The 72,089-nt window shown below is 44.6% G+C and overlaps 2 protein-coding genes and 1 non-coding gene across 7 annotated transcripts in view; all 3 read right to left on the bottom strand.

The window, feature by feature from the left end:
• The window catches only part of TRPC4AP (transient receptor potential cation channel subfamily C member 4 associated protein), an 88,075-nt gene extending 80,153 nt beyond the window's left edge, over nt 1–7,922 (bottom strand). For 2 of the 4 annotated variants that reach the window (XM_025400171.1, XM_025400172.1), the window contains exon 1: nt 7,671–7,922. In XM_025400171.1, coding sequence (XP_025255956.1) covers nt 7,671–7,838 — 168 coding nt within the window. In that variant the 5' untranslated portion in view covers nt 7,839–7,922. The remainder of the gene's footprint in view (nt 1–7,670) is intronic. The other 2 variants (XM_025400175.1, XM_025400173.1) reach the window with 2 other exon arrangements.
• Nucleotides 7,923–36,473: 28,551 nt separating this feature from the next.
• On the bottom strand, nt 36,474–69,954 carry EDEM2 (ER degradation enhancing alpha-mannosidase like protein 2). 2 transcript variants are annotated; one of them, XM_025399383.1, is made up of 11 exons: nt 69,748–69,954; nt 69,408–69,518; nt 67,283–67,322; nt 64,325–64,430; nt 59,540–59,665; nt 56,427–56,638; nt 53,299–53,440; nt 47,723–47,847; nt 45,326–45,470; nt 39,705–39,826; nt 36,474–37,042 (listed from the first exon to the last, which is right to left on the bottom strand). In XM_025399383.1, the coding sequence occupies exons 1-11, from the start codon at nt 69,852–69,854 to the stop codon at nt 36,542–36,544; spliced, it is 1,737 nt and encodes a 578-aa protein (XP_025255168.1). In that variant the 5' UTR covers nt 69,855–69,954; the 3' UTR covers nt 36,474–36,541. The 2 variants fall into 2 exon arrangements, with proteins under 2 accessions (XP_025255168.1, XP_025255169.1); XM_025399384.1 differs by lacking the exon at nt 69,408–69,518.
• Nucleotides 38,248–38,319, bottom strand: LOC112633878. The gene has a single exon (XR_003121639.1). It is a non-coding gene; the product is annotated as a small nucleolar RNA SNORD56 (small nucleolar RNA).
• Nucleotides 69,955–72,089: the final 2,135 nt, after the last annotated feature.

The raw sequence follows: 72,089 nt of genomic DNA, 5'->3' as shown, positions 1-72,089 counted from the left end.
TATAATTGTACAATATATGGCCCTGCTGTAAACAATAATGCTAACATCATAATGTAAATACTTAACGACAGCCAAAACTGTGATATAACTACATTGGTAGAATAGTGGAGATGAGTAAGAAGGAATCAAATGTGTGAATTAAATCCTAGTTTTTTTCGAGAGCGAAGAAAATAGAAGTATCTAAAAGTGAAAAGAAACAGCTTTATAACCCTGTTATTTAGAAATACTGGCTCTCCTGTTTCCTGGATTCTTCTCTTGCAAAAGAAATAGCTAAGTATGGACACTGAACAGCATTGGGAGTATGGAACTTAGAGGTGCAAAGCGGGCAGTGCACTGCTGTTCTTTTGTTACAAGCTTCATGACACTCAGAGACCTAATCACAGTCCAAATACTTGACTTCACAAGCAATTTCTTCACTATTTCTGCATTGTCTTACAAGGCATTTACTCTCATCTAAAAAGAATAATTTGGGGCTGGACACAGTGGCTTATGCTCATAATCCCAGCAATCGGGAGGCCAAAGCAGGCCCATTGCTTGATCCCAGGAGTTTTAAGACCAGCCTGGGCAACATGGCAGAATCCCATCTCTACAGAAAAATACAAAAATGAGCTGCATGTGGTGGCATGTGCCTATAGTCCCAGATACTCCGGAGGCTGAGGTGGGAGGACTGCTTGAGCCCAGGAGGTGGAGGTTTCAGTAAACCAAGTTTGCACCACTACACTCCAGCCTGGGCAACAGAAGCAAGACCCTGTCTTAAAAAAAAAAAAAAATCATCAGAATTTTCCTTTCCTTGTGAACAGCTTGGCACTGTGATGAAAGTGCCACCATTCAGTCATCTTCACAGTTGAATTACTGGCAGGTATCATATGGGTTTTCTCCTGAAGTACTTGTGGTTTAACAGTTGACAGCAGTGATAATCTCTTACATCATACCCTCTAAACTGTCAAGCTGTTTAGCAAATGTGACATTTCTAGACATTTACAGTTTCCACTGATTATACGGTTTTTCAAAATAATTAAAGGCTAAATTCCATGAAGATAAATATGCATCTTGTTTCCTTAATCCTAAGTGTAAGATATCTAATGCCTCAAAATGTCATACTAAATGCAAGGGTCTCGTGCAATCTCACTGCAACCTCTGCCTCCTGGGCTCAAGTGATCCTCCCGCCTCAGCCCGGCCCCTTCCCCCTCCTGGCCCCCCCCCCCCACCACCAAGTAGCTGGGATTACAGGCATGCACCACCATGCCCGGATAATTTTTTGTATTTTTAGTAAAGATGGGGTTCCACCCATCTTGCCCAGGCTGGTCTTGAACTCCTGAGCTTAAAGAATCCATCTAGCTTGGTCTCCCAAAGTGCTAGAATTACAGGTGTGAGCCACCACACTCGGTCTAAATAGATACCTTAAAGGATAATGAAGATAAAATACCTTGTTGGGTTATTTTGACAATGCATGTAAACCACTGAATACTTGCGTCTCCTTTAATGTGGTATGATTCAGTAAAATTAGGAGTAAATTTTAGGGCTTGTGAATACAAAAACTTCCCATTGAAATGAATGGCACATATATATATCTACATATATACATATATATATATGTGTGTGTATATATACATGTATATGAATGAGACTTTATCCGAATCAGTTTTTCAGTATCAAATGACCTTTGAAAAGCAAGGGAAGGTTTATTTGACTTAAATGCCTAGGTTTCATAAATACTAATGCTTAGAATGAGGCTAAAACAATTAGGCCAGGCACGGTGGCTCATGCCTGTAATCCCAGCACTTTGGGAGGCCGAGGCGGGCGGATCATGAGGTCAGGAGATCGAGACCATCCTGGCTAACACGGTGAAACCCCGTCTCTACTAAAAATACAAAAAACTAGCCGGGCGAGGTGGCGGGTGCCTGTAGTCCCAGCTACTCGGGAGGCTGAGGCAGGAGAATGGCATAAACCCAGGAGGCGGAGCTTGCAGTGAGCCGAGATCGCGCCACTGCACTCCAGCCTGGGTGACAGAGCAACACTCCGTCTCAAAAAACAAAAAAATAAAAAATAAAAAATAAAAAAAAACAAGTAGTGCCTAATGAAAAAGCTAGTGAATCTGGCTGGGTGTGGCAGTTCACGTCTGTAATCCCAGCATTTTAGGAGGCTGTGGTGGGCAGATCACGAGGTCATGAGTTTGAGACCAGCCTGGCCAGCACGGTGAAACCTTGTCTCTACTAAAAACACAAAAACTAGCCGGGCATGGTAGCACACGCCTATAGTCCCAGCTACTCAGGAGGCTGAGGCAGGAGAATCACTTGAACCCGGGAAGCGGAAGTTGCAGTGAGCCGAGATCGTGCACTACACTGCAGCCTGGGCGACAGGGCAAGACCCCATCTCAAAAAAAAAAAAAAAAAAGGCAGTGAATCTAAAGAAAAAAATATAAAGTAACACTCAGGTGCATTTAGATATGCCAATAATCATAAAGGAAGCAATGACTGGCATGTGGGAAATTTAACAGCATCCCACAACCCAGTCTGTCACCAGACTGCCAAACTGAAGGGTATCTAGGGATGGTGGGTCATGACCTGTAATGTGAGTTGCACTACCCTAGAGCCCAGGGTTTACTCAGTCTGTCCTTTCCTTCAACTCCTACTGATCATTCCGGGCCTTGTACGCCCATGGTAAGGAATCCAGAATTGATTCTATCAACCACAATGAGATGAGGCTGGAGAGTTTTAAGCAAAGGATTTATAAGATCTGATCTGTATTAAGCATCAAATGTGCTGATGAATATGAAAAGGCTCAGTAAACTCCAAAGTACCACCCCAGCGTATTTTACTGCCTTGACAGAGGGCAGAACAAAAGGAAGGGAAGAAAATAAGGCAAACTAAAATCCAAGTAGAATTGACCCATTATAAATCATGTGGCCAGTAGTCATGACCCAGGCTTTCCTTATGCCCCATTTAGGCAGATGGAGAAGATCAGGTCTGGTGGAAAAGGGAGAGGATTTTGGCTGTCAATATACTAAGTTTGAGATGCCCATTAGACATCAAAGTGGAAATGCTGAGAAGGCAACTGGATATACCTACCCACCCAGAGCTAAAAGGAGAAACAGGAATGGAAACAGAAACTTAGGGTCCCTCAGAGTATAGAGCAGTTATTAATAACAATACAAGCTAATCTTTACAGCAGTAAGCAATGTACTTACAGCTGAGGAAGTACATTTCAGTCACTATTTTAAGTGCTTTATATGTATAACTCACTTGGTCCTCACCACAACCTTGGAAGGTCAGGTCCTATGATACTTACTTTACAAGTGAATAAACTTAGGCATAAACAGATTAAGTAACTTGCCTAAAGACACACAGTAAGTAAATACCAGAGCCAGGTTTCAAACCTAGGCAATTTGACTCTGGAACTCTTTAAAGCCATGAGATTGCCTGGCGAGTAAGTCTAGACATAAATTAGACTGAGGACATGGTATTTCAATTCAAGCCATTTCCTGAGTATCAAATGGCTGGCAAGGTTTCAGGCTCTGCAGATACAATGAAAAATAAGACACAGTCTCTTCAAGAAGCCCAGTTTAATTAGCCACTAGCTGAGAGAAACTATTTACTAAACAACTATTACTATGTGCCATACTGGTTAAGCTTTTAAAACATATTATTTCATTTAATCCTCCTAACAACTTTATGGGATAGATGTTATCATCACCTCTTTAGAAATAAGGAAACTGAAGTTAAAAGAGGTTAAGTAACTTAACCTTGGCCACTCTGCTAGGATTCAATTCAGGTCCACCTTACCTTAAAATCTGATTTTTTTCCCAAGGAAATTCCATCATATGCCATACCACAGATGATCCTTGAGGACATTACGTTAAGTAAAATAAGCCAGTCACAAAAAGACAAATACTGTATTATTATACTGGGGTTATCTAAACTAGTCAAACTCATAAAAACAGAAAGAAGAAGAATGGTTACCAGGGACTGGGAGAGAGAGAAATGGGGGAGTTGTTCAATGGTAGTTTCAGATTTGCAAGACGAAAAAGTTCTGGAATCTGTTTCACAACAATGGGAATATACTTCACATTACGTAACTATACACTTTTTTCCCCCCCCTAAAGATACAGGGTTTCACCATGTTGCCCAGACTGGTCTCAAACTCCTGGGCTCAAGTAATCCGCCCACCTCATCCTCCCAAAGTGCTGGGATTACAAGCATAAACCACCACAATGGGCCTGACCTCTACACTTATAAATGGTTAAGATGGCAAATTTTATGCTTACATATATATTTACATATGTATATAGCTTGAAGCAGGGTCTCATTCCGTTGCCCAGGCTGCAGTGTAATGGTGAGATCATGGCTCACTGCAGCCTTGACTTGCCAAGCTCAAGTGATCCTCCCACCTCAGCCTCCTGAGCAGCTGGGACTACACGCATGCATTCCCACACCTGGTTATTATTATTTTTTTTTTGTAGTAGAGATGGGCTCCACTACATTGTCCAGGCTTGACTCAAACTGGTTCAGGTGATTCTCCCATCTTGGTCTCCCAAAGTGCTGGGATTACAGACATGAGCCAATGTACCTGGCCTATATTATATATTTGTTTACTACAATTAAAAAATTTTGGCCAGGCACAGTGGCTCACACCTGTAATCCTAGCACTTTGGGAGGCCAAGGCAGGCGGATCATGATGTAAGGAGTTTAAGACCAGCCTGACCAACACGGTGAAACCCTGTCTGCATTAAAAATACAAAAATTAGCTGGGTGTGGTGGCATGCGCCTGTAATCCCAGCTACTCAGGAGGCTGAGGCAGGAGAATTGCTTGAACCCAGGAGGTGGAGATTGCAGTGAACCGAGATTGTGCCACTGCACTCCAGCCTGGGCAACAGAGCAAGACTCTGTCTAAAAAATTTAAAAAAAAAAAAATTTTTTATTCTGGTCTTTTCCTACTATATCACATGCCATAACGGTATAAAAATATGGGTAATCTGGGCAACATAGTGAAACCCTGTCTCTACCAAAGATACAAAAATTAACGGGGTTTGGACACGCTGTAGTCCCAGCTACCAGGGAGGCTAAGGTGGGAGGATCACTTGAGCCCAGGAAGTTGAGCGTGCCACTGCACTCCAGCCTGGGTGACAGAGCAAGACCCTGCATCAAAAAAAAAAAAAGGTAAGCAAATAATTTATTCTGCAGGATGGGAGAGAGGAGAGGAAGGGCACAGCATGAAATAAATTTTTTTAAAAAACTAAGAATATCAGTATTTGAAAGATGAAGGTCCCCATTTTATCCTCACATTTTATCCAGGCAGGGTATCTCTATCTCAGCCTCTGAAATAGCTCCCATACCTATATACAACCATCAGTTACCACAATAACCTGCCTAAACCAGGCTCCAGAATATTCCAGTAGCGTTGTATCTGGTGTGTTTTTTGTTTTGTTTTTTTTTTTTGAGATTAAAGTCTCACTGTCACCCAGGCTGGAATGCTGGAGTGCAGTGGCGTGATCTCAGCTCACAACCTCCACCTCCCAGGTTCAAGCAATTCTCCCGCCTCAGCCTCCAGAGTAGCTGGGATTACAGGTGCATACCACCACGCCTGGCTAATTTTTGTATTTTTAGTAGAGACGGGGCTTCGCCATGTTGGCCAGACTGGTCTTAAACTCCTGACCTCAGATGATCCATCCGCCTCGACCTCCCAAAGTACTAGGATTACAGGCATGAGCCACTGTGCCCCGCCTCTGGAGAGCTTTTCTAGGCTCCTCCCATTCTAAGTCATTTGGCACTGGAAACAAATTAAGGTGCCTAAATTGCCTCATTTATTATGCTAAAGAACTTCTGTGGCTCCCTATTACTCTCAGAACACTGATTATCAGGAGGGGTGTTTAGGAACATATCACCTAGCCTTTCTGAGCCTCAGTTTCCTCATCCATATTAACAAATGAGTCTTGAAGCATAACTCAAAAGCTTGAGCATTAAATAAAGATAACATATGCCTTGCACCATACTTGTTCTAAAGTTATGTGCTCACTAAAAGTTAGTCCTCTTTCTGCCTGCCTCTACACACCCAGCTCAGTAAGGTATCTTAGCCTAAGAAGGAAAGACCAAGTATTTCTAGGAATTTTTTTTTTTTTAAGACAGGGTCTCACTCCATCAATCTCCGTCTCCCAGGCTCAGGTAATCCTCCCACCTCATCCTCCCACAGGCACGCACCACCCCACACCCGGCTAATTTTTTTGTAGGGACAGGATTTTGCCGTGTTGCTTGGGCTGGTCTCGAATTCCTGGACTCAAGCGATCTGCCTGCCTGGGCCTCCCAAAGTGCTGGGATTACAGGGTCTTAAGTCAGGTAGAGACCACCACAAGGCGGAAAAAGGCTGCTCATGTATGGTTGTGTGATGGCCACGAAAACATCTCTCACTCACTGCTCCTTTCGTCCACAATCCTCCATACACACAGACCATCTAGCCTTTATTTTATTATATCCTTTTCGTCACTTGAGGAAGTGATATTTAAATAAAATTTAAGTAAAGTTATACTGTGAAAAGTCTCACTCCCATTTTCTCCCCCTTTAGCCCAATTCCCACCTCACTCCCACCAACCACTTTATTAGAGTACCCTTCAAACTTCCTTTACGAAAAAGCTGTCTTTAAATAAAACTACTGTTTTACAGGTGTTAGCAACGTTTGGGGTGGGGGAGGGTGGAAGAAGTAGGAGACTAGGTCCTATTCAACCTGGTTTACCCTAAAGCAGTGTCCTTCGCTCACTCAAAAATAACAATAATCGTATGTTGGGCACCTGTTATAAATCAGATGCTTAATATTAACTACCTTCAGCCCTTACTATGCACCAGCAATGCACCAACTGTGTAAAGCACCAAAGGCTTTACACAGTTGCCCCCTTTGATCTCCACAACAATCTTAAAACGTAGGTTACTAATTCTCATCTTCATCTTGCAAGTGAGGAAACTGAGGCACAGAAAGGTCATCTGCCCAAGCAAGAGAGAGGAGCAGGGCTTTGAACCCAGGCCTGACTCCAGAGTCCCTCTTAACCATGACGCTCTGCATTGGCAAACCAGATACAGTCTGTGCACCCGCTGGAACTCGGCCTAATGTGGGAGACAGGCGAGAAAAAGGCAGACAACAAAGAAATACGAAATTATAGACTAAGAAAGTAATGTAAACGAAATAAATTCGCAGCTGTGACAGAATAACAATGGGGACCTACTTTAGAAAGGGGAAGGAGTGTCAAGAAAAGGCCTGAGAAAATGACATTTATGAAACGCTTGGGAACCATTTGGGGGCTGCAATGATGACCCCCTCCCCCACGCCCAATACACAGGGGAGAAACTCGAGGCCCATAGAGGCTAAAACAAACTCGCCAGGGTCCCCCAGACGTGTAGACGTGGCGCAAGAAAGGGAGGATCCAGAAACTGGGCCCAGCGTTCGTACACGCCATCAGTGCCCACAGCAGCCCAGCCCCGCTCGGCCCCTGACAAGGGACAGCAAGCCAGCTGCTTCATACGGCCCCGCTGCGGCTGAGAGCGTCCGGGCAGCTCACAAGGAGGCCTTGCGGCCAGCCAAAAGGGGTCTGGCCCGTCCAGCGGCGGCCTGGAAAAGCCTCTTCCCCGGCACCCCGCCAGCTCCCGCCTGGTCCGCCCCGCCCCGCCCCTCCTGGTCCAGCCTCGTACCTGCACCGCCCGGACCAGGCCCCGGCCGGTCAGCTGGCCCTGCCGCAGCTGCAGCAGAATGTTACTGGGCCGCGGCCGGCCGCCCCATCCGCCCCAGGCCGCCACTGTGGCTGCCGACCGTCGCCCACGGCCGGCTCCGGACCCAGCCGCCGCCGGCGCCGCCGCCATGTCTCCTCGTCGGACAAACAGGAAGCAAGCGGCCTCGGGGCCGCGGAGATTTCTACGGGGCGGCGGAGGGGTTCCCGCAGCGCCCCCAGTGGGCTGTCGGCGGAGGCGCAAGCCGCGTGGCAGGGACAGTGCGCGGCGTAGAGGCTGCTGGGAAATGTAGTCCTGCGTGGCCGCACGGCAGGTGGGAAAAGAGATGTGGCCTTTCCTGCACTGCCGGTTTCTCTGGCCCCCGGGCCCAGCATTTCGGCGAAATCTCCCGAGGTCTGAGACCAGTCCCTGCGTGCGCACTCTCCCATTTCTCTCGCCCGTTTGGGGAGGATGCAGGCAGCTGGCCAAGAAATGATCCTGGGCTTCGGGTCAGGAGTCAGGCCCTCGAGTCCGCTTCCTGCCTGCTTCTCTCTACACGTGACTCGCTGCGGACGTCGACCAAGTCATCGCACTCTGCCCCTGCGCCTGTGTCCTCGTCAGGTCACTCCATCTATAGATCCTGGGAGCCTGATCAATCAGTAGTTCCTGGGGCTTTCTCTGCGCCTGACACCAAACCATGTCTGGGGGAAAGGGAGGGTGTCTGGGATACAGCAGTGAGCAGAAAGGCCTAGGACCCTTTATCACGAGATGCAGGTTACAGGGGAAGACAGCAGATCCATACACAAAGAAACGCAGTCTCAAACTGGATAAGTTGTGTAACTGGATAGGTTGTTGTGAAATTAAATAATGGAAGGGAAAGGGATTAGTAAATTGTGACATCACATTCTCTGTCAGGTGAAAACCCTGTCCTAATTTCTATCCACTAGATAGCATGTTGTCTCTACTATGAGCCCAAATACTCATTTTTTCAGCTAACTTCTGTGGCAGGATGGCAATGACTCCCCTCACCCAACACACCCACACTTTTTCCATTCCTAGCAGGGGGCTTGTAATAAAAAAGAAAGAGGAGAGCTAAGTGTGATATAAGAGGGAATGGTGAAGAGTGTGACTCATAACTAAGATGACTGTAACTTACTACTCAAACCAGAACACTTTAAAGAATGAAAAGACACAATAAATAATTACACTGGGATGGTAGGCATAAAAGGGACTCTCCCAGGTGAACTGGCACTATGGTTACCATCCTCACACCCCATCTAAAAGGAGTGGACTCACCATCCATCTTCATAGAACTAGAAAAAAAAATCCTAAAATTCATATGGAACCAAAAAAGAGCCTGCATATTCAAAGCAAGACTAAGCAAAAAGAATAATTCTGGAGGCATCACATTACCTGACTTCAAACTATACTGTAAGGCCATAGTCACCCAAACAGCATGGTACTGGTATAAGAATAGGCACATAGACCAATGGAACAGAATAGAGAATACAGAATAAAGCCAAATACTTATAGGCAACCAATCTTCGATAAAGCAAACAAAAACATAAAGTGGAGAAAGGACATCCTATTCAACAACTGGTGATAACTGGCAAACCACATGTAGAAGAATGAAACTGGATCCTCATGTCTCACTTTATTCAAAAAGAAACTCAGCTGGGCGCAATGGCTCACACTTGTAATCCCAGCACTTTGGGAGGCTAAGGTGGGCAGATCACTTGAGGTCAGGAGTTCGAGACCAGCCTGGCCATCATGGTGAAACCCCATCTCTAATAAAATACAAAAATTAGCTGGGTATAGTAGTGGGTGCCTGTAATCTCAACTACTTGGGAGGCTGACGCAGGAGAATCACTTGAACCCAAGAGGCAGAGGGTGCAGTGAGCCAAGATCATGCCACTGCACTCCAGCCTGGGCAACAGAGACTGTCTCAAATAATAATAATAATAATAAACTCAAGATGAATCAAGGACTTAAATCTAAGACCTGAAACCATACAAATTCTAGAAGATAACATCGGAAAAACCCTTCTAGACTTTGGCTTCAGCGAATACTTCATGACCAAGAAACCAAAAGGAAATGCAACAAAAACAAAGATAAATAGATGAGACTTAATTAAACTAAAAAGTAAAAAGAAACAATCAGCAGAGTAAACAGACAACCCACAGAATGGGAGAAAATCTCCTCAATCTATACATCCACCAGAGGACTAATATCCAGAATCTACAAGGAACTCAAACAAATCAGCAAGAAAAAACAAACAATCTCATCAAAAAGTGGTCTAAGGGCACGAACAGACAATTCTCAAAAGAAGATATACAAATGGCCAACAAACATATGAAAAAATGCTCAACATCACTAATTATCAGGGAAATGCAAATCAAAACCACAATGCCATACCACCCTACTCCTGCAAGAATGACCATAATAAAAAAAAAAAAAATAGAAGTCAGTGTGGATGTGGTGAAAAGGGAACACTTATACTTCTGGTAGGAATATAAACTAGTACAACCACTGTGGAAAACAATATGGAGATTTGTTAAGGAACTAAAAGTAGAACTACCATTTGATTCCAGCAAGCCCACTAATGGTTATCTACCCAGAGGAAAATAAGCCATTAAATGGAAAAGATACTTGCACATGCATGTTTACAGCAGCACTATTCGCAGTTGCAAAAATATGAAACCAGCCCAAATGCCCATCAATCAATGAGTGGATAAAGAAATTGTGGTACGTATATACCATGGAATACTACTCAGCCATAAAAAGGAACAAAATAATGGCATTTGTGGCAACCTGGAGACCATTATTATTATTATTATTATTATTATTATTATTATTATTATTTTGAGATGGAACCTTGCTCTGTTACCCAGGCTGGAGTGCAGTGGCATAATCTTGGCTCACTGCAACCTCCACCTCCCAAGTTCAAGCAATTCTCCTGCCTTAGCCTCACAAGTAGCTGAGATTACAGACACTTGCCACCACGCCCAGTTAATTTTTGTATTCTATTAGAGATGGAGTTTCACCATGTTGGCCAGGCTGGTCTCGAACTCCTGACCTCAAGTGATCTGCCCACCTTAGCCTCCCAAAGTGCTGGGATTACAGGTGTGAGCCACCACACCCAAGCTGGAGACCATTATTCTAAGTGAAGTAACTCAGGAATGAAAAACCAAACATGGTATGTTCTCATTCATAAGTGGGAACTAAGCTATAAGGATGCAAAGACATAAGAATGATACGATGGACTCTGGGGACTCAGAGGAAAGGGTGGGATGGGGGTGAGGGATAAAAGACTATAGACTGGGTACAGTGTACACTGCTTAGGTGATGGGTGCACCAAAATCTCAGAAGTCACCACCAAAGAACTTAGTCATGTAACCAAACACCACCTGTTCCCCAAAAACCTATTGAAATAAAATAATAGAAATAAAAGGATTGGTCTTTACTCACCTCCAGCGATTGCTGCCAGATCTTCTGGTCTTTACAGAAAAGCCAAAAATCAGAGTTTTTATGTGAAATTCCCCAATTCTGGGGGAAACAAGCAAGTGATATTCTATAAAAGAGTCAATATCCAGAATTTATGAAGAATGACTGTCTCCTTTTCCTGGAGTTTTTATCCCCAGGCAAATCCCTGAATGACTTGCTTTCTCATCACCAGATCTCTGCCCAGGGACAATTATTCCCTGACCACCTATAGTAGTGGTATAGTAGATCTCTCTCTTTTTTTTTTTTTTTTTTTTTTTTTTTTGAGATGGAGTCTCTCTCTGTTGCCCAGGCTGGAATGCAGTGGTGCGATCTCGGCTCACTGCAACCTCTGCCTCCTGAGTTCAAGCGATTCTCCTGCTTCAGCCTCCTGAGTAGCTGGGACTACAGGCACCTGCCACCATGCCCAGTTAATTTTTGTATTTTTAGTAGAGACTGGATTTCACCATGTTGGCCAGGCTGGTCTCGATCTCCTAACCTCGTGATCCACCTGCCTCGGCCTCCCAAAGTGCTGGGATTACAGGCATGAACCACCACACCCGGCCTAGTAGATCTCTCTTTTTTTTTTTTTTTTTTTGGAGATGGAGTCTCGCTCTGTCGCCCAGGCTGAGAGTGCAGTGGCAGGATCTCGGCTCCTGCAAGCTCCGCCTTCCGGGTTCACGCCATTCTCCTGCCTCAGTCTCCCAAGCAGCTGGGACTACAGGCGCCGCCACCACGCCCAGCTAATTTTTTGTATTTTTTAGTAGAGACGGGGTTTCACCATGTTAGCCAGGATGGTCTCGATCTCCTGACCTCGTGATCCACCCGCCTCAGCCTCCCAAAGTGCTGGGATTACAGGCGTAGCCACTGCGCCCAGCCAGCCTAGTAGATCTCTTATGCTCTTCATCTTATTACCTGCTTTTTATTTTTTATTTTTTTTACATGTCATTGACTTGAAGCTCAGCTACCTGCTTTAAAAAAACCACTTACCTCCACCTGACCTACACTTTTCACGCCCTCCCCCTGACTAGAGTATAATTTTGATCTGTTTTGTTCTTTGCTGCATCCATCCCTAGCACCCACAATGGTACCTGGCACATGGTACATAGTATTTGTTGATGGGATCAACAGATTAGTTAACAGATTCATGAACTCCTACAAAATTACAAAGATAAGTCAAAGAATATACTAGAAAAAGAAATAGGAACAAGCAGTTCAAAGGGGAAAAATAGCTAGTAAATGTATAAAAAATGCCTATCCCTAATGTTACCAATAGTAGAATGCTGATGGTGAGAACACAAATTAATATATACCTTTCTGGAAAGCATTTTTTTAGCAATATAAATTGTCATAAAGAAATCCAAACTTTTTAACTTAATAATTATTCCTTTAGCCACACTGGAAGTTCTAGCCAGAACAATTAGTCAAAAAAAGAATTAAAAAGCATCCAAATTAGAAAGGAAGAATATCTCTGCAACATCTCTGTTTGCAGATGACATGATCTCATATGTAGAAAATCCTAAAAATTACACACACACACACACACATGCACTGCTAGAACTCAAATTAAGTAAAGTTTTAGGACAAAATCAACACACAAAAATCAGCTGCACCAGGTGCCTGTAGTCCTAGCTACTTGGGAGGATGAGTCTGTCTCTTAAAAAAAAAAATCAGTTGTGTCTGTACACTGGCAATGAACAATCTTAAAAGGAAATTAAGAAAATAATCCATTTACAACAGCATCAAAAGGAATAAAATCCTTAGGAATAAACTTAACCAAGGAGGCAAAAGACTTACACATTGAAAATATAAAACATTACTGAAAGAAATTAAAGGCACAAGTAAATGGAAAGGCATTCTGTGCTCATGGATTAAAAGACTTAATATTGTTAAAGTGTCCATCAATCAAAGCAATATACAGACTCAGGGCAATCTCTATTAAAATCCCAATGGCACTTTTTGCAGAAATAGAAAAAAAATCTTAAAATTCATGTGGACTCTCAAAGGACCCTAAACAAAGTCAGAGGCCTCACATTTCCTAATTACAAAACATATTACAGTGTTACAATAATCAAAACAGTGTGTACTAGTACAAAGACAGACATAAGGGCCAATAGAATAGAATAGAGAACCCAGAAATAAGTCCTCACTCATATGGTCAAATGATTGTCAACAAAGATTCCAAAACCACACAATGGGGAAAGGACAGTCTCTTCAGCAAATGATATGGAAATGCAAAAGAATGAAGATGGATCCTTATACTATATGCAGAATTAAAATGAATTAAAGACCTAAATGTAAGATGTAAAACTGTAAAATGTCTAGATGAAAACTAAGAGGAAAATCTTCATGACGTTGGATTTGGCAATGATTTCTTGGATATGACTCCAAAAACGCAAGCAACAAAAACAAAAATAGACAAATGGGACTACATTAAACTTAAAAACTTTTGTTCATCAAAGGACACAATCAACAGGTGAAAAGAAGCCCATGGAATGTGAGAAAATATTTGTAAATCATGTATCTGATAAGGAGATAATATCCAGAATATGTAAAAAAATTCCTACACCGTAACAACAACAACAAAAACAAATAACTAGATTTTTAGGTTGGGCAAAAGACTTATATGAATAGACTTATCCCCAAAGAATACACAAAAATGTGCAAGTAACATATGAAAAGGTACTCAACTTCACTAATTATTAGAGAAATGCAAACAAAAACTACAATGAGTTATCACCTTATGTTCATTGGAATGTCCACTATCAAAACAAAACAAAACAAAACAAAAAAACAAAAAACAGAAAATAACATGTGTTGGTAATGATGTGGAGAAATTGGAAACCTTAGGCACTGTTGGTGGGAATGTAAAATGTTTCCATAGAAAACCGTGTGGAGGTTCCTCAAAAAATTAAAACTCGAATTAGCATATGATTCAGCAATCCCATGTCTGGGAATATATCTGAAAGAATTGAAAACAGGATCTCAAAGAGATATCTGAAAATCCACATTCATACCATGATTGTTAACAATAGTCAAGTGGTAGAAACAACACAAGTATCCATCAATAGATGAATAAATAAACAAAATGTGATGTATACATACAATGGAATATTATTCAGCCTTGAAAAGGCAGGAAATCTCATCACATCTTACAGCACGGATGATCCTTGAGGATACTGTGCTAAGTGAAATAAGCCAATCACAGAAAAATAAATACTACACAATTCCACTTATATGAGTTATCTAAAGTAGTCAAACTCATAGAAAGTAGAAGGGTGATTACAGGGGCTGCGGGGAGTGGAAAATGGGAAGTTGTTCAATAGATATAGAGCTTCAGTGTTGCAAGCTGAAAAAATCCTAGAGATGGGTGTACAAAATAAAGCAAATTATAACAGAATAAGTAGATTTCTGATCCCATAAATGTATAATTATGGCTGGGTGCACTGACTTATGCCTGTAATCCCAGCACTTTGGGAGGCAAAGGCGGGTGGTTCACTTGAAGTCAGGAGTTCAAAACCAGTCTGGCCAACATGGCAAAACCCCATCTCTACTAAAAAATACAAAAATTAGCTGGGTGTGGTGGCTTGTGCCTGTAGTCCCAGCTACTCGGGAGACTCACACAGGAGAATCACTTGAACATGGGAGGCAGAGGTTGCAATGAGCAGAGATTGTGTCACCACACTCCAGCCTGGGTGACAGAGCAAGACTCCGTCTCAAAAAAAAAAAGAAAAAGAAAAAGAAAGCATAATTAGACATTCCTACTCTGTATGTCCATATGCACAACCTGAAAGAAATGTCACCAAAAATGTTAACTATGGTTTTCACAACATAGACAGATTTCAGGTGATTTTTATGTCACTAACATTGAGACAGAGTAGGGACTCCTCTTAGGGGCCTGCAGGTCCTACAAACGTGGAAATAAAGAAAAATCTTGAGTTCCTTCAAGGGAATTTCCAGGCAACTAGCTAGCCTTGAGAAGTAAAAGAGCAACTTGATATGCAAGAAGGTAATAGTAGCTTAAAACAATAGCCAAAGCCCAGGTGCTGTGTCTCACGCCTGTAATCCCAGCACTTTGGGAGGCCGACGTGGTTGGATCGCGAGGTCAGGAGTTTGAGACCAGCCTGGCCAACATGGTGAAACCCTGTCTGTACTAAAAATGCAAAAATTAGCTGGGCGTGGTGGCACGCGCCTGTAGTCCCAGCTACTTGGGAGGCTGAGGCAGGAGAATCACTCAAACCTGGGAGACGGAGGTCGCAGTGAGCCAAGATCACGCCACCGCACTCCCGTCTGATGACAGAATGAGACTCCATCTCAAAAAACAAAAAACAAAAAACAAAAAACAAAAGCCAAAGAAGTTACAGTCAGGAGATATTTTGTTCCCTATAGAAACTGAAAATAATATCTTAAAACTTGTCCCTGAGTGTTGTTTCTCAGAAACTCGAACCCTCACCAAATGGATCTGCTGATAAGCAAACCTCAGATAAGGGAGAGCTGAGGACTAAACTTTGACTTCTATTTTTTGTTCTAAATTTCTTCCTAAGGGGGCTGGAGGAGGGCACGACCATAAGTCAGAGCTAACATTCTTTTCTGTGGATCCCAAATTTTTAGACAAAGCTTTACCGCCTTAACCAATCACAAGTCAGAAAATCTTTGAATCCACTTGTGGGCCCCAGTTGGAGACATCCTGTCTTTTTAGGTGGAACCAATATACAGCCCCCATGTATTGATTTATGACTTCACCTGTAGCCTCTGCCCTCCTGCCATTAAAAACCTATAAGCTGGCCGGGCGCGGTGGCTCTCACCTATAATCCCAGCACTTTGGGAGGCCGAGGCAGGTGGATCACCTGAGGTCAGCAGTTCAAGACCAGCCTGGCCAAAATGGCAAAACCCCGTCTCTACTAAAGATACAAAACTTGGCCAGGCATGGTGGCACGTGCCTGTAATCCCAGCTACTCGGGAAGCTGAGGCAGGAGAATTGCTTGAACCCAGGAGGCAGAGGTTGCAGTGAGCTGAGATTGCACCACTGCACTCCAGCCTGGGCGACAGAGCAAGACTCTGTCTCAAAAAAAAAAAAAAAAAAAAAAATGTCGGGCGTGGTGGCTCACATTTGTAATCCCAGCACTTTGGGAGGCCGAGGCGGGTGGATCACAAGGTCAGGAGACCGAGACCACAGTGAAACCCCGTCTCTACTAAAAATACAAAAAATTAGCCGGGCGCGGTGTCGGGCGCCTGTGGTCCCAGCTACTCAGGAGGCTGAGGCAGGAGAATGGCGTGAACCCGGGAGGCAGAGCTTGCAGTGAGCAGAGATTGCGCCACTGCACTCCAGCCTGGGGGACAGAGCGAGACTCCGTCTCAAAAAAAAAAAAAGCTGAGTGTCTTTCACCACCAGAGGACGCAGTATGCCTCCCACTAGAGGCCCGTTGATGTCAATTTTAATCAGCACTAGAAAAAAAATGAAGCTCCCAAACTGGCTAATTTTTTTCCACCGTAATCCCAAATGACTTAACCAAACATGATGATGCTATTCAGAGAACATTCACTCTTGTAAATAAATAGCCAAACTCATCTCAGTTGGGCAGACAGATTTTCTGGGACTTTTTTTTTTTTTAAAGTCTTGCTCTGTGACCTAGCCTGGAATACAGTGGTGTGATTATAGCTCACTGCAGCTGCCAAGCTCCTGGGTTCAAGCAATCCTCCCGCTTCAGCCTCCCAAAGTGCTGGGATTACAGGCATGAGTCATGGCACCCTGCCAAGAAGTCATTTTAATCAAAGCAACCGGCACAGTTATATCAGGCCACAGTAACAGCTGTCCCATGCAACCATGCATCGTCCTGCGGTGTCATATTTACAGTAATTTTTTTTTTTACATTACATTTCTAATGTACAACCTCTCAATGATTTGTCTTTCAAAGGTTTGTTAAGTACTACCTTATGTGCCAGGCACTGCTATAGGTGCTGTGGATATTGTGCTAAATAAAAGAAATTCCCCGCTCTCATGGGGCTTATACTTCTGGGTAAGATCTACCCTTTATTGAGCACTTACCACTGGCCAAGCATTTTCTTTGCACTATCTTATTCTTTTCACAGCTTTTTGAGGAAGTTTTTCAAATCTACAGAAAAGTTGAAAGATACACCATGAACACTCATATACCCTTTGCTTAGACTTGCCAACTACTAAAACTATATTTGATCTTTCTCTGTGTGTGTGTGTGTGTGTATGTGTATATATATATATAGCTCTTTCCATATATGTATCTCTCTCTATATTTATACTTCATTTGTATGTAGAGAGGGTTTTTGTTTATTTTGATGTAAGCCACTGTACCATCCTGCTGAGCCATTTTTTGCTTACGCATTTGAAAGTAAATTATAGATATTATGACACTTCACTGCACATTTTAGAATGTATCCCCTAAGATCAACGACATGCTCCTAAAAACTGTGATACTATCACACCTAAGAAATTTAATATTGATATAATTTATCTTTTTACTTATTTGTTCTTTTGAGACGGGGTTTCACTCTTGTTGCCCAGGATGGAGTGCAATGGCGCGATCTCGGCTCACCACAACCTTGGCTCACTGCAACCTCTGCCTCCCGGGTTCAAGCTATTCCCCTGCCTCAGCCTCCCAAGTAGCTGGGATTACAGGCATGCGCCACCACACCTGGCTAATTTGTATTTTCAGTAGAGACAGGGTTTCTCCATGTTGGTCAGGTTGGTCTCGAACTCCCGACCTCAGGTGATCCGCCCGCTTCGGCCTCCCAAAGTGCTGAGATTACAGGCATGAGCCACCATGCCCAGCCTTTTCTTCTTTTTTGAGATGGAGTCTTGCTTTGTAGCCCAGGCTGGAATCCAGTGGTGTGATCTCCGCTTTCTGCAACCTCTGCCTCCCGGGTTCAAGCAATTCCCTTGCCTCAGCCTCCCGAATAGCTGAGTTTACAGGCACCCACCACCACACCCAGCTGATTTTTGTATTTTTAGTAGAGATTGGGTTTCACCATGTTGGCCAGGCTGGTCTCGAACTCCTGACGTCAAGTGATCTGCCCACCTCAGCCTCTCAAACTGCTGGGATTACAGGTGTGAGCCACTGCGCCTGGGCATTATTTATCTTATAATCCATATTCAAATATCTGCAATTATCCCCCATATGTCCCTTACAAGTCTCTTCCCCCCAGTCCAGAGTTCTATAAAGGATCATGTATGCATTTGAAAGCTATGTCTTGTTACTATCTTTTAGTCTAGAAGAGTCTCTCATCTCTTTTGTCCTTTCAGGATATTGACAGTTGTACTGAATATCCTGCCATCTGGATCTGCTTTATTGTTTTCTCATGATTTGGTTAGGATTAAGTTTCTATGGCTAGAATATTAAACAGGTGATGGCGTGCTTTCCCATTGCTTCATATCAGAAAGAAATAATGTAAATTTGTCCCATTATTGATGATGCTAAGTTTGATCTGTTGGGTAACATGTCTTCATTGGAAAAGTACATTTTGGGGTTAATAAGTAATCTGCGGCCTTCAAGACTATGAGACTGTCTTGTTCTCCACCCACCTTTCACCCAGTAGTGTTTGTGTTTGTTTGTTTGTTTGTTTTGAGATGAAGTCTCGCTCTGTCACCCAGGCTGGAGTGCAGTGGCACAATTTCGGCTCACAGCAACCTCCTCTTCTTCTTCTTCTCTTGCCTCAGCCTCCTTCCTGAGTAGCTGGGACTACAGGCATGAGCCACTTCACACGGCAATTTTATTTTTATTTTATTTTATTTTATTTATTTATTTTTTTGAGACGGAGTCTCGCTCTGTCGCCCAGGCTGGAGTGCAGTGGCGCCATCTCGGCTCACTACAAGCTCGGCCTCCCGGGTTCACGCCATTCTCCTGCCTCAGCCTCCTGAGTAGCTGGGACTACAGGCGCCCGCCAACGCGCCCGGCTAATTTTTTGTATTTTTAGTAGAGGCGGGGTTTCACCGTGGTCTCCATCTCCTGATCTCGTGATCCGCCCACCTCGGCCTCCCAAAGTGCTGGGATTACAGGCATGAGCCACCGCGCCCGGCCAATTTTTTTTTTCTTTAGTAGAGACGGGGTTTCACCATATTGGCCAGGTTAGTCTGGAACTCCCAACCTCAGGTGATCCTTTTGCCTCGGCTTCTGAAAGTACTGGGATTGCAGGCCTGAGCCACCGCGCCTAGCCCTCACCCAGTAGTTTTTAATCATCCCTTGATGAACCCTCCCTGGATGATTATGCTGGTGGTTGCAAAACGGTAACTTTCTAATTCTACCACTGCTTCCCCTTTTATTAGGTAATATTCCCCCCCCAAAAAGAGCTCCCACCCTTTTTCTGGGGTATCACTATGGACTAATAACTTTTTTAATGTGTTATAATCCATTACTATGGTTATTCTATTTTCTCTTGGTTTTATTAGGGTATCATTTACATAAAATGAAATGCATAGATATTAAGTAATATCTAATCTGATGAATTTTGACATATGTATATACTTGTGTAACCAACACCTTAATTTCACCAATACCCCCAATGGATATAGAAATTTCCATTACTCCAGAAAGTTCTCATGCACTTGTTACCTATTAACTCCAAAGGAGAAAAATGTACTTTTCCACTGTTCTAATTTTTATCATCCTAGATTAATTTTGACTGTTCCATAACTTCACATAAATGGAACCATCTAATATATAGTCTTTTGTGTTTAGCTTCTTTCACTAAGGATGATGTTTTCGAGATTCATCCACGTTGATCTGTATGTCAGTGGTTCCTTCATTTTTTACTACTGGGAAGTCTATGGTCTCAGGAAATGATAGCCCAGGGCCGGGTGCAGTGCCTCACACCTGTAATTCCAGCCCTTTGGAAAGCTGAGGTGCAAGAATTGCTTGAAACCAGGAGTCTCTACAAAAATTTAAAAATGAGCTGGGCTTGGTGGCACACACTTGTAGTTCTAGCTACTTGGGAGGCTGAGATGGGAGGACTGCTTGAGCCCAGGAGTTGGGGTCTGTAGTGAGCTATGATCCCACCACTGCACTCCAGCCTGGGTGACAGTGTGAGACCCTGTCTCTGAAAAAATAAAAAAGAAAATGATACCCTAAGATAAAGGCTTCAGAAGCAGCTCTCTCTGACCTTCTCCTACCCTTCTGTCTCTGGCCTCTTATTCTCCCCTGAGGCTAGTCATGGAAACTAGAATCCCTCTTCCCCAACGCAGGGCTTAGAAACCAGAAACTGGGCCGGGCGCGGTGGCTCAACCCTGTAATCCCAGCACTTTGGGAGGCCGAGGCGGGTGGATCACGAGGTCAGGAGATCGAGACCATCCTGGCTAACATGGTGAAACCCCGTCTCTACTAAAAATACAAAAAACTAGCCGGGCGTGGTGGCGGGCGCCTGTAGTCCCAGCTACTCGGAGGCTGAGGCAGGAGAATGGCGTAAATCCGGCAGGCGGAGCTTGCAGTGAGCCGAGATCCGCCACTGCACTCCAGCCTGGGTGGCACAGCGAGACTCCGTCTCAAAAAAAAAAAAAAAGAAACCAGAAACTGGCGGGGCGCAGTGGCTCAATCCTGTAATCCCAGCTCTTTGGGAGGTCGAGGCAGGCGGATCGCCTGAGGTCAGGAGTTGGAGACCAGCATGGCCAACATGGTGATACCCCGTCTTTACTAAAAATACAAAAATTAGCCAGGTGTGGTGGCGCATGCCTGTAATCTCAGGTACTCAGGAGGCTGAGGCAGGAGAATCGCTTGAATGTGGGAGGCGGGGGTTGCAGTGAGCCAAGATTGTGACACTGCACTCCAGCCTGGGCACAAGAGCAAAACTCCGTCTCAAAAAAAAAAAAAAAAGAAAAAGAAAAGACCAGAAACCTTCCTCCTTCCCCTTGCCAGCGGTGAAACCAAACCTACAAAATATTACTCCAACTCCCTCCCCCTAAACCACACATACCTTTCTGTGCATAAACTGGCCATAAAGAAATTATCCGACCTACCTGGTTTGACCCCCATTCCAGAGAGGGTCCTGCTACACACCCGGAAGGATGGACAAGAGCAAAACTCTGCCTCAAAAAAAAAAGAAAAAAAAAATGTGTGTGTGTATTTCTCATTATTCTTTTTTGATGCTCAAATTGTCCCAAATTTGACCATTGGTAGTCCTTTCAAATTAATTCTTGTGTCGTCCTTGGGACAATCTTGATTTAAAATGGTCCCTGTGGGACTTAAACTTGTCCAACTCTATGATCGGATCTAAGTTCAGAAAATACAATGTCTCTAAATTTTTGTTGCAGTCTCCACAGATGTAGATTCTTAACTCATTTCCAAAGCTAGTCACTCCTTAATCTACAACAGCCATTCTTCAGCAACACTGAAGATTCTTTTATGATGTAAACTTGAAACCTCTTTCCCCAAATGATGCATGCATCCGACACACAGGCAGACACACACGTGCGCGGACACACACACAGGCAGACACACGTGTGTGCACACACACACAGGCAGACACAGACACACACGTGCGCACGCACACAGGCAGACACACACGTGCATGCACGGACACACAGGCAGACACACGTGTGCGGACACACACAGGCAGACACAGGCAGACACACGTGTGCACGCACACACAGGTAGACACACATGTGTACGCACGGACACACAGGCAGTCACACGTGCATGCACACACACACAGGCAGACACACACGGGCGCACACACAGGCAGGCACACACATGCGCGCACACACACACACACAGGCAGGCGCACACACACACAGGCAGACACACACGTGCACGTGCGGACACAGACACACACAGGCAGACACACACACATATATTTTGCCAGTGGTTTTGGATTGTTCACAGTGACCTCTAAATCGCTAAACACCTACTATGTATCAGAGATTGTGCTAGATGCAAAGAAACGCAAAGGGAAGAAAATAAGAAAATTAACATTTGAAAAAGACCTAGGCCCCATGTGGTGGCTCACACCTGACATCCCAGTACTTTGGGAGGCTGAGGCAGGAGGGTCACATGAGCCCAGGAGTTGGACACAAGCCTGGGCAACATAGTGAGGCCTCATCTCTACAAATATATATATATATATATATATATATATACACACACACACACACACACACATACATACATATATATATATATATTTTTTTTTTTTAATTAGCCTGGCATGGTGGTGCGTGCCTGTGGTCCCAGCTACTTGGGAGGCTGAGGTGGGAGAATTGCTTGAGCCCTGCAGGCCAAGGCTGCAGTGAGCAGAGATTGCACAGTCCAGCCTGGGCAACAGAGTGAGACCCTGTCTCAAAAAGAAAAAGAAAAGACCTACCATGTATGTTTCGGGTACTGTACCAGGTGTTTGATACATGTCATCTTAACAAATATGCATAAAATAGAAATTTCACAAACTAACAAAGTATCACAGCACACTAGAATACATACTATTATAAATAAAGGCATGTAGTCACTGAATTACATTCATTCACCAGGTATTTCTTGAAAACTTCTTATGTACAAGCTCTGTCCCAGGCGTTGGGGATACATCTGCGAATAAGACAAATACAGCTTGTGCCTTAGAGGGCCCAAGTGTAGTGGAGGAAGGCAGACACATAAGCAATTACCATCAGGGCTCCAACCCACACAAGCATTTTTAAAAATATATTATTGTAGAGACAGGTTCTCACTATGTTGCCCACACTTGTCTCAAACTCCTGGCCTCCAGTAATCCTCTCACCTCTGCCTTTCAAAACATTGAGATTGCAGGCATGAACCACTGCGTCTGACCCAAAAATATGTTTCAAAAAGAAAAGCAAAATCTAAAACCCACTACCTCTGAATCTGTACTACATTCTTTGGAAGCGCCTCACAGGTGACAAATTTGCATTGTCTTATATACAACTCAAAGCCCTCTGAGCACAGCTTGATGAGTAAGTGGAAAATTAATACTTTTTTTTTTTTTTGAGACAGAGTCTCACTCTGTTGCCAAGCTGTAGTGCAGTGGCATGATCTCGGCTTACTGCAACCTCCGACTCCCTGGTTCAAGCAATTCTCCTGCCTCAGCCTCCTGAGTAGCTAGGACTACAGGTGTGCGCCACCACACCCAACTAACTTTTGTATTTTTAGTAGAGACAGCGTTTCACCATGTTGGCCAGGATGGTCTTGATCTCCTGAACTTGTGATCTGCAGCTGCAGACAGAAAGAAAAGAAATCCCAGATTGAGTATTGTGCTGTAATCCTAGAAAACAGTCGATCAAATTAGAACAGACTCCATAAATAAAAAGAAGAGATTCCAACCAGAAATTAATGTCAGAAATTTGAAAATGGAATATCATTTCAGATTCTTCATCACTAAAAGATCATAAGAAGACATGATTAATAACTTTATGCCTATATATTTGAAAATGTATGTGGAACAGACAAATTTCTAGAAAAAACAGGCTTACCTAAATGGACACAAAACATAACAGAAAATTGGAATCATCTTATGACTATTAAAGACATTTCATCTCTAATTTAAAAGCTTCCCACAAAGAAAACCCCAGTCCCTAATGCCTTTGAAATCTACCACACTTTTAAGGAAGAAATAATGCCAACATCACATAATTTCTTCCAAAGACCAGAAAAAAAGGTCACCAACCGACATGAAAGTAACATAACATTGACACCAACATAGCAGATAAGGTGCAAAAATCTCTCTAATTTCATTTCATTCAGTTCAAACTGTGATATGGTTTGCCTGTGTCCCTACCTGAATCTCATTTTGAATTGTAGTTCCCATAATCCCTACATGTCACGGGAGAGACCTGGTGGGAGGTCGTTGAATCACGTGGGCAGTTACCTCCATGCTGTTCTGATCATGAGTGAGTTCTCACCAGATCTGATGGTTTTAGAAGGGGCTTTCTCCATCATTCGCTCTTCACTTCTTGCTGGCGCCAGGTGTAGAAGACCTTGTTTGCTTCCCCTTCCACCATGATTGTAAGTTTCCTGAGGCTTCCCCAGCTATGTGGAACTGTGAGTCAATTAAACCTCTTTCCTTTATAAATTACCCAGTTTTGAGTATGTCTTTACTGGCAGCATGAGAATGGATTAATACAAACTGCTTTCATTAATAAAGTTGCATCAGTTTGTTGCAGCAATGTTGGGAACATCTCGTAACCTTGTTCTCAGTCTTGAGCTTGCATTAGAATCACCTGGAGGGGTTGGCTTTGTAAAACTAGATTGCTGGCCCATCTGTGGTCAGGGATGGGGCCCAAGAGTTTTACTTATAACAAAATCCCTGGTAATGCTGTTGCCTCTGCACCAGGGACCAGTTTTGACAATCACTGACCCAGTGGCACATACTATTTTGAAATCTTGCTTGCCATAGAAGTAATGTCGTTTGGAATGCTTGGACAGGCTCAGCATGTTGGAACAACTTCTAATTTAATTCTCTAAGGATGTAAAAAAATATATTGGTTAGATTGGCCAACATTGATACGATTGGCCAATTTCAATATGCTAAAGTAAATGATATGGTCAGCTGTAATCCCTGAAAATTTGTTTTCAATAAGTTGATTATTACTGTTTTCCTCCAACATATATATGAATTTTAGCAGGATCCCTGTGTTTTCCTAAGATTTACAGCATATAAAAAGAGTATTCCAAATAGCATTGCTTTCAGATTCTAACAACTTTATAATAATTTTATTATATTTTCATTCATATTTGCTGCTCTCATACAATGCCTTTACATTTGTCTGGACTAATTTGTATTGACCAAAGTTACAATTGCCAATTCTCTAAATGCTTTTAATCCAGTTTTGTGGGAGAAGATTAACTAAACAAGAAGACCCTCCTTAAAACGTTCTTACCACTCATATAAGGTATAAGCTAAGTGTTGTGCAACTTTCGATTTGACTTTCTGTGGTTGGATTACAAAATCTATATGAGATTGGAACAACATAATAAGCATTGTTTCCAACATTCTGCAACAGTATAGACTCAAGGAGAAACTCTACTATTGCCAAGATATATTTTTATCACTTGCTACACCATAAAAACTGTACACACCAAATACATGCCAGAGAATAAATTTTTTTTTTCAGGAACCATGTGAGCGATTTTTTTCTTTTGGCACATAATATGCAACCCAATACAATGATAATAAGGCTTTCTCACTGACAGTCACAACATGAATCATAAAATTTGCCTATCACATTATATATATTTTTCTTTCTTTGGAAATATTCGAGAGACTGACTAATTCAACATGTCATGTTTCCAAGCATCTTTTAAGTTTTGACGGTTTTAACTTCTCATTTGCAAGGACATCATTATAATGCATTGGTGTACATGTCATTTTGTTGGATTTACACATTTGATAAAGTAATATATATATTTTTTCTGAGACAGAGTTTCATAATTACCACCCAGACTAGAGAGTGTGATCTCAGCTCACTGCAACCTCCACCTCTCAGGTTCAAGTGATTCTTCTGCCTCAGCCTCCGGAGTAGCTGTGATTACAGGCACCTGCCACCACATCCGGCTAATTTTTGTATTTTTAGTAGAGATGGGGTTTTGCCACATTGGGCAGACTGGTCTCAAACTCCTGACCTCAGGTGATCCACCCGCCTTGGCCTCCCAAAGTGCTGGGATTACAGGCATGAGCTGGTCGGGCATGGTGACTCATGCCTGTAATCCCAGCACTTTGGGAGGCTGAGATGGGATGATTGCTCAAGGCCAGGGGTTTGAAACCAGCCTGGTCAACACATTGAGACCCCCATCTCTATTAAAATAAATAAACAAATACATAAATAAAGCAAATCTTGCATTTACCCTTTTTAACAAGATTCAAATTATGTCAGTCTGTTGATTAGAGTTGATATTTTCTCCAATATTTCCATTTACTTTTCCCATGTTTTTCACCTTATTATCCTTGTTCTTTGTAGCATTAAAACAGTCAACTTAGCCGGGCGCGGTGGCTCAAGCCTGTAATCCCAGCACTTTGGGAGGCCGAGACGGGTGGATCACGAGGTCAGGAGATCGAGACCATCCTGGCTAACACGGTGAAACCCCGTCTCTACTAAGAAATACAAAAAACTAGCCGGGTGAGGTGGCGGGCGCCTGTAGTCCCAGCTACTCGGGAGGCTGAGGCCGGAGAATGGCGTGAACCCGGGAGGCGGAGCTTGCAGTGAGCTGAGATCTGGCCACTGCACTCCAGCCTGGGCTACAGAGCGAGACTCTGTCTCAAAAAAACAAACAAAAAAAAACAGTCAACTTAACAGCAATTTGAACTAGTTCAATTAAAATGCTACAATAATTGCACATCCAAAATTTTTTATCTGATTATAAACTTTATGAAAAACTGCACTGCAAATTCCTAACCAAAACCCAGTTGAAAGTCATGGCAGGCCGGGCGCGGTGGCTCAAGCCTGTAATCCCAGCACTTTGGGAGGCCGAGACGGGCGGATCACGAGGTCAGGAGATCGAGACCATCCTGGCTAACATGGTGAAACCCCGTCTCTACTAAAAAATACAAAAAACTAGCCGGGCGCGGTGGCGGGCGCCTGTAGTCCCAGCTACTCGGAAGGCTGAGGCAGGAGAATGGCGTGAACCCGGGAGGCGGAGCTTGCAGTGAGCAGAGATCCGGCCACTGCACTCCAGCCTGGGCGGCACAGCGAGACTCCGTCTCAAAAAAAAAAAAAAAAAAAAAAAAAAGAAAGTCATGGCAATACTGCCCCCCTCCAAAAAAAAAAAAAAATCCACTCTTCACAACTAACTACAAACTATTTTGATATAAAATTAAATAATACACAGCTGAGCGCGGTGGCTCATGCCTGTAATCCCAGCACTTTGGGAGGCCAAGGCGGGTGGATCACGAGGTCAGGAGTTTCAGACCAGCCTGGCCAAGATGGTGGAACCCCATCTCTACTAAAAATATAAAAATTAGCCAGTTATGGTGGTGGGTGCCTGTAATCCCAACTATTCAGGAGGCTGAGGCAGAGAATTGCTTGAACCCGGGAGGCGGAGGTTGCAGTGAGCTGAGATCGCAACACCGCGCTCCAGCTTGGGCAACAAGAGCAAAACTCCATCTCGAAATAAACAAACAAATACATACATACATTATACTATACTATACTATTCTGTCATTATAACTTGATGGTCATATTGGCAGTCAAGTACCAGAAAATCAAATGAGATGACAATTCACCAAACTGCTTTTAGCCAATGTGTACATTTTTCACATCCCCTCCTCTGTCTCTCCCACAGTGTAATGCAATTAGCCTTGTGCGATTAGTAATGTGCTCCTGTCCTCAGTTCTTGTCAAGAATCCATACAAGGCACTCTTAATATTTTTGAATCCATTCTATTTCATTATTTAAAAAGTTAGTGGGCCACATTAAATTTATTTCTTGACCCACTAAAGAGTCATGAGCAAAGTCTCAAAAACATTACTCTAAGGCACTAAACTATTAACTTCTGCAAGGGAGTTTGTAAAAAAATACAATAAACAGAATAGCTTACCTCTCTGCATGCAGAATGTTTTCTTTGATAACTTTATTTTTCAAGGCTGGATTTATACCACACTGGGCTTGCAAACTACTGCTGCTTCATGGGTTGGTGCGGGGAGGGGTAGGAGATGGGTTTATGGGGTATATATATTTTCTTTTTTATTTTGTGGTCTTTTTAAAACATTGAGATGTAATTCATATACCATAAAATTCACACCATTAAAGTCCAATTCAGTGGTTTTTAGTATATTCCCAATACTGTGTAACTATCATCACTCTCTAATTCCAGAACCTGTTAATCACCCATCAAAAAAACCTATACCCATGAAGAGTAACTCCCCATTTGCCTGCCCCGGTCCCTGCCAACCACTAATTTACTTTCTGTCTCCATGCATTAATCTATGCTAGATAGTTTATATAAAAGGAATCACACAGTATGTGGCCTTTTGTGTCTGGCTTCTTCCCCTTAGCATATATTTTTAAAGGTTTATCCACGTTGCAGCATTTATCAGTACTTCATTCCATTTAGTGGTCGAGTAATATGCCATTGTATGACTATTCCACATTTTAACCATTTGTAAGTTGATGAACGCTAGGGTTGTTCCCACTTTTAGCTATTATGACTAATGCTGTTACACACTGACAGATAAACTTTTGTGTAGACATAATTCATTTTAGTTTTCTCTTGGGTGAGTGGAATTGCCGGGTCACATGGTAACTTAATCTTTTTTATTTATTTATTTATAGGTTGAAGTGCAGTGGTGTGACCTTGGCTCACTCCAACGTCTAACCCCCAGGTTCAAGCAATTCTCCTTCCTCAGCCTCCCAAGTAGCTGCGATTACAGGCATGCGCCCCCACGCCCGGCTAATTTTTCGTATTTTTAGTAGAGACAGGGTTTCACCATGTTGGTCAGGCTGGACAATGTTTAATTTTTGATAAACCAACAAACTGTTTTCCAAACCAGCTGCCCCATTTTACATCCCCACCAGCAATGGATGAAAATTCCAGGGCTGGGTGCGGTGGGTCACGGCCGTAATCCCAGCACTTTGGGAGACTGAGGCGGGCAGATCACTTGAGTGCAGGAGTTCGAGACCAGCCTGGGCAACGTGGCAAAGCCCTGTCTCTACAAAAAATAAAAAATTAGCCAGGCATGGTGGCATGCGCCTGTGGTCCCAGCTGCTTGGGAAGCTGAGGTGGGAGGATCGCTCGAGCCCCAGAAGTTGAGGCTTCAGTGGGCTTTGCTTGTGGCGCTGCACTTCAGCCTGGGCAACACAGTAAACCTGTCTCAAAAAGTAATAAATAAATAAATCTTTTAAAAACAAAATTCCAAATTCTCCATGTCCTCAATAACATCTTAAAAGCTGGGACTACAGGTGCGAGCCACCATGCTCAGCTAATTTTTGTAGTTTCAGTAGAAACAGGGTTTCACCATGTTACCCAGGTCTTGAACTCCTGGACTCAAACTATCCACCCACCTTGGCCTCCCAAAGTGCAAGGATTACAGGCTTAAACCACTGCTCCTGGCCTTTTTTAAGAAATAAATAATTTAAAAAAATTTTTACATTGACAAGGCTGGGCGCGGTGGCTCACGCCCGTAATCCCAGCACTTTGGGAGGCTGAGGCAGGCAGATCACGAGGTCAGGAGATCAAGACCATCCTGGCCAACATGGTGAAATCCCGGCTCTACTAAAAATATAAAAATTAGCTGGGCATGGTGGTTCATGCCTGTAATCCTAGCTACTTGGCAGGCTGAGGCAGGAGAAGCACTTGAACCGGGGAGTCGGAGGTTGCAGTGAGCCGGGATCTCGCCACCGCACTCCAGCCTGGCGACAGAATGAGACTTCATCTCAAAAAAAAAAAAAAAAAAAATTATATTGACAAATAAAATTAGTATATATTTATCAAGTACATGTTGTTTTGAAATAAATATACATTGTAGAATGGAATGACTAAATTAAGGTAATTAGCATATGTGATTAATTTTAGACTTTAAGGATATGTACCAGTCATAATGGTCTCTAAGTATATTAGTCAGGAACCTGACAGGAAACAGATGGCTCATTCAAATTAGAAAGATTAGTGGAAGGTTTAATAAAGAGACTACTTACAAGGTGTGGGCAGAGTGTTAGAGAACCACAAGGGAAAATCCGGTAATCCTATACAGCCAATCCTATCCCTAGCCTGAAGGGAATAAGAGAACGGTTACTGTATTAGTCAGAGTTACAAAACAGAACTAATAGAATATGTTTGTGTAAGGCGGGCTAGGAGGCTCATGCCTGTAATCCCAGCACTTTGGGAGGCCGAGGTGGGTGGATCACCTGAGGTCAGGAGTTCGAGACCAGCCTGACTAACATGCTGAAATCTTGTCTCTACTAAATACAAAAAATTAGCCAGGTGTGGTGGCGGGCACCTGTAATCCCAGCTACTTGGGAGGCTGAGGCAGGAGAATCACTGGAACCCGGGAAGCAGAGGTTGCAGTGAGCCGAGATCGTGCCACTGCATTCCAGGATGGGTAACAACAGTGAAACTCCGACTCAAAAAAAAAAAAAAAGAATATGTGTGTGTATAGAAGGAGGTTTATAAGGAATTGGCTCACACAATTGCAGAGATTGGCAAGTCCAAATATGCGGTGTGGGCTGGCAAGTTTGAAACCCAGGAGAGCCACTGGCACAGATGAAGTCCCAGAGCGGGCTGCTAAAGAATTCCCTCTCATGTGAGGGAGAGGCCGTGTCTTCGTTCTCTTCAGGCTCCAGCTGATTGAATGAGGCCCACCCACATTATGGAGGGCAATCTTCACCAATTAAAATGTTCATCTCATCCAAAAACACCCTTGCAGAAATACTCAGAATAATGTTTGACCAAATATTGGAGTACCCAGTGGTCCAGCCAGTTTGACACATAAAATTAACTATCACCTGAAAATAAAAAGTTGCATGGAGATGGGCACCTTGGGATAAAATGACACTCTTTTTTTATTATTATTATACTTTAAGTTCTAGGGTACATGTGCACAATGTGCAGGCTTGTTACATATGTATACATGTGCCATGTTGGTTTGCTGCACCCATTAACTCATCATTTACATTAGGTATTTATCCTAATGTTATCCCTCCCTCATACCCCCACCCCACCACAGGCCCTGGTGTGTGATGTTCCCCACCCTGTGTCTAAGTGTTCTCATTGTTCAATTCCCACCTATGAGTGAGAACATGCAGTGTTTGGTTTTCTGTCCTTGCAATAATTTGCTCAGAATGATGGTTTCCAGCTTCATCCATGTCCCTACAAAGGACATGAACTCATCAAAGGATATTCTTTTTTTTTTTTTGAGATGGAGTCTTGCTTGTTGCCCAGGCTGGAGTGCAGTGGCGCAATCTCGGCTCACTGCAAGCTCTGCCCCCCAGGTTCACGCCATTCTCCTGTCTCAGCCTCCTGAGTAACTGGGACTACAGGCGCCTGCCACCACGCCCGGCTAATTTTTTGTATTTTTAGCAGAGACGGGGTTTCACTGTGTTAGCCAGGATGGTCTTGATCTCCTGACCTTGTGATCCGCCTGCCTTGGCCTCCCAAAGTGCTGGGATTACAGGTGTGAGCCACCATGCCCGGCCAAGGATATTCTTTTTATATACATATATAGAGAGATGGGGTCTCACTGTGTTGCCCAGGCTGGTCTTGAACTCATGGGCTCAAGCAGTCCTCCCATCTCTGCCTCCCAGAGTGTTGGGATTATAGGTGTGAGCCACCATGCCCAGTCAGAAATGATACCTTTTGATTGAGAGATGTAGCCAGCTTGAAGCAAACCCTGCAAGAAGGGAGCCAGAGGGATAAACGCCCTTGAACTCATTCCACTCCCTTTCACCAATCTCCTGTCTGGGCTCCCCGTTGGATGGACCCAACTGGAAGCCAGGAAGAATGAGTCCATTACTGTAGCTCATACCAGACCACAGAGGATAATGAATTTCTTGGGGCAAAAGATAGGGTGAAAAGTACATCCACAGGGGGAAATGGAAGATATCCTACACACTAGATTATGCCACAGTGATAAGCAATTCCAGCAGACTCAAAGAAACTAGAAGAAAGGAAATAAGATCAAAGCAGAAATTAGCACAATAGACAAACATACGCTTGATAGCAACAAGTCAGTCCCAAGTTTGTTCTTCAAAAAAGAGAAAATAAGAAATCTCTGGCAAGACTAATCAAGAAAAAGAGAAGGCATAGACAATATTAAAAAACAGGCCAGGCATGGGGGCTCACACCTGTAATCCCAGCACCTTGGGAGGCTAAGTCAGGAGGATCATTTGGATGCCAGGAATTTGAGACCACCCTGGGCAACATGGCAAAACCCTGTCTCCACACACACAAAAATTCTTTAATTAGCCAGATGTGATGGTGTATACCTGGAGTTCCAGCTACTTCCTCCTGGAAGGCTGAGGCAGGAGGACTGCTTGAGTGTGGGAGGTCAAGGCTGCAGCGAGTCCTGATCATGCCACTGCACTCCAGCCTGGGCAAGAGAGCGAGACCTTGTCTCAAAGAAAAAAAAAAAAAAAAGAACAAAACAGATAGGACAACTTCATGCCAATGAATTTATAGAAAAGTACAACTTTCTAAGTTAGGGAAGAGTGGGGTTTGGGAAGGGACTTTCTTTCCACTCTCTGGTCTGGCCTGGAATCTGGGGTGTTGACTGATGATCAAGGGTATCCCTAGGTGTGGGGATGAGCTGGTCTTGGCCTAAAGAAGCCTGAATAATGAAGTGGACTGTGGTTCTAAGAGTAGTCATAGCTAATAGTAGCTGTTAGCTAGTAGATGATGTAATTTCCTTCCATTGTGCCTCAACTTTCAGTCAAGACTTCTTCAAAGTTATAGCAGTTCTCGTCTATGTTATGGGGAATTATGTGTGGGCCTGGCTCTCTATTTGAGGCAAAGTAATAAAAGAGAGGGCAAGAGGTGTATCCCTGCCTAACAAGGTAGCCAGAGGTTTGCCATGGTACTGAAGAAAATGATCAGCAGCTGAATTAGCCAAGGTTCATGAGCAAAGATGAGGTTGGCAGATAAAGCCAGACAAATTCCTAGTTAAAAGTCACCTCCTGAGCTATTTAGAGAAACAGTTGATTCAGGGCTGGGATAGGAACGGGATCAGCTGAGCTTGGAACATCTTGTAATACCAGAAAGCAGGATACTATCAAAGACTATTGGGGTTGTGTTAACAGGACTCAGGGCTAACTTGAAGAGCAGCTTCCACTGGCCAAAAATGGGACAATTTGAGCTCTGATAAGAAAAATAATTTCAATGAACTGAAAACCATCAAATGAGTTTAAATCCAAGGGTTCACAATACTTAAAAAACAAAACTTCATTGTCACCACTGGAGGATGCTAGGAAAACGATGCATTATTCTGGAAAATAAAAAATAAAAATTAAGAATCAAATATTTATCCTGGCTTTCCTGAATGAACTCTACCTCAACGAACCCAAATAGTTGACGAGAGGAAGTCCTTCTTTAGAGAATTAGTCTGGCCTCGGCTGGGTGCAGTGGCTCACACCTGTAATCCCAGCACTTTGGGAGGCCAAGGCGGGTGGATCACCTGAGGTCAGGAGTTCGAGACCAGCCTGACCAACATGGCGAAACCCTGTCTTTACTAAAACTACAAAATTAGCTGGGTGTGGTGGCGCACGCGTGTAATCCCAGCTACTTGGGAGGCTGAGGCAGGAGAATTGCTTGAACCTGGGAGGTGGAGGTTACAGTGAGCCGAGATCAAGCCATTGCACTGAAGCCTGGGCAACAAGAGCAAAACTTCATCTCAAAAAAAAAAAAAGAGAGAAATAGTCTAGCCTAATTAAAATCTCACTATTTTGAAACCCCGGTTGAAATGATAGATCTAAGCAATGATCAACAAATGGCTGTTAGTAATAGACAAGCAGACATGATGTGTCTCTTGACCAAAAGAAACAACAGTGCTTATGAACCATTCTTGAAAAATAAAAACACCAGCCTAGGCAACATAGCGAGACCCCATCTAAACAAAAAATTTAAAAATTAGCCAGGCAATGGTGTGGACCTGTAGTCCCAGCTATTCGGGAGGTTGAGGCGGGAGAATCACTTGTGCCCGTGAGGCTGCAGTGAACTGTGATCACCCCACTGGGTGACTGGGTGAGATGCTGTCTCAAAATAAATAAATATACAAATAAAAATAAAAACAAAAGTAAAAATTCAAATCTGATGATGCCTCTAGATCTTAACATCAACTTTAAAAAACAGTTATATAATACCTCAGAGATGCAATTAACAAAATCCATAATATGGGAAATCTACAGGACATACAACTGTTGTCTTCAACAAACTGCAGTGGGAGGAGTGGGAAGGGAGGGAGGGAGGGAGAGGGAAAGAATTTCTGTAAATTAAAAGACACTTCAGAGATATATCATCTAATTTCAAACATATAAATCAACCCTATGTGGGTCCTGATACAAACAACCTATAATACAAAGTTATGAAACAAAACATTTTGAACATTGGAGAGGATATCAAAGAATAATGATTGATTTTTACAGGTGGGCTTTGGGGATGCATTCTGAAATACTTTTAGGAATAAAATGTTTGGAATCCTAAATAATCCAGTGTGGCTATAAATGAAGTAAGGTTGGCCGTGAGTTCATCATCTTTGAAGCTAGTTTGTTGAAACTGGTGAGCACACAAGGGATGAGCACGCAAGGGATGGCTGTCCTGTTCGCTCCACTTTTGTGTATTTAAAATTTTACTTAGCCAGGCTTGGTGGCATGCACCCGTGGTCCCAGCTACCTGGGAGGCTGAGGTGGGATGATCGCCCAAGCCTGGGAGGTGGAGGCTTCAGTGAGCTCAGATCATGCCACTGCATTCCAGCCAGGGGGTGAGTGAGATCCTGTCTCCAAATAAATAGGGAGGAGAGGATAGGAGAGGATAGGAGAGGATAGGAGAGGAGAGGATAGGATAGGATAGGATAGGATAGGATAGGATAGGATAGGATAGGATAAAATTTAAAAATTAAAAAATTAAAAAAATTTTAAAAATTAAAAAAATAAAAAATAAAAAAATATAAAATAAAATAAAATAAAATAAATAAAATAAAATAAAATAAAATAAAATAAAATAAAATAAAATAAAATAAAATAAAATAAAATAAAATAGTACAGCCTGGCCAGGCATGATGGCTCACTTTGAGAGGCCAAGTTGGGCAGACTGCTTGAGCTTAGGATTTTGAGACCAGCCTGAGCAACGTGGTAAAACCCCATCTCAACAAAAAATACAAAATTTAGGAAAATTAGCCAGGCATGGTGGCATGCTCCTGTTGTCCCTGCTACTCAGGAGGCTAAGGTGGGAGGATCACTTGAGCCCAGGAGGTCAGGGATTGCAGGGCCTGCAGTGAGCCGTGATTGCGCCACTGCACTCCAGACTGGGCAACAGTCTGGAGACCCTGTATCAAAAAAAAACTTTATGGCCAGGCACAGTGGCTCATGCCTGTAATCCCAGCACTTTGGGAGGCTGAGGTGGGAGGATTGCTTGAGCCCAGGAATTCGAGACCACCCTGGGCAACAAAGCAAGACCCCATCTCTAATGTTTATAAAAATGTAAAATGAAAAAATTAAAGTTGTAAGAAAATAAAATTTAAAAAAGAAATAAAATTTTACATAATTAAAAGCTCACCTCCTCAGGGAGGCTTTTTCCACCCCCCCTATTTAAAGCAGCTTATCTTTCCCCATTATTTTCTAGCACGGCCCCCTGTTTTCTTCATGGAACCGATCACAATGCTGTTTTATCTATTTACTAGGTTATTTCTTTCTGCTAGAAATTTAGTTTTACACGAATAAAAACTGTTTGCCTTGTTTGCTGCTGAACCTCTGGGGCTGGGGCTGGTACACAAAGGTGCCTGCCCAACCCCATGGCTCAAGCCTGTAATCCCAATTTCTCAGGAGGCTGAGGCGGGGGGATTGTTTGAGCCCAGGAGTTGGAGATCAGCCTGGGCAACATAGGGAGACCCTGTCTCTACAAAAATTTTTTTTAAAAATCAGGCAAATTATAGTGGTGTGTGTCTGTGGTCCCAGCTACTCCAGAGGTTGAGATGGGAGGATCACTTGAGCCTGGGAGGTCGAGGCTGCAGTGAGCGGTGATCATGCCACTACATTCCAACCTGGGTGACAGAAGGAGACCCTGTCTCAAAAGAGAAAAGGTGCTTAATAAATCTTTGTTGCTTGGAAGGACAGGTGGATAGATGAGTCAACTAAAGAGTAAGAAGCAGCCGGGCACGGTGGCTCATGCTCATAATCCCAGTACTTTGGGAGGCTGAGGCCGGTGGATCACCTGAGGTCAGGAGTTCGAGACCAGCCCGGCCAACATGGTGAAACCCCATCTCTACTAAAAATTAAAAAAAAAAAAAATTTAGCCAGATGCAGTGGCGCATACCTGTAGCCCCAGTTACTCGGCAGGCTGAGGCTGGAGAATCGCTTGAACCTGGGAGGTGGAGGTTACAGTGAGCCAAGATCACGCCACTGCACTCCAGCCTGGGCGACAGAGCGAGTCTCTGTCTCAAAAAAAAAAAAAAAAAAAGTAAGCAGCACATGTTGGAGCAAGAACTAACAAAGAAATACATTTATGACAACACTCCGCAGAGACACCAGAAAAGGAAGGGAGATTCAACCATCAACCCCTGGGATCTTTGGAGCCAGCTAATTGCATTTAGCCTTTTCTCCAGCTGCGTGAGAAAATTAGCTAGGTTCACAATTGCCCATAGCCACCAATCTTTTCTTTGAATGAATCTCATGAAATAGCCCAATATGTAAAACGTGATAACCAAAACATGATACCCAAAAGCATTTTATTATAGTTTAGTCTCAAAAAAATAAAAATAAAAACATTATCCAGTGGTTATGAGGAGTCAAGGAAAACCTGTCCCAGTAATGCCAACTTGGAGGTGAAGGGCTGACTGGGGCAGCTGAGAAGCGGGACCTTCTGTTTGGCAGGCTTCCTCTCCCTTGCCTGGTCATGGTTTTCAGGTGAGAGGAGTGTTCCTGGCCTTGTTGGGGGTTCCCATGGCCCCGAACTCATAGTCTTCTTCTGAAATTTCGACCTGTTGCGTTTGAGAGAGTAGAATTCCCTCATCAAGTCCTCCACCTCCCACTGCTCTTCCTTCAGCCTCTGGCAGCAGTGCAGGGCGGCAGGGTCGATGGGGTGAGCTTCTGTGTTGAAGATGTATCCCCCAGCCCCCAGGATGCACTCCCCATAGGGGGTGATCACTGTGTCAAAGGTGGAGCCGTTATTGTGGATGAAGTTGGTTGGGTCAAACAGGAGGTAGAGGTATTTCACAGTCTCGGCCAGGAAGAATGACTCCATGCGGTTGTCCAGCTTGTGGTCTCGCAGATCTTTGATCTGACACGTGGGAGAAGGAAGCAAGTGGAATACCATCACAATTTGATAGTGAGGGTCAGGCAATTCCTTAAGAACTCCTGTTCTGCCACAAAGCAGCTGAGGGCCTGGGAGCAGATCACTGAACTTTTCAGAACTTCACTCTTTCCCAAGCCACCGTCATCTCACCTGGATTGTCACATCAGCTTCCAAATGGGCTTCCAGCCTCCATCCTTAGCTCTGTAGTTTATATATACACACTATTTTAAAAATAGGGACAGAGTCTCACACCATGTTGCCCAGGCTGGTATCAAATCCCTGGGTTCAAGCAACTCCTCCTACCTTGGCCTCCCAAAGTACCAGGATGACAGGCGTGAGACACACGCCCAGCCCCTACAGTATATGTATAGCATAAATCTTCCCGTCAATTCTCTACTCAAAACTTTCTGTGAACCCTCCATTTCATGCAGGATAAAAATGGAAGTCATGACCTGGCCCCTGCTCCCTCCCTGCCCTCACCTCTTACCACTCTAAGAGCTCCAGCTGCTGACTTTCTATCCTGAGCTAGCACAGCACCCTCCTGCCTCGGGCTCTTTGCATCTGTGGTTCTTTCGGCCTGGAGCACTCTGCCTCCAGTTTTCCCCATAGCTTGTTCCCTCCCTTCCTTCAGGTCTCTGCTCAAATGCTTCCTCACCAGAAATGTCTCCGCTAACCTTCCTCTATGACATGACAATCTCCTATCCCCTTTATCCCACCTTTTTGTGATTACAAACATAGAGCTAATCGTCTCTTTTAATGATGGCATAGTACTCCATAGTGAAAATGGATCACCATTTACCTAGCTAATCCTCCCTGGAAGGGCACTCAGATGATTACCAAGTTTTTTATTTTTTTATTTTTTTTCAGGTGGAGTTTCACTCTGTCGCCCAGGCTGGAGTGCAATGACGCAGTCTCAGCTCACTGTAACATCCGCCCCCCGGGTTCAAGCAATTCTCCTGTCTCAGCCTCCAGAGTAGCTGGGACTACAAACACATGCCACCACACCTGGTTAATTTTTTTTTTGTATTTTTAGTAGAGACGCGGTTTCACCATGTTGGCCAGGTTGGTCTTGAACTCCTGACCTTGTGATCCACCCGCCTTGGCCTCCGAAAGCACTGGGATTACAGGCCTGAGCCGCTGCGCCTGGCCAATTACCAAGTTATTGTAAGCAAGTAGGGGTCTTTTTTTCTCCACTCAGACCCAAAGTATCGAAACTTACTAGGTTCAACTGCTGTTGATGAAAACTATTGACATTGTTTTAGTAAGGAGTCTTAGAGAATTTCAACTGAGTTTTCAGGCATGGATGACTAAGATTACTTGCTACAAATATTTATTTTAGCTTCTCAGAATTAGTAATACTTCTAAACAAAACATTCTCAGTGGACTCTTACATTTAAAAATATGACTCAAATATGGTCTTGATGCATCAAGACTATTATTTCCTTGCCCTGTTTGACAAAGGTCAGATGCCTGTTCCCATCATTCACCATGGAAGACCTCCAAAGCGCTTCATGTTTATGGAAAGGAGCCCAGCATTCCTAGGAAGGCCGCAGTGGGCTTATCATTTTGGTTTTTCACATAATACAGAATATTAGAAGCCAAATCATATCAGGGGTTTATTTTTTCCCTTCCACATGTAGGTCTTCTCTCTTCCCTTACACATATCTACATTTTACTTAGAGAATATAATCACATTACAAAATTTTGCAAAATAAGTGTTTTGTTGTTGTTTTGAATTCCATACCCCAACACCAACTCTGTAGGCTTTTCGGAGAATTTTCTTCTAGGCTATTTTCTTCTACATCTGTATTTATATCTTGCCTGCCTGGGTCCCGTATGGATGTGACATGGCTCTCACCTTTGACCCTTTCAATCTATTTTCCACAGAGCAGCCAGAGCGATCTTTCTAAAGTACAAATCAGATCATGTCACTACTCTGCTGTAAATCCTACCAAGGCTTCACATTCTAAGTAGAAAAAAATCCAAACTCTTTCCTGTGGCTTACACAAAGGCCTATGTGATCTAGCCCCTGCCTACCTCTGGGACCTTATCTCTTCCCACATTTCTCCTTGTTTGCTCCACTCCAGCCACACTGGCCTTCTGTCTACCCGATATATATTCACGGTTTTTTCTCATTAAAATGTAAGCTCCATGAGAGCAGGGCCTCTGCTATAACCCTTGGGCCTAGAGAGTGCCTGGCATGTGAAAGACATTCAATAAATATCTGCGAGACTAAGTAGGACTGCTTTGTTAAGGAGTCCCAGGTTTGAATATAGGGCTATGGGACTCTGGATTCCCCTTAAAAATCTATTTTAGTGTCTCACAAAACTTTTTGCTAAACTCACCTTTTCAATGTCACCTACTCAAACAGATCAAGGATCTCTGCTGTGGGAGGAATGCCAAGGGCCTGGGTCAAGATCCCAAGGAACTAATCCTAGCTCTTCCTCTACTAGCTGTGAGATCTTTGGCAAGGCACTTAAGCTTCTCTGTTCTTTGGTCTTGCCATCTGTAAAATACGAGCATTATGTATATCTCCAAGCTCTCTTCTAGTGCTGATATGTCAGAACTCCCAAAGCTCTACCCTTAAAGAGGCTTTTTAGCAGCAAGAGGAGACTCTTCCCAGTCTTGGGGCCATGGAAACACTTACTGTTGCAAATCCGCACTCCACCTTGCTGATTTTTTCAATGGATTCCACAGCATCTCTTCCGAGTTCTAGAAGGGTGGGATCCCCCGTGGCACGGTAGAGGTACATTGCGCTTTCAATAAGTTCTGCAAAGTCCAAAGCAGACCCTCCTCACTCAGTGGCTGCACAGAGATGGCCTGGGGCCTCTTAGGGCAGTGAGGGACTACTCCCCTCCATATCTTGTCCATGAGGCCCCAACTAGTAGGAACACAGGATACCTCATCCAACGCTGAGTTTCAGAGCCAGTATACCCAAAGCTTGAAGCTCAGTGGAGACCAGCATTAAGGCTGACCAGTGACTCCCACCCCAAGAAGAGAAAGGTGGCCAGGTTCTGGGGTAGAGAAGGTGGCGGAGATTGTTGCCTATTTACCAATATCTGTTCCCCACTTCCTCCTTAGTAGCAGGATTCCTAACTTTAGCTAAGCACAGGCTGCCTGGCTGCCAACACTAACAACTATTCTAACAGCTAGGTAGGATTAAGGACACCATGGCGAGCCATATAAGCCCAGAACGTGAGAGAGAAATAAATTTCTATCCTAATTAAGCTACTATTTTTTTCCTGTCACTCAGAGTCTAACCTAATTCTAAAATGCAAAAGAAGAGTAAGGGGTCGGGTGCAGTGGCTCATGCCTGTAATCCCAGCACTTTGGGAGGCCGAGGCAGGGGGATCACAAGGTCAGGAGATTGAGACCATCCTGGCTAACATGGTGAAACTCCGTCTCTACTAAAAATACAAAAAATTAGCCGGGCATGGTGGCAGGCACCTGTGATCCCAGCTACTCGGGAGGCTGAAGCAGGAGAATGGTGTGAACCTGGGAGGCGGAGGTTGCAGTGAGCCGAGATCGCACCACTGCACTCCAGCCTGGGCAACAGAGCAAGACTCCATCTCAAAAAAAAAAAAAAAAGAAAAGAGTAAGAGCCTGGCATCATAAGGCTCTTTCTGAGATAGGATAGGTCAAAAGAAAAGGGTGAGATATCCAAGAGCAGACCAGGCATGGTAGCTCATGCCTGTAATCCCAGTGCTTTGGGAATCCAAGGTAAGAGGATAGTTTGAGCCCAGGAGTTTGAGACCAGCCTGGGCAACGTAGTGAGATCTTGTCTCTACAAAAGATAAAAATAATTAGCTGGGTGTGGCATGCACCTGTAGTCCTAGCTACTCAGGAGGCTGAGGCAGGAGGATCACTTGAGCCCAGGAGGTTGAGGCTGCAGTGAGCCATGATTAAGCCACTGCAGCATTCCCGCCTGGGTGACAAGAGTGAGACCTTATCTAAAAAAATAAAAATAAAAAAAATAAAATAAACCACCAAACCATCATTCTAACAAAGATATGGTCATCAGTTCACTGTGCCCGGAAGAAAGTGATGTTTTGTCTTGCCCAATTCTATGCCACAACTGGAATTTGATGTTAAGACACGAGCTCTATCTTAAGATGAATATTAGCCAACAGGAGTGGGTCCAGATGAGAATATTTATTCTAGAGAAAAGGAAATATTAAAAAAAATGTGTTTATTGCTTTCAAATACCTGAAGAACTGTTGTAGAGTTGACTTCAAGGGTGGCCTCAGCTCAATATGGTTTTCTACTTCATCCATCTTTTCTAAGAGAGAGAAGAATCCCTGTCCCCTTTCTGTCCCATCATCTCCCCAACCTTCTCCTGTCCTGTTTCCACCTGGGCTTGATCAGTGCTTCTCTCCCTTTTGGCTTATTGCTACAAATTCTAGTTCTTATTTTATTTAATTAATTATTTTTTGAGACAGAGTCTTGCTCTGTCACCCAGGCTGGAGTGCCATGGCGTGATCTCCGCTCACTGCAACTCCGCCTCCTGTGTTCAAGGGATTCTCATGCCTCAACCTCCCGAGTTGCTGGGATTACAGGCATGCACCACCAGGCCTGACTCATTTTTGTATTTTTAGTGGAGACAAGGTTTCGCCATGTTGGCCAGGCTGGTCTCAAACTCCTGACCTCAAGTCATCCGCCCGCCTTGGCTTCCTGAAGTGTTGAGATAACAGGCGTGAGTCACTGCACCCAACCTCTAGTTCTTATTTTAGAGAAAAGGTCTCTGCCTATCTCCCCAGTTCTCTCTTACTTCCTCCTCCTCTTCTCTCCTCACAGGCCTCTAGACAATTGCTAATCTAATTGCTCATATTCTAAGGCACAGACTAAGGTACACTCACTACCAGATGAACACATTCTGTGTGTTCAAAGACAGAAAAGACAGTGCTCTCATGGGAGGCCTCCTCTTCTGCTTCTTTTTTGTGCTGCTGCTGCTTCTTTTTTTTGAGAGCAAGTTTTGCTGTTACCCAGGCTGGAGTGCAATGGCACAATCTTGGCTCACTGCAACCTCAGCCTCCCAAGTTCAAGCAATTCTCCTGTCTCAGCCTCCTGAGTAGCTGGGACTACAGGCACGTGCCACCACGTCCAGCTAATTTTTGTATTTTTAGTAGAGACGGGGTTTCGTCATATTGGTGAGGCTGGTCTCGAACTCTCGACCTCAGTTGATCCACCCGCCTCGGCCTCCCAAAGTGCTGGGATTACAGGCGTGAGCCACCGCACCCGGCCCTCTTCTGTTTCTAGCAGCTGGTGGGGCCAGTGCCCTCATGACCAGCCACTGCGCTTCTCTCCTCACATGTGGGCCTCCTAAGCATGTTAGTTATTGCTTTACTTTCCTGTGCATCTGGCCAGCTCTGTCGAGCAGTGGTCCCCAACTGTTTTGGCATCAGGGACCAGTTTCGTGGAAGACAATTTTTCCATGAACTGGGGTTGTAGGGAATGGTTTTGGGATAATTCATGCACATTACATTTATTGTGTACTTTATTTATATTATTATTACATTGTAATATATAATAAAATAATTACACAATCCACCATAATGTAGAATCAGTGGGAGCCCTGAGCTTGTTTTCCTGCAACTAGACAGCCCCATCTGGGGGTCATGGGAGATAGTGAGAGATCATCAGGCATCAGCTTCTCATAAGGAGCACACAACCTAGATCCCTCACATACGCAGTTCACAATAGGGTTCGTGGTCCTATGAGCATCTAATGCTGCCATGGATCTGACAGGAGGCGGAGCTCAGGCAGCAATGTGAGCGATGAGGAGCGGCTGTAAATACAGATGAAGCTTCGCTTGCTCACATGCCGCTCACCTGCTGTGTGGCCTGGTTTCTAACAGGCCACGGACTCATACCAGTCCATAGCCTGGGGGTTGGGGATCCCTGCTCTAGAGGAAGGTGACAGCCCAAAGTTCAGATTTGGACTTACAGGGAGGTAAAAACCTGCAGAGGCCTTTAGGATAGGCTCTGTGCTCCAACACTGCTGATCAGAGACACATATGAGAGTATAGGGATGTGGCAAATCTAGTGAAAGAGTAATCCTTATCTCCTATTTGTCATTGTTTTGGGGTAGGAGGGATGACTGGATTAAGGCACTCCTGGATTCCTGACAGTGGTGCCTTACGTTTTTGTTTTTGAGACAGGGTCTCACTCCATCACCCAGGCTGGACTGCAGTGGCGCAATCATGGCTCACTGCAGTTACGACCTCCTGGGCTCAAGTGATCCTCCCACCCGAGCCTCCCAGGTAGCTGGGATGGGACTACAGGCATGCACCACCACTCTTGGCTAATTTATTCTTATTTCTCATAGAGACAAGGTCTCACTATGTTGCCCACGCTGATCTTGAATCCCTGGGCTTAAGTGATCCTCCTGCCTTATCTTCCCAGAGTGCTGGGATTACAGGCATGAGCTATTGCGTCTGGCCAGTAGTGTCTTACTTTCCATGAATGCATTCCTGCCGGCCTGTCCTGCAAATGGAACAGGTTGCTGCTGTTAAGTAGCAAGCTTCTTGTCACTTGTCACTCGTGGAAACTAAGCAAAAACTAGATAACTATTTGACAGGACCATATTAGGAAGATTCCAATTAGAACAACTCTCAAGTTCCCTCTAACCCTAAGATTGTGCAAGCCTATGTCTTACATTTAGTCCCAAACCCTGATCTTTATCTGTTGGTAACAAACACTAGATATGATACCTTCTCAGAGCTTCTTAGTTTTATTATTTATTTATTTATTTATTTTGAGATAGAGTTTTGCTCTTTTTTGCCCAGGCTGGAGTGCGATGGCATGATCTTGGCTCACCGCAACTTCCACCTCCTGGGTTCAAATGATTCTACTGTCTCAGCCTCCCAAGTAGCTGAGATTACAGGTGCACGCCACCATGCCCGGATAATTTTGTATTTTTAGTTGAGATGGGGTTTCATCATGTTGGCCAGACTGGTCTCAAACTCCTGACTTTAGGTGATCCACCCGCCTTGGCCTCCCAAAGTGCTGGGATTACAGGCGTGAGCCACCATGCCCGACTGAGTTTCTTGTTTTAAAAACATGCCATGAGAACGAATGCACGGGAAACATCAGTAACAGTGGCCTCTAAGGAGTCAAAAGTGACTAATTAGCTCTTTATTCCCTCTCCTGGAACCCTCTACACCTCCCACATAATCATTTGAGTTAGAAGAGGAAGGAAATGAGGTAGAAGAAGGCAGCATAAGCAGAAGCCACTAGGAAGGCCTGTCCCATGGCTGAAAGGCAATTCAGGTGGGAAAGTGGGAAGTGTCTAAGACAATGGCCTCATGGCCTATTTTGGGGTGGGGGATGACTATGCGTGCTGACTAAGCTTCCTTCCTTTGTCCCCCTTTTTCTTCCCCTCCTCACAATTTTCAGCTTCCCTGAAGTGAATCAGAGGACACCAGGGCTAGAAAGGAATGTAAGAGAATGTCTCAAATATAATCCTTTGCTTGATTCTGAGCTGCAAATGGGGAGGTGGAAGAGACTAGGTAATTCCTAAGGTCTGTGCCACAGTTCTAACATTCCATACACGTAAGCATAATTTATCTGACCCATGGACTTAGGAAGTTTGTCTACACTTCTGAACTCCTGATGGCAGGAGCTCAAAAGGAGTCAACCTTGGCCTTTTCCTTCTCACTCATTTCCTGATTTGAAAGAGCATACTGGGCCAGTCGCGGTGGCTCATGTCTGTAATCCCAGCACTTTGGGAGGCCAACGTGGGTGGATCACTTAAGGTTGGGAGTTCAAGACCAGCCTGACCAACATGGTGAAACCCCATCTTTACTAAAAATACAAAATGAGCTGGGCGTGGTGGCTCATGCCTGTAATCCCAGCTACTCAAGGAGGCTGAGGCAGGAGAATCGCTTGAACCCAGGAGGCAGAGGTTGCAGTGAGCCAAGATCACGCCATTGCACTCCAGCCGGGGCAACAAGAGCAAAACTCCATCTCAAAAAAATAAAAATAAAAAAGAAAGAGCTTGCAATTTAGTTAGGAGTCCTGGGTTCCAGGCCTGGCTCCTACACTTAAGAACCAGAGGCGAGCCATTTCATCCCACTAGGCCTCAGTTTCCATATCTGAAAACATGGGGATAATGAACTCCTAGGAAGAAAACCACCCAGAGTCACTGGAAGGAACAGATGGAAAAAAATGAACTTGTGGGCAGTTGTGAAGCATGGAGCCTTGTAGAGGGGATTTGGGGTTTCAGGAACCAGAGCCTGCGGGCAGATGACAAGCCAGAGAGGCTGCTCACCTGGCCGAAGTGGGTAGCCCTCTCGCTTCTCCACTGTGTATCCCTGAGGAATGTTGTAGAATTCCGGGAGCCCCCCAAACTGCTTCCATACGGTGTAGTAGTTGAGGAAGGTCCTCATGGCATTGTCAATGTCTCCAATGAGGCTCTGTGGGAGAAAGTGGCTGTTAGGCAGGTAGACAGCAGGCATAAAACCCTACAGACCTTAAGAAAAGACAAAGTACAATCTGTGGGGCCAAAAAGGCCTTGAATCAATCCCTGAGTCTGCCAGTTACTCAGTGTGGTGCTGAGCCAGGCACTGGACTCCTCTGAGCCTCATCTATAAGACATAACATACACCATCTATCTCATACATTGTTGGAAGGAACAGAGATTGTATGTTAAGTCCCTACATCTTCTGAGTCATTGTCAGCTACTAACAGTTTTGGAATTCAGCCAGCCAGTTCAAAAGTCTAAGAATAGAGAAAAGTTTGTGCTAAGTCTCACTCCCACCACCACACCCCCAAAAGACAACCATTTTTGTTTTTGTTTTTGAGACAGGGTCTTGCTCTGTCACCTAGATTGGAGTGCAGTGGCACAATCATGGTTCATTACAGCCTTCACCTCCTGGGCTCAAGAGATCCTCTCACCTCGGCTGGGCGTGGTGGCTCACGCCTGTAATCCCAGCACTTCGGGAGTCCGAGGCGGGTGGATCATGAGGTCAGGAGATCGAGATCATCCTGACTAACACGGTGAAACCCCATCTCTACTAAAAATACAAAAAAATTAGCTGGGCATGGTGGCGGGCGCCTGTAGTCCCAGCTACTCGGGAGGCTGAGGCAGGAGAATAGTGTGAACCCTGGGAGGCGGCACTTGCAGTGAGCTGAGATTGCGCCACTGCGTTCCAGCCTGGGCGACTGAGCAAGACTCCGTCAAAAAAAAAAAAAAAAAAAAAGAGATCCTCTCACCTCAGTCTCCCATGTAGTTGGGACCACAGGTGCACACCACAATTCCTGGCTAATTTTCTTATTTTATGTAGAGATGGGGGTCTCATTTTGTTGCCCAGGCTGATCTCAAACTCCTGGGCTCAAGTGATCCTCCTACCTCAGCCTCCCAAAGTGCTGAGATTACAACCACGACCCATCCTGCCTGGCTTCAGATAACCATTACAGATTTCTTGTATAATCTTCCAGAGTTTCTACATGCATGAGTATACGTTATTTTCCCCACACTAAAAAATAGCCTTTGGTTCCTTATTAATAGGGATATTAATTACCTCCATATTTTTAGATACAGAAATTTGGTTTTCAGATATTTTTATTTGAATTGGTTCCAACAACTAATGTGGCAATAAATAATTCTGCATATGTCACATCAAACAGATGTAAAGTGTTATGTGTAAGATACATTTTCAGAATTAGGATCACTGGGTCAAAGGATATATGCATTTATAATTTTACCTGCTATTGCTAAGTAGCCATTACTACTAATGTAATCTCACAGGGAAGCAGCTGACCTTGACGTCTCCACTGGACGTCTCATGGACAGAACAAACTTGTCATTTCCTAAAAAAATTCTTGGTTCCTTTACATTCCCACAAAGTTGCCTCCTTACTCTGGCCTTTTTCCCTTCTTGGTAAATGACACAATGTCTACCTGGTTATTCTGGATAGAAACCTGGTGGTCATTTTTTTTTTTTTTTTTTTTTTTTTTGAGACAGGGTCTCACTCTGTCACCCAGGCTGCAGACACATGATCATGGCTCACTGCAGACTTGATCTTCGCGGTTCAAGCAATCCTTCCACTGCAGTCTCCTGAGTAGCTGGGACTACAGGCATGTGCCACCATGCTCGGCTAATTTTTTATTTTTTGTACAGATGAGAGCTCACTATGTTGCCCAGGTGGGCCTACTTTTTCTTAAAACTTTTAAAAACGTAGATTATGAAAACATTTTGGTACATGCACTATTTTGGAACAGCAAAGTGGGGCAGATTAGATAGGCTCTAAGATCCTTCCGGCTACAACTCTACCAGACCATGTAATGAGAAAATAACGAGATGGCAGAGCGGCATGAGCTGCTTCCTGCCCTTCCTCAGGCCCACTGTCAAGAATGAGATTGGACAGAAACGCCCAGTGGAGAAACAGCTGTTGCCAATGGCCATTCCTGCCCAGACTGGAAATGCACTGTCGACTTTAAGTACCACAACGTTCCATGGCAAACTGGAAGCTCAGTTCCTGACACTTACTTTGGCAGAACTCTAAATCTATCTAATTCACTCTAGGTCTCTCTTCCATCCTCAACCTGTCCCTCCAAAAAAAAGTACTCAAGTAACTAACAAAGTACCATATTTGACTTATACATCAGAATGAGCTTGCTTTGCCAGACCCATAGAAAGATGATCACATTCTTTGATCATTCCTACCTGAAGACCAGGCCAGTAGGCCTCCAAGGACTGGAAGACTGGCATAGACACAGTCCCCTTGTACATCTGCACCCAAAGGTACCAGTCATCGAAGCGGGTATAGTTCCGGATGGCTTTGTTATACTCTGCAATGGGAGAGATGGGATAATGGACATATGAGTGATTAGGGAGACAAAAGGCAGGCCTGGACAACGGAAGGACTTACACTTTGGAAAGAGCACCAGGATGCAATGAGACAAGCAGGCTAGAAAAGAGCATGGATTCTGGAGTCAAACTTCCAGCTCAAATTCCAGCTCCAGCTCTACCACATTGCTAACCATGACCTGGGGTGGGTTTTTCCCTTTTAAGTCTCAGCCTTATGATCTACAAAATGAGGCCAGGCACGGTGGCTCAAACCTATAATCCCAGCATTTTAGGAGGCCGAGGCAGGCAGATCACCTGAGGTCGGGAGTTCAATATCAGCCTGACCAACATGGAGAAACCCTGTCTCTACTAAAAATACAAAATTAGCAGGGTGTGGTGGTGCATGCCTGTCATCTCAGCTACTTGGGAGGCTGAGGCAGGAGAATTGTTTGAACCTGGGAGGCGGAGGTTGCCGTGAACTGAGATCACGCCATTGCACTCCAGCCTGGGTAACAAGAGTGAAACTCCATCTTAAAAAAAAAAAAAGCGGCCGGGCGCGGTGGCTCAAGCCTGTAATCCCAGCACTCTGGGAGGCCGAGACGGGCGGATCATGAGGTCAGGAGATCGAGACCATCCTGGCTAACCCAGTGAAACCCCATCTCTACTAAAAAATACAAGAAAATTAGCCGGGCATGGTGGCGGGCGCCTGTAGTCCCAGCTACGCGGGAGGCTGAGGCAGGAGAATGGCGTGAACCCGGGAGGCGGAGCTTGCAGTGAGCTGAGATCCGGCCACCGCACTCCAGCCTGGGCTAGGCAGCGAGACTCCGTCTCAGAAAAAAAAAAAAAAAAGGGGGGGGGGGGGGGGGGGGTGGTAGTAATTGATATGGCTTGGCTGTGTCCCCACCTAAATCTCATCTTGAATTGTAGCTCCCATAATTCTCATGTGTTGTGGAAGGGACCTTGTGGGAGATAACTGAATCATGGGGGCCGTTTCCTCCATACTTTTCTCGTAGTAGTGAATAAGTCTCACGAGATCTGATGGTTTTATAAGGGGTTCCCCTTTCACTTGGCTCTCATTCTCTCTTGCCTGCCGCCATGTAAGATGTGCCTTTCACCTTCCGCCATGATTGTGAGGCCCCCCCAGCCATGTGGAACTGTGAGTCAATAAACCTCTTTTTCTTTATAAATTACCCAGTCTCGAGTATGTCTTTATCAGCAGCATGAAAATGGACTAAAACAGTAATGTTAAGTATCTGTGAGACTTTTCAGTCATTTATGGACACAACAAACATTCGCTGAGCACCTACCAGGTACCAGGCACCTATGAGTTTGTAAACAAGACAAAATCCAGCCCTTGGAGAACTTACATTCTAGTGGGAACTTGAATTTATCCCTTATATCTCTCCCCTAGATTGTAAATCCATGAGGCCTGGGACTTTGTTTTGTTTACTGCAGAATCCCCCACACTAGTACAATGAGCAATAAATATTTTCTGAATGAACAAAGTATCAAATATACATGCAAATAAATAAGATAATCTCAAACAGGAGTTGTAAGGATTATATGAAACAGTCCACGTTCAGAGCTTGGCACAATGCTTGGCACATCCATGGTATTCAATAAATATTTGTTGAAAAAATGAGTAGAGTAGTCCCCCCTTATTTGAGGAGAATATGTTCTAAGACCCTTAGTGGATGTCTGAAACCATGGCTAGTACTATATAAACTCTATATACAGTCATGTGCCATATAACAACATGTCGGTCAACACTGAACTGTAGAGATGGTGGTGGTCCTATAAGATTATAATAGAGGTGAAAAATCACCACAGCCTAAAGATATCACAGCTGTTGTAATTTTATAATGTAATGCATTACTCGCTTGTTTGTGGTGATATTGGTGTAAACAAACCTACTGTGCTGCCAGTCATAAAAGTATAACATACAATTATGTACAGTACACGATATTTGATAAATATTTACTCACTTATGTATCTACTATACTATTATCATTAGAGTACTCCTTCCACTTAGATAAAAAAGGTCAGCCGGGTGTGGTGGTTCACGCCTGTAATCCCAACACTTTGGGAGGCCGAGGCAAGTGGATCACCTGAGGTCAGGAGTTTGAGACCAGCCCGGCCAACATGGTGAAACCCCATCTCTACTAAAAATACCAAAAATTAGCCAAGAGTAGTGGTAGGCCCCTGTAATCCCAGCTGCTCAGGAGGCCGAGACAGGAGAATCACAGGAGAATTGAACCTGGGAGGTGGAGGTTGCAGTGAGCCGAGATAGCACCATTACACTACAGCATTGGCAACAGAAGCGAAACTTCATCTCAAAAAAAAAAAAAAAAAGTCAACTGTGAAACAGCTTCAGGCAGGTCCTTCGAGGAATTCCAGAAGGCATTGTCATCATCTGAGATAACAGCTCTGTGAGTGTTACTGCCCCTGAAGACCTTCTAGCAGGATAACATGGGGAAATGCAAGACAGTGATATTGATGATCCTGACCCTGTGTTGGCCTAGGCTAATGTGTGCTTGTAGCTTAGTTTTTAACAAAAAAGTATAAAAGGTAAAAACAAAATAAAAAAGTAAAAATAGAAAAAAGCTTAGAGAATAAGGATATAAAGAAAATATTTTTGTATAGCTGTACAATGCGTTTTAAGCTAAGCGTTATTACAAATGAGTCAAAAAGTTTTTAAAAAATTTAAAGTTTACAAAGTAAAAAAGTTACAGTAATCTAATGTTAATTTATTATTGGAGGACAGGCATGGTGGCTCACGCTTGTAATCCCAGCACATTGGGAGGCCGAGGCAGGTGATCACTTGAGGTCAGCAGTTCGTGACCAGCCTGGCCAACATGGTGAAACCCCATCCGTCTCTACTAAAAATACAAAAATTAGGCCAGGCACCATGGCTCATGCCTGTAATCCTAGCACTTTGGGAGGCTGAGGCGGGTGGACTGCCTGAGCTCAGGAGTTCAAGACCAGCCTCGGCAACACGGTGAAACCCTGTCTCTACTAAAATACAAAAAATTAGCTGGGCGTGGCAGCGTGCACTTGTAATCCTAGCTACTCGGGAGGCTGAGGCAGGAGAATTGCTAGAACCCAGGAGGCGGAGGTTGCAGTGAGCCGAGATCGCAGGACTGCACTCCAGCCTGGGCAACACAGTGAGACTCTGTCTCTAAAAGGAAAAAAAAAAATTAGGCAGGCGTGGTGGTGGGTGCCTGTAATCCCAGCTACTCAGCAGGCTGAGGCAGGAGAATCACCTGAACTGGGGAAGCAGAGGTTGCAGTAAACCAAGATCATGCCACTGCACTCCAGCCTGGGCAACAGAGCGAGACTCCATCTCAAAAAAAAAAAAAAAAAAAGAATTTATTATTGCAGAAAGAAAAAAAAAATTAAATAAATTTAGTGTAGCCTAAGTGTACAGTATTTATAAAGTTTACAACAGTGTAATGTCCTAGACCTTGACGTTCACTCACCACTCACCAACTCAACCAGAGCAACTTCCTGTCCTATAAACTTCATTCATGGTTAAGTGCCCTATACAGATGTACCATTTTTTATCTTTTATACTGTATTTGTACTGCACTTTTTCTATGTTTAGATACATAAATACTTACCATTCTATTACAATTGTCTATAGTATTCAGGAGAGTAACATGCTGTACAGGTTTGTAGACTACGAGCAATAGGCTACACCATATAGACTAGGTGTGTAGTTGGCTATACCATCTAGGTTTGCTTAAGTACACCCTATGATGTTTGCAAAATGATGAAATCACCTAACGATGCAATTCTCAGAATATATCCCTGTCATTAAGCAACGCGTGACTACTGTTTTCCTATACATACACATCTATGAGAAAGCTTACTTCATTAAATTTTTAAAAATTTTTACTTTTGAGACAGAGTCTTAGTCTGTCACCCAGGCTGAAGTGCAGTGGTATGATCATGGCTCACTGCACCCTCAACCTCCCAGGGTCAAGCAATCCTTCACTTCAGTCTCCCAAGTAGCTGGGACTACAGGCACGCACCACCATGTCCAGCTAATTTTTTAAAATTTTTTGTAGAGACAAGGTCTCACCATGTTTCCCAGGCTGATCTTGATCTTCTGGGGTCAAGCAAGTCTCTTGCCTCAGCCTCCCAAAGCGCTGGGATTAAAGACATGAGCCACTGTGCCCAGCCGAAAAAGTTTAATTTATAAATTAGGCATGAGAAGAGATTAACAATAACTAATAAAACAGAACGATGATAACAATATATTGTATAGATGTTATGTGAATTTGTCTCTTTGGTAAGAGACAGAAAAAAAAGAAATTATGTAAATTTGGTGTCTCAAAATATCTTTTTTTTTTTTTTTTTTTAAGAGAGGGGGTCTTGTTATATTGCCCAGGCTGGTCTCAAACTCCTGGCCTCAAGCAATCCTCACTTCCAAAGCACTGGGATTACAGGCATGAGCCACTGCACTCAGCCTCAAAATACCTTATCTGACTGTACTCACCTATTTTCAGACTGTAGTTGACCGTGGATAACTGAAACCATGGAAATCAAAGCTGTGGATAACAGGGGACTACTGTTGCTATAATAGTAATGGTAATTAGGTGCTCAACAATTCCTTAATATTGCTAGTGTCTAAGGGCCTGGAGGGTAAGATGTATTTATTCAACAGGCATTAATCTATTACCTACCACATGTAAAGCACTGTGAGAAACAAGATGAATAAGGCATGGATTCTGCATTCAATTAGTAGAGCTGTAACTGTTGATAAGAGCTAACTGCAAAACAGATGCTAAAGGTCCTAAATTTTGAAGAAGGATCAAGCTACTTCCTGGGCAAGGTGACATTTAAGTTAGGCTTTGAAGGGTGAAAAGAATTTGGACACAGGAAGACAGGAAAAAAGACATTCTAGGCAAAGAAGACGCCATGTGCAATGGCCAGGAGATAAGAAATACAGGGCTATATACACAGAATGCAGCATGCTTCAGTTGGCTTTTGCAAGAAGGCATGAAGTGGTGTAGTGGGCATGAAGTGGGCAGTGTTAAGTCCATAGTGACTCTGAATTCAGAACTGATTCTGCAGGCACTCAGGCTGGGCATGGTGGCTCACACCTGTAATCCCAGCAGTTTGGGAGGCCAAGGCAGGCAGATCACCTGAGGTCTGGAGTTTAAGACCAGCCTGGCCAACACAGTGAAATCCCATTTCTATAAAAATTCAAAAATTAGCTGGGTGTGATGGTGTGCGCCTGTAGTCCCAGCTACTAAGGAGGCTGAGGCACAAGAATCACTTGAACCTGGGAGGCAGAGGTTGCAGTGAGCCTAGATTGTGCCACTGCACTCCAGCCTGGGAGACACAGCAAGACTCTGTCTCAAAAAAAAAAAAAAAAATGTTTTTAAACAAATCACACATCAACAAGAAAAATCAGGGGAAAAGCTCCCTTACTCTGCCCTTTTTACCTAGGAACATGGCCATGAGCTTCTTATCCTGAAGCAGGATGGCTCCTTTCACCAAGTACTCAAAGTAGGAGTCCACGCCAGCCCCGATGCCTGCGTCCTGGGCCACCCACTTGCCAGTGAGCACATCAATGTGGTTGCCGACCTGAGAGAGAGAAAGACACATGGTCCCAAGGGGAAGGCTGATGGCCAAAGAAGGATCTACTCACCCCCAACCCTGACTACCCAGGAAGATGCAAGGTAGGCGCCCCAGTGCTTCTTGGGAGACACACAGACTGTGAAAGGGAAGGGCAAGGCTGGATCATGGCCAGCCTTCCTGTACATCCGCATAGTAGAGATGCATCTCATGCACATTTATGAAGACTTAATTACACACATTGAGCAAAAAATGAAAAAGAAAAATGATTTGGAGTGTTTATGTCCTGCCTAGAGTGAGTGTGAGATGGGAGATGAGAATTTGCTGTTCCCACAATCTGTCCGATTTCTCAGCACTCAGCATGTGATTCCAGTATCTGAAGACACAGGCATGCTTTACATATTTCCATAAATTAACTCAAGAAGAACATTCACCAGCAAGCTGACGGAGTGGTTCTAAGGAGAGAAACCGATAGCTGGAGACAGGGGCAAAAGGGGACTTCACCAATGTCACTGAGTACCTTTTTTTTTATATCCTTTGACTTTTTTTTTTTTTTTTAAATTGTTCAGTCTCTGTAGAGACTGTTAAAAATTGCCAATGCTGGCTGGCCAGGCACAGTGGCTCATGCCTATAATCCCAGCACTTTGGGAGGCTGAGGTGGGCGAATCACTTGAGGTCAGAAGTCCGAGACCAACTTGGCCAACATGGTAAAACCTCGTCTCTACTAAAAACACAAAAATTAGCCAGGCATGGTGGTGTGCGCCTGTAATCCCAGCTACTCAGCAGGCAGAGGCACGAGAATCACTTGAATCCAGGAGGGGGAGGTTGCAGTGAGCTGAGATCGTGCCACTGCACTCCAGCCTGGGCGACAGGGGGAGACTCTGTCAAAAAAATAAACAAAGATATGCATTTTTCTGTTTCATTTTATTTATTTTATTTTTTGTATTTTTAGGAGAGACGGGGTTTCTCTATGTTGGTCAGGCTGGTCTCAAACTCCCGACCTCAGGTGATCCGCCTGCCTCAGCCTCCCAAGGTGTTGGGATTACAGGCGTGAGCCACCACGCCCGGTCACAGATATGTATTTTTCATACAGCTTAGACCCTCATGGAAGCTGGTAACTTCATTTGGTACTCAAAGAAATAGCTAACTGTTCTGTGTTAGTTTGGGTTCCCCCAGAGGCACAACCTCATTCTGATCGAAAGTAGTTGATTTGGAAGGCGAGTCCCTGTAAACACCAGTAGAGGAGGAGTAAAGTGAGGCAGGGCAAGGGATGCAGCATTTAAGGGGTATGCCATCAGGCAGGTTTCCACCATGGGAACTGGAGTTCAATCCTGCTGGGGAGCTCAGGAATTCAGTGCAGAGCTCGAGCTTCGGAGTGATCCCACCAAAGGGGCAGGGAACTGGAAAGTTTATCCACCAACTCCCATTGGTATCAGTTACTGGCTTGAGAGCTACTCACGGGTAGCATTAAATCCTAGTACCCTCAGCCAAAGGCAAGCAGAGTGGCTCCAGGCACCAGAGGAGACCCCTAGGCAAAGAGGCGCAGGTGATGGCAGTTGGAAGACTGGCCAGTGTGCATGGAAATGGTAAGAGTTGAGAGGATATGGGCACAGCACCAACACAGTCTACTACGGTCCCATTGCTGGAGCAAAACCTGCCTGAGATGGACTAAGGGATTCACTACAGGTCTCCAGGGGGGCACCTTTTTTTTTTTTTTGAGACGGAGTTTTGCTCTTGTTGCCCAGGCTGGAAGGCAATGGCGTGATCTCGGCTCATCGCAACCTCTGCCTCCTGGGTTCAAGCAATTCTCCTGCCTCTACTTCCCAAGTAGCTGGGATTACAGGCATGCACCACCACACCCGGCTAATTTTGTATTTTTTTAGTAGCGATTGGGTTTCTCCATGTTGGTCAGGCTGCTCTGGAACTCCTGACCTCAAGTGATCCGCCTGCCTTGACCTCCCAAAGTGCTGGGATTACAGGCATGAGCCACCGTGCCCAGCCTTAAGGGGGCACCTTCTTAAGGGATTTTCAAGGAGTCCTCACACAAGCTTTACTTTTCAAGCTGAATTAGCACCAGACTCTGCATAAAATGTGCCTAGACCTGAATGCAGTCTTCCTATGTCAGAATGACTCAGCAAAGTTGGTATTAACATATTAACATTACTGACGAAGTAACTGAGGACAAGAGAGGTTGAGTGACTTGCTCAGAGTCACACAGTTTCGATGTAGCAAGGCCAGGGCTTGAATCCAGTTCTGACTAAATCCAGTGGTATGTCCTGGATGGCTTTGGCTCAATTACTGTTAATCTTACTGGATTATTCCCTTTAAAAGCTGAAACTGACCTTAGAGATCATCTGGTCCAAAGTGTGTTCAATTTCCATGGGTTAATAGTACCGGAAGATAAAGGGAAGCTCTGGTGTTAAATAAGTTTGGGAAATGTTAAGTTAAGCAAAGTTGAACAGATTTCTTTACTAGAGGACTTTTATTCTGCTCAAGAGCATTCTGACTCTCCAAAAAAGGGGGGGATATTATGTGTAATATTCCCCTAACTTAACTGGCCAGGACTCATTTTGTCACGCAACAGTCATTCAGTATCTCCCAGAACTGGTGTCCTAAAAAACACAGCAAATACAGACAGACAGTAAAAATGAGGGCCGGACGAGCTGATGAGCTGAAGTCACCACGTGAGTCAGGTGCATGAAATATACGACCCTCTTCCTAGAAATCAGAGAATCTCAAGTGGTCAAAGCTTAATGTAGCCCCTGCTGCCCGCCAGAAAAATGTGCTTTCCCACTCTCCTCCCCACTCCAAGCCAAACTTGAATTGGAGGGTTGGTCTATTTTTGGTGTCCTGAGCCCAAATCCTGGACTACTCCTAAGGTCACCCTAAGTTTTCCTTGGCTTGATTGCAACTTATTGCTCAGAGCCCTGGGCCTCATAAGCTGGGGCCAAGGTGGCAACTTTGACTCAAACAGGAAGGGCAGCAGCGAACCTACCAGCCCGATATCTGACCGGCTCTCCCAGAGGCGCATCAAAGCCACTCTGGCCACATCTTCAAACACCGGGTCACCAGTGAGGCTGCTCAGGGTGGCAAATTCAACAATGAAGGTCCCAATCCCTGCCGTACAGGTGACAGGGGTCTCTCCTGGGTTCACGCCATGAAGTAAGTTCACCGTTCCATATGGCATGCCAGTGGGGGTCTGAAAGGCTGAACAATTGAAAAATTATGACCCCGGACAGGAGCAGGGGGATAGGGATAGTTCTGATACACGCCCAAAGCCTGGGACCTTAGCCAGCACTTTCCTCTTTCTCCTGGGTGTCCTGCTAGAGTCTGAGCCAGAGAAGGATAAATGTCGTAACTGGAGGGCCCTGAGCAGCCACCCAGCCCAGATGCTGTCAAACACTGCTCTGCACAATCCTTGGGTTCCTGCTCGTGATGAGGGTGCTCCACACACACTCGCTTTAGCTATTTTTATTTATTTTACACTATGCCTTCAAAGTCCAGGCAGGTAACTTATTGTAATGCAGGCAGGGGTTAAGCCACAGAAAGTGGTGGGGCTTGTGGCACAATGAAAAGAGTAAGCCCCATTCAAAGCCATTCATAGACTTTTGGCTCACGCCTATAATCCCAGCACTTTGGGAGGCCAAGGCAGGCAGATCCCTTGAGGCCAGGAGTTCCAGATCAGCCTGGCCAACATGGTGAAACCCTGTCTCTACTAAAAATACAAAAATTAGACAAGTGTGGTGGTGCACGTCTGTAATTCCGGCTATTTGGGAGGCTGAGGCACAAGAATTGTTTGAACCCAGGAGGCGGGGGCTGCAGTGAGCTGAGATTGTACCACTGCACTCCAGCCTGGGTGACAAGACGAGACCCTGTCTCAAAATAATAATAATAATAATAATAATAAACAAAGCCATTCATAGACTTTAAATAAAGATCTCTGCTTTAAATAAAGAGTATAGGGGATAAATAATTTTTAAAAGGAAGCAAAATAGGATATAAACCACTAAACCACTGATATAGCATGACCCTGGATTTATAGGTAGGGAAAACCATGCCTGTGAAGAAGTGATTCAGCCAAAGGCCACACAGAAGAGTGTCAAACAGAGCTGGGATGGGAACGCCTGCCCTATGCCCACCCCTAGCCCCAGTCCAGTTCTCTGCCCGCCCCACCCAAGTGTCTTCTGATTCAAGACGAGAACTAGACAACCAGCCAGAGGCAGAGATTTCCTCTCCGGGCCTAAAGGTCAAACAACTCCAGAGCAGCCTGTGCGTCACCAATCTGTGAACAAAGGTGTCGACACTTCCAAGAACCACAGGGTCTAGCAACTCTGTCTGCCACAGACAAGAAACTTGCTATCTGGCAGACACCAGCGGGACAGCAAGTCACAACCAGGAAGGGCTCTAAGGAGTATTTCAGAAAAGTCAGGCCGTATTAAAAAGAAGGGGAGTGACAAAATCCTGTTTCTTGACCTTTTTTTATAAAATGACCAATGGCCAAAAATAATTAAATAATAAAGGAGGAGCACCCAGACAGAGTTTCCAGAGTTTCCTCCAGGAATGCATCACACAGGACACAATGTCTGCAAGGAAGACGCTTAAGCCATTAGCCATGAGCCATGAGCCATGAGTGAGACCTGAACCCAGCTCACCCACTATCCTCAGCTCTCCCCCAAAGGATAGGCAAGTGCTATGTGAGAGGGATAAAAAGGCCGGGTGTGGTGGCTCATACCTGTAATCCCAACACTTTGGGAGGCCGAGGCAGGTGGATCACTTGATCCCAGGAGTTCAAGACCAGCCTGGGCAACATGGTGAAACCCCATCTCCACAAAAAATATTTAGCCACGTGCGGTGGCGTGTGCCTGTAATCCCAGCTACTCAGGAGGCTGAGGTGGGAGAATCAACTGAGCCCAGAAGTTCAAGAGGCTGCAGTGAGCCATGATCACGCCACTGCACTCCAGCCTGGGTGACAGTGAGACCCTGTCTCAAAAAAAAAAAAAAAAGAAAGAAAGAAAAGGGATAAATAAGTGAGATGGCCAAGAGGCTGGTGGAAAGCACAGTGTGACGTGTCTGGGTGTGAACAGTCCTCAGAGCTTCCACCACACCCTGAAGGGAACACAGTGTACAGTTGATGCTACTGAGCCTGGTGTTACTGCCTCACTAGACAAAAACACGGAGGCTTGGCCTGCAGCCCTGGACACAGCTTAGCCACAAAACAAATCCCTCTCGTTTTAAAAGTGTTGGAGGTTCTCTAAGCAGTTTCTCTTTCCTGACCTCATTTTAGCCTCCCCAAAACCCAATGTGGTAGGGAGGTGGAAATTATGATTCTCATTCGATAGATGGAGAAATTAAACTGTGGAGAGAGACCAGACACAGTGGCTCATGCCTGTAATCCCAGCACTTTGCAAGGCCGAGGTAGGCAGATCACTTGAGGTCAGGAGTTTGAGATCAGCCTGACCAACATGGTGAAACTTCATCTCTACTAAAAATACAAAAATTAGCTGGTCGTGGTGGTGGGCGCCTGTAATCCCAGCTACTTGAGAGGCTGAGGCAAAAGAATTGCTTGAACCCGGGAGGCAGTGGTTACAGTGACCTGAGATTGCGCCACTGCACTCCAGCCTGGGTGACAGAGCAAGACTCCATCACGAACAAACCAACAACAAACTGTGAAGCGAAAGAGTGGCTTGGTCAAAATGTTGACTGGCAGAGCTGAGTCTAGAATCCAGGGCTGCTAATGCTCACACCAACACCCTTCCCTGGGCCCCTGTTACTCCAGCAGTGTGTGAAATAACCGTAGTACCTGGGAGGGGACAAATGGGTTCATTCAAAATAAGGGCAATGGCCTTCCACCCACCAGGCTGGTCACCTTCCACCATCCCCTGCAAACAATAATGAGGTCAACTCATCCACCTGGGTCAGGGCCCCAGCAGGCCCTTAAAATGCCCAGGACACTCCTGATTTCCACGGTGGGTGCCTGGGGGGGTAGAAATACCAAATACACCTGCTGAGAAATACCAGGAATTAATTCAGCACTGCCACTCCCATCTTCAGCAAGGGAAGCAGGACCTAATGGACTTCATCTCTGCCCCATCTCTGTGTGGGTCTTACCTGGGAGGAGTTTTCGGGCCGCCTCCTCAGCCATTCTCAGGAGAGGCCCGGAACAGGGCCATCCAGCCTCTACTTCCACCCCAGCCTTCTTGGAGAGCAGATGAGCAGACAGGAGTCCTCCTACCACTACAGATGGCACAGAAAGCAAATAGCACAGTCCAAAGGGAAAGACCAAGGGACCAAGGATCTTTCCCCTGTGCGAGTTAAACCTAAACACTCTATTGGGGGTGCATGTTCTCAGGACCTCCTGAGGCTATTTCATGGGTAAAAAAACAAACAAACAAACAAAAAACCTCCCTCTATTGGGGTGGGCTCACTGGGAAGAAGCTAGAGCCACCTAGTGAAAAAAGAGTCCCTTAATCCCACATATTTATACAGTGTTAAGTTTATGAGTTTTTTTCTCTTGGTGCATCACAAGAATAGTGTCTATTTTTCTGTAAGTCCCTATTGTGTACCAAGCACTAACTATTACTGCCCCCTGTTCATATGAAGATACTGAGGTTCCATGAGATAAAGTGACTTGCCCCAGGTCACCCATCTAGTAGGTGGTAGGGCTCAGTATCTTTGATTCCAAAGCCCATGCTCATTCCATTTGTCACTCTGTCTGTCTCCCAGTCATCTGTCACACCTGGAGGGAGGGGGTAATGGTGGTTATTACCTTTATTTTACTAATTTATCTATTTCAACTTATTATGCAATATTTAGAACTTTTTTTTTTTTTTTCTTTGAGACAGAGTCTCATTCTGTCCCCCAGGCAGGAGTGCAGTGGCACAATTTCGGCTCACTGCAAGCTCCACCTCCCAGGTTCACACCATTCTCCTGCCTCAGCCTCCTGAGTAGCTAGGACTACAGGCGCCCGCCACCGTCCGGCTAATTTTTTTGTTTTTTTTTTTTGTAGAGACAGTGTTTCACTGCACTAGCCCGGATGGTCTCGATCTCCTGACCTCATGATCCGCCCGCCTTGGCCTCCCAAAGTGCTGGGATTACAGGCCTCAGCCACCGTGCCCGGCCTATTTAGAACTTTTAAAAAGACACAAAGGTTCTGTACTTGGAAACATAGCTAAATACATATCCTGAGTGGCCCTCTCACTGAAAATAACTGGTGACCCTAAGCTTCAAAATTCCTCTCCTCCCTGCAGAGGGGGAATAGGAGACCAAGGCCAGGCCTGCACCAGGTGGAAGTCTGATAAAAGGTCCCTATGTAAGCCAGGCGCGGTGGCTCACGTCTGTAACACCAGCACTTTGGGAGGCCGAGGTGGACAGACCACGAGGTCAGGAGATGGAGACCATCCTGGCCAACATGGTGAAACCCCGTCTCTACTAAAAATACAAAATATTAGCCGGGCATGGTGGCGCACGCCTGTAGTCCCAGCTACTCGGGAGGCTGAGGCAGGAGAATCCCCTTGAACCCAGGAGGCGGAGGTTGCAGTGAGCCAAGATGGCACCACTGCACTCCAGCCTGGGCAACAGAGTGAGACTCCATCTCAAAAAAAAAAAAGTCCAGGTGCGGTGGCTCACGCCTGTAATCCCAGCACTTTAGGAGTCCAAGGCAGGCGGATTGCGTGAGCTCAGGAGTTTACGACCAGCCTGATAAACACAGTGAAACCCCGTCTCTATTAAAAATACAAAAAATTAGCTGGGGTGGTGGCACGTGCCTGTAATCCCAGCTACTCGGGAGGCTGAGGCAGGAGAATCGCTTGAACCCGGGAGGTGGAGGTTGCGGTGAGCCGAGATCGCGCCATTGCACTCCAGCCTGGGCAAAAAGAGCGAAACTCTGTCTCAAAAAAAAAAAAAACAACAAAAAACAAAAACAAACAAACAAAAAAAAACCACTGCAGAACACCAAAGGGAAAAAAGATCTCGAGTGCAGCCAGAATCCATGTAATAAGTATTAATGCTGGGTGATGGGCACATCTGGTTCATTATACTATTTTCTCTACTTTTATGTTTGAAGTTTTCCATAATAAAAAGTTTTTAAAAGGAGACACCAAAGTGAAAACCAAAACAAGATTCTCTACAAAGAAATAATAAATTGACAGATTACTTCTTAACAATAATGAAACCAGAAGATATTGGAAAATTTTTTCAATACAATAAGAGAAAGTAATCATCAACCTAGAACCATACACCCAGCAAAAATATCACCCAAAGGCCAACCAAAGACAGTGGAATAAAGACATTTTCATATAAACAAAAGCTGGGAATGTTGCGAAGCACACACCTGCATTAAAGGAAATTCTAAAGGAAATACTTTGGAGAAAAGGTCTGACACACGAAAAGAAAAGATAGTCAAAAAAGTGGTAAAAAGGCCAGGCACAGTGGCTCACACCTATAATTCCAGCACTTTGGGAAGCCAAGGCAGGTGGATCACTCAAGGTCAGGAGTTTGAGACCAGCCTGGCCAACGTGGTGAAACACCATCTGTACTAAAAATACAAAAAATTGCCTGGTGTGGTGGTGCACACCTGTAATCCCAGCTACTCGGGAGTCTGAGGCAGGAGAATCATTTAAACCCAGGAGGTTGAGGTTACAGTGAGCCAAGATCGTGCCATTGCACTCCAGCCTGGGTGACAGAGTGAGACTCTATTTCAAACCAAAAACAACAACAAAAAAGTGGTAAATATATGCGTAAATGCAAAACTTCAACAGTATAGAACAAAAATTATAATGTATGGAGGATTTAAAACAAATAACTAAAATATATAACTATAGCATATAGGTCAGGATGTTCTCTAAGCCAGGTTTTGCATTATTCAGGAGTAGAACAAAGATTTTCACTAAATTTGGACTTTGATAAGTTATGTTTATTAAATTTACTTGGTAAACTATGTAAAAAGCTAGATATTGTGCATAATTTCCATATTGGTAAGAGGAAAATGGAATGGGGGAAAAACAATCTAAAGAAGGCATGAGCCGGGCGCGGTGGCTCAAGCCTGTAATCCCAGCACTTTGGGAGGCCGAGACGGGTGGATCACGAGGTCAGGAGATCGAGACCATCCTGGCTAACACGGTGAAACCCTGTCTCTACTAAAAAATACAAAAAACTAGCCGGGCGAGGTGGCAGGCGCCTGTAGTCCCAGCTACTCGGGAGGCTGAGGCAGGAGAATGGCGTGAACCCGGGAGGCGGAGCTTGTAGTGAGCTGAGATCTGGCCACTGCACTCCAGCCTGGGCGACAGAGCGAGACTCCGTCACAAAAAAAAAAAAAAAAAAAAAAAAAAGAAGGCATGAAAAAGGGCAGAATAAAGGAACATAAAGAAGATGGCACAGGGTCAGGTGCAGTGGCTCACACCTATAATCCCAGCACTTTGGGAGGCTGAGGCGGGCGGATCACCTGAGGTCAGGAGTTCGAGACTAGCCTGGCCAACATGGTGAAACCCCATCTGTACTAAAAATACAAAAATTAGCAGGGCATGGTGGCGAGCACCTGCAATCCCAGCTACATGGGAGGCTGAGACAGGATAATCGCTTGAACCCGGGAGGCAGAGGTTGCAGTAAGCCGAGATCGCACCACTACGCTCCCGCCTGGGCAACAGAGCGAGACTCCATCTCAAAAAAAAACAGAAGATGGCACAGAGAGCACAATACTGTAGAAATGAGTGCAAATATATCAGTAATTACAGTAAATGTAAATGGATTAAATGTTTCAGTTAAAGATTGTCAGAATGGATAAAATATAATACACTATTTGCAAAAGATGTATCTAATCATAAAACTACAGAAAGATGGAAAGGATAGAAAAAGATACATGGGAAAATGTCAACCAAAAGAAAGCTGGTATCAATTATATTCATATCAAAAATGAAGGTATAAGAATGACTTTCATTCACGGATGACAAACTGGGCTCAGAAGCTGGGAGACACGGCCAACAAGCACAGCCTCAAACTCACGCCGGATTCCTAAACCAGGATTTTAGACCATGTTGTCCCTCTGCTCTCTTCTCTTTTTAAAAATTTTCATGGATCATATGTCTGGAATATAAGTTTCATTGCAGAAAACATACAAAATAATGGGGAAAAGTAGAACTCTGCCATCCAGAGGTGACAGCTGTTAAGTGGTCTAGAAGTCAATGCAAATAAGGGTTGTGGTAGCTTCACAAGAATCATTGGAAGTCTGCTAAAAATACTGATCCTAGGACCCAACCCAGAGATTCCAATTCATTAGGTTTAGGGTGGAGCTTCAACATCTGGATTTTTTAAAAGGTCCTAAGTGGTTCCTACGGGCAGCCAAGTTTGGAAGATTAATGCCCTAGATTTGCACTGTCCAATACAATAATCACTAACCACATGTGACTATTTAAATTTAATATCATTAAAATTAAATGAAATTAAAAATTAAGTTCCATAGTTGTAGTAGATACATTCCAAATGCTCAAGAGCTCATGTGGTTAGTGGCTACCACACTGGCCAAAACACAGAAAATAAAACATTTCCATCATTGCAGAAAATTGGATTGGACAGACAGTAAGTTCCAAGAAGGCAAGGATCATATCTCTCTTGTTCATAGCTGTGTGCCTAGTATCAAATATATATTAAAGAGGTGAGTAATCTGGTGTATTTCTTTCCAGGCTTTTAGTGCCCTGGTCACTTTCATATCTGAAACTGACGAGGAAATCCTGAGACTTCCCCACCTCATCCTCCAGGAGAGAAGGAGAGCTCTGTCGGTCAGAGGTTTTGGCCAAGGGTCCTGGCATGGTCAGTCCTTAAAATCCTATTTACCACTTTTTGGTTTACAGAGGCAATTTCACACTCTCTTTTCTTTTAAAGGTCCTAGAGAGCAGCCCTCACCTCGAATGTTGGTTTCAAACACAGAGGCGTTCACATCAATATCAAAGTCCACGTTGTCCTGGAGCACTTCAACCACTCTTTGGAATTCTGACACATTCCCCAAAATCTGGAAATAAAAAAGAGACCTGACGCTGAGGCTGTTGCATGCATGGAGGCAGATTCAGAGTCTGGGATCCTATGTTGATGTGGCCCTCACAAATTCCACTTAAGACCTCCAGTTTCTTTCCTAGGACTGGTGACAGCAGAAGAAAGCACTGAGAGCTAGAGATCATCCAGAGACTTCATATCAAGAGACTGGTTAAGTAAATTCCTAGGTCCCAATTAAGAGTGACGATGTAGTCATTTAAACAGACACAATAGGCCGGGCGCGGTGGCTCAAGCCTGTAATCCCAGCACTTTGAGAGGCCGAGATGGGCGGATCATGAGGTCAGGAGATCGAGACCATCCTGGCTAACACTGTGAAACCCCGTCTCTACTAAGAAATACAAAAAAACTAGCCGGGCGAGGTGGCAGGCGCCTGTAGTCCCAGCTACTAGGGAGGCTGAGGCAGGAGAATGGCATAAACCCGGGAGGCGGAGCTTGCGGTGAGCTGAGATCCGGCCACTGCACTCCAGCCTGGGCGACAGAGCAAGACTCCGCCTCAAAAACAAACAAACAAACAAACAAACAAAAACGGACACAATATAAAGAATGCAAACTACATGGAAGTCTTAGGTTTTTTGTTTTGTTTTTTTGAGACAGAGTCTCACTCTGTCGCCCAGGGTAGAATGCAGTGGCGAGATCTCAGCTTACTTCAAGCTCCGCCTCCCGGATTCTCCTGCCTCAGCCTCCTGAGTAGCTGGGATTATGCGCCACCATGCCCAGCTAATTTTTGTATTTTTAGTAGAGACAGGGTTTCACCATATTGGCCAGGCTGGTCTCGAACTCCTAACCTCGTGATCCACCCGCCTTTGTAATCCCAAAGTGCTGGGATTACAGGAGTGAGCCACCGCACCCAGCCAAAAGTCTTAGTTTGACATTTTGCAGTAGGTATCAGTTGTTTTTAACCCTGTCTTGTCATGTTCAACCTTGTGGAAAACAGAACAGGTTGGCTGACCCAAAACTAAATTCATTCCTACCCTCTTTACCTCATGGCCTCCCATCAGAGGTTGGAAATCCAGAAGCTTTCTCAGCCTCCTTTGCTGCTGCAGTTGATTGTTTACCCAGTCAATTCTGACCCTTGAGAATTCTACTGGGGGCACTTCTGGGAAGGCTTCTGTTTTCTTAATACCAAGGGACAAACACAGCTAACATGGCTTTTAGTCTCTCTCTTTCTGCCTTGAACTGAGACTTGATTTCTGAAGCGATGGCAGCTATGTGAGACCATGAGGTACTAAGCATGAGAATAAAAGCCAAACCACTAACGATACTAGAATGCAAAGCTACAAAGAGCCTAGTCTCTGATAACACGGTTGAGTAGCTGACCCAACGCTAGAAATTACCTCTAGACTTTCTTTTGCTTGAGAAAATAAACCCTTTTTATTTCAATCATTAGCCAAATGCAATCTCAATCTCTCTTCTTTTGACAATAAATAACATCTCAGTTTACCCTCTAGGAATCACTCTTCCCCAGTAGTCACTCCTGTGATTTGGGAGAGGCTGATCCCATCCCTCTGGCTATGGAATGGGTACTTGACCTGGACCAGTCCAAGACTTTTTTTTGTTTTGTTTTGAGACAGGGTCTTGCTCTGTTGCACAAGTTGGAGTGCAGTGGTGTGATCACAGCTCATCACAGCCTTGAACTCCGGGGCTCAAGTAATGCTGGCCTCCCAAACTGCTGGGATTACAGGCATGAACCACCACGCCTGGCCCTTTTTACCTTTCTAAGCATCAGGTTTCTTTTATATCTTTTGTTTGTTTGTTTGTCTGAGACAGGGTTTTACTCTGTTACCCAGACCAGAGTGCAGTGGTGCAATCTTGGCTCACTGCAACCTCTACCTCCCTGACTCAAACAATCCTCCCACCTCACCCTCCTCCCAAACAGATGGAGCCACAGACATGTGCCATCATGCCTAATTTTTTATATTTTTGGTAGAGACGGGGTTTCACCATATTGCCCAGGCTGGTCTTGAACTCCTGTGCTTAAGTGATCCTCCCGCCTTGGCCTCCCAAAGTGCTGGGATTACAGGCGTGAGCCACTGCACCCAGTTGTAAGCATCAGGTTTCTTAGCCATAAGAAGGAGTATATGTACTTACCTCAAGAAGTTGTTGGAAGAATTAATACATGTCTATACTAAGCCCTACACAAACATACTAATTAGTCACTGATATTATTTTTTTATTTTTAATTTTTTGAGACAGAGTTTCACTCGTCACCCAGGCTGGAGTGCAATGGTGCAATCTCAGCTCACTGCAACCTCTGCCTCCCGGGTTCAAGCAATTCTCCTGCCTCAGCCTCCCCAGTAGCTGGGATAACAGACATGTGCCACTACGCCAGGCTAATTTTTTGTATTTTAATAGAGACGGGGTTTCACCATATTGGCTGGGCTGGTCTCGAACCCCTGACCTCAGGTGATCTGCCTGCCTCAGCCTTCCAAAGTGCTGGGATCACAGGTGTGAGCCACCGTGCTCAACCTGATATCCTTTTATTATCATTGAACATGGCTCCTAGAATGTAAGCCTCTGAAAAGAGGAGGATGTCAAAGTCTCTGTATCCTCCACAGAGTTATACAAGCCTATTACAAGTCTCCGTATATAACAGGTCCTCTATAAATGTTTGCTAAATAAATGAATCTGCATAAGTTGTAGTTCATTTTTCCCTATGTAGCTAGGCAACTGCAGCGGACAGTTCAGAATCATGAGATGCAAATAAAAGGCCTAGGAAAGGAATTCATTTTTCACCCACAGTCAAGCTGCCAAAAGAGGAAGGATGTTGGTTATGTAACGGTGGAAAGGAAAAGAAACAGACGAGATACTTACCAGCAAGGTGTCCAGTGCGTCAATTAGAGTCAGAGAAAAACTGCAAAAGGACAGAAATCCCAGCCGCTTAGTAAGAAAATCAAATACCAGACATTATGGCTGCCCTAGATCTGATCCCCCTAAAAGTAAATGAGGCAAAGTAATGCCTCTGCCTGTCCCACTTACAGTCACAACAGAGAAACCACAGTGAAAATCGCAGGGATCCTCTGACCCACTTAATGCACCTGGGAGGGTTGGCTGATGTAGCTCCATTGTAATTAAATACATCACCTATATTCTGGCATTCTCCTCTACCATTGGGAGGCAGTATACGATTGTAGCTTAAAGCACAGGCTTTTCACCAATTTTCACATCTAGGAATTTACCCCACAGTGAACAGCTGTTTGACAGTGTTCATGGCAGTATTGTTTAGAACAGCAAGAGGCTGGAAAGAACCCAACTGTCCGCCCATTGATGGGTGATTAAACTGTGTTATAAACAGTGCAAAACTATGAAGTTATCAAAAAGATTGTCATCAAGACTTCTATGTGCTGATGGAAAGATATTCGAATTGTTTTTAATGAAAAAGACAGGGTGGTTTAGTATGTTTCCATCTGTGTTTCAAAAAGACATACTTACTGACAGAAAGCAGATCAGAAATTGTTAGGGTCAGTGGTGGTGCAGGGATGAACTATAAAGGGTCACAAGGGAGCTTTTTAAGATAACAGAAGTGTTTCATATCTTGACTGTGATGGTGGTCACTATACACTTAAAACGAGCATAGGCCAGGCATGGTGGCTCATGCCTGTAATCCCCCAGCACTTTGGGAGGCCGAGGTGGGTGGATCACCTTAGGTCAGGAGTTCAAGACCAGCCTGGCCAAATGGCAAAACCCCATCTCCACAAAAAAATTATCCAGGTGTGGTGGTGGGCTCCTATAATCCCAACTACCTGGGAGGCTGAGGCAGGAGAATCGCCTGAAGCCAGGAGGCGGAGGTTGCAGTGAGCCAAGATCACACCATTGCACACCAGCCTGGGAAACAACAAACTCCATCTCAAAAAAAAAAAAGAGTATACTTTATTATATGTAAATTATGCCTTTAAGAAGTTCATTTTAAAAAGATACACATATACACATCTATATGTATAATGGCACAAACCAAGAATATTTCTGGAGAGATACGAAGGAAAGTTAATAGTTGGAATTCTAGGGTATGGGAGATATTTATTGTATATAATTTTTTACCACTTGAATTTGCCATTTGTATTTACTTTGTTGCAACTTAAAAAAATAAAAACCATCACAAGTTTTGAGTTTAATTTCTCTCGACCTTAGCACATTCGTGTGTAAAACAGGGATAATGGCACCTAACTCGTAGGGGTATTAAGATAATTAAAGGAGATGACACAGTAAAATGTTTAGCACAGTGTTCAATCAATGCCAGCTTCAGCTAATGCAATGATTCTTCACTCAGCAAGGAATAAGCCAGTGAATTCCAGCTCTCATAGATTTTTATTCTAGTGGGAACGAGAAAGACAAACCAGTAGATAAGTGAAAATGAGAGTATCAAAGAGAAGTGCTACAAAGAAAATAAAACAGGTAACTTGTGAGAGTGACTTAAAAGGGATTCGTGGGTCGTTAGGGAAGCGGATGCTGAGGAGGTGACTACTGAGCTGAGATCTGAATGACAAGCAGCAGCCAGTTATGGGAGGAAAACGGGGAGAGTGTATTTCAGGCACAGGGAACACCAACTACAAACAGTTAAGTTTTAGGAGTGTCACACTCCTTCCTCGACCTGAATGCCCACCTGCACAATGAAAGGGTTGGGTTTTCTAATTCTTGGAGCCCTTCCACGGTTTCTTGTTACTCCAGAAATTGCCTATGTCCCCACAGCTGGTGCCTGTTACTGCTGGCGCTGAGCCCAGCGATCCAGCCCACCCGGCTAATCCAGGACTTTTTTTTCACTGAGAGAGGCTAAATGGATCCTGGAAGTGATAGCAAGAATTGGAGGGAGCGCGGTTGTAGCTCATCTGGGGGCTTTCCGGTGCCGGTGAGGAGACCATGAAGCCACCAGCCCCAGTTGACCCGCCCGCCTAGGCCCGGAGAGTCAGACCCTGGCCGCCCCTTGCCCCTCCGCTCGCACTACCTGCCCCAGGTGTCGTGCCCGTCACAGGTGAGAGGTCGTAGCTCATCGAAGGGAAAGGCATTCTCCAGGTAGCTGTCGTAGGCGTGGTAGAACATGGCCTTGACTCGCTCCCTGGGCGTGGGACGAGAAATCAGGCATGGGGCCAGAACACAAAAACAAGCGGGGGAAGAACAAGATACAGGGCGGAAAGTGGGAATCACTAGCTGATTTCTGCCTGGGACCTAGCGGCGGGGTCCGAGCAAGTCGGGGTAGGAGAACTGGGATGGACAGAAAGGGAAGGGACCCGGTTCGCGCATCCCATTCCCCAACTGCGAAAGGGCGGGAACCTGGCCTCCTTCACCTGTAGTGGGCGGGATCTGGCGCGGAGCCGTCGGGACCTGGCGCACCATGGTGCAGAGGCAGCAGCGCGCACAGGAGGCCGAGCGAGATGAGCAGCCGGAAAGGCATAGAGCTCGTGTCCTCTCAGCGCCGCCGCAGCAGCAGCAGCCACTGCAACCAGCTCATCCTGGGAGCTGCTGCGGGTTCTTCCGGGGACCCGCGCCACTGCGCCTGCGCGCTGAGAAATCAGCCTCTCACTTCCGGACTACAAGCCCCGGAATGCAATGGGCAGCGAAACGTGGCCGAAGAGCAACTTGGGATATACGGTTTCGGAAACACTGATCAACGTGTCTTAAAGACAGTGGCTGTTGTTACTACTGTTATTAATTAATGTTTTAATAATAACAGCTAGCGTGCATTGAGCACTTATTGTGTACCAGTACTGTACGGAGCATTTAAAATGCATTCTATCATATTTGTTTCAACAACCTTATTAAGCATGAAGGCTGGGTAAACATGAGAAATGTTCAGCCTCTACCATTATTATGTAGCAGAAGGAGCCGCAGACAAAACTCCTCAGACGCCGGGTTAAAGAAGGAAGGAGTTTTAATCGGCTGGGAGCGTGGGCTGACTCAAGTCTCAAAAACCGAGCTCCCCGAGTGAGCAATTCCTGTCTCTTTTAAGAGCTTACAACTCTAAGGGGGTCCGCCTGAGAGGGTCGTGATTGACTGAGGAAGCAGTGGGTATGTGCCTAGGGGCTGCATGCACCGGTAATCCGAAGGGAACAGAACAGGACAGGGATTTTTACAATGCTTTTCCATACAATGTCTGGAATCTATAGATAATATAACCGGTTAGTTCAGGGCTGGATCTTTAATTACCAGGCCTGGAATGCAGCGCTGGGCTGTCTGACTACTGATTTAACTTCTGTCTTTAACTCCTACTTTTTATTTGAGGCAGAAATTGGGCATAAGATAATATGAGGGGTGGTCTGCTCCGCTCTTTAGGGATATTAAGCTTCCCAAACCAGTTACTTGTTGATTGTATAAGATACAACTCACATTTATTTGTCCAAAACTTCCACTTTTTTTTTTTAATCTCTTGCATTTTCTGATGCTGTCACTCTTGAGGTTTCCTGAAATCCCTTCAGTTCTAGAAATTCATGACATTTCTTTCCTTCCACTTTGGGATGTGGTTACACAATCACGGTCCCTTCAGTCTCCATCTCAAACCGGAAGCTTACCCCTATCAGTCCTGTAGAATGTCTTAGGTAAGAATGAATACCTTGGTCAGGCGCGGTGGCCCAAGCCTGTAATCCCAGCACTTTGGGAGGTTGAGGCGGGTGGATCACCTAAGGTTGAGAGATCGAAACCAGCCTGGCCAACCTGGTGAAACCCCGTCTTTACTAAAAATACGAAAATTAGCCAGGCGTGGTGGTGGGTGCCTGTAATCCCAGCTACTGGGGAGGCTGAGGCAGGAGAATCGCTTGAAACTGGAAGGCAGAGGTTGCAGTGTGCCAGGATTGCACCACTGCACTCCAGCCTGGGCAAAAGAGCAAAACTCCATCTCAAAAAAAAAAAAAAGAAAGAAAAAAGAATGACTACTCTGGAGCACTATAGCTTTCAGGAGGTTTGTGATCCATTTCTCTATTTCCCTTATTCCCAAGTTTCTCAAGTTTGGTCAGCACCTTAGACCACAGCAACACCCATGACTTTGGTCAGTGTGACATGCAGTAGAACCAACCCTGAATTTGAAGTCAGATCTAGGCTCCAGTTAATTACAACTCTGTCACTCATCTATAACCTGTGTATGTGACCCTCTCCTCTGGGGCTAGCATCCTTGTCTATAAATAATGAGGTGTTTGAACAAATGGATCTTTGAGATCATTTTCGGTCTAGCTTTCTATGATTCTAGGATTGGCTATCTCCTATTTGCTGAAAAAGGCACATGGAAGTGGTAGCTCAGTTTGTTGAGCCGGAGTGCAGCCAGGCTTGGTCTCCTTTGGTCCCACATCTATCCCTGAAAACATCCCCCAAGTAAGTGTCTCAAAATGCCATCCATTGATAGAATTAAATCCCTGACAACCCAGAGAGATTGAGGTGATATAGCCTAGAGGCTAAAAGTATGGGCTTTATATTTGGGCAGACCTGAGTTGGAGTACTAGCTTCATCACCTGTTAGGATATGACCCTGCCAGTTTTTCTCTGAGCCTCAGTTATCTCATCTGTATAATAGGAATAGTATTAGTACCTACTTAATAGGATTGTGAGGATTTGGTGAGCTATTGCATGTAAAGCACCTGGCATCGTGTCTGGCAGAAGAGACACTCAGTAAATATTAGGATGTTTTTATTTTTTATTTATTT

This window comes from Theropithecus gelada, chromosome 10 (genome assembly GCF_003255815.1).
Source record: "Theropithecus gelada isolate Dixy chromosome 10, Tgel_1.0, whole genome shotgun sequence".
Taxonomy (NCBI): Eukaryota; Metazoa; Chordata; class Mammalia; order Primates; family Cercopithecidae; genus Theropithecus; species Theropithecus gelada.
The sequence above is the reverse complement of the archived record's forward strand: the minus strand, read 5'-3'. Positions and strand labels throughout refer to the sequence as shown.

Coding starts and splice junctions, on each gene's coding strand:
- EDEM2 (XM_025399383.1), bottom strand. CDS start 69,854: ATGCCTTTCCGGCTGCTCATCTCGCTCGGCCTCCTGTGCGCGCTGCTG. Junction 45,471..47,722: donor CCTACTGGCCTGGTCTTCAG/GTAGGAATGATC, acceptor TTTCTCCCACAG/AGCCTCATTGGAGACATTGA. Junction 39,827..45,325: donor GGGCTACCCACTTCGGCCAG/GTGAGCAGCCTC, acceptor TGGACTTTGCAG/AACTTATTGAAAGCGCAATG.